The sequence below is a fragment of the Rattus norvegicus genome, chromosome 17 (assembly GCF_021556685.1).
Source record: "Rattus norvegicus strain SHRSP/BbbUtx chromosome 17, alternate assembly SHRSP_T2T, whole genome shotgun sequence".
Lineage (NCBI taxonomy): Eukaryota > Metazoa > Chordata > Mammalia > Rodentia > Muridae > Rattus > Rattus norvegicus.
The window spans coordinates 15,350,696-15,421,191 of record NC_141550.1 but is presented as its reverse complement, the minus strand read 5'-3'; the positions used below and the strand labels follow the sequence as shown (position 1 = coordinate 15,421,191).

Genomic DNA, 70,496 nt, shown 5'->3' with positions numbered 1-70,496 from the left:
AATTCCCAGCAACCACATGGTGGCTCACAACCATCTGTAATGGGCATCCGATGCCCTCTTCTGGTGTGTCTGAAGAGAGCAACAGTGTGCTCACATACATAAAACAAGTAAATAAATAAATAAATAAATAAATAAATAAATAAAATTCTCTAATCAGCTAAGTATGTGCACAGAGTTAGCTACCAAAAGAAGTTAGCTACATTATTTTTAGAAGACAAGACGCAGACACTAACAATAATAATCAGGTTGGATAAGCCATAGAGTGACCATAAAATAGAATAATATGGAGTTGTTTATGGTTGTAGGTCACAAAATAATTTTTTGACGTGTGAGGTCACCATGGTTCCTGTACTCCTAGCATCCATCTGAGAGGCTGAAGCCAGGGTGTTGGAAGTCAGCTTTGGGTACACAGTGAGATCCTGTCTCAAAGAAACAAATGTTATGGCGTGGAAAGATGCAGCCAAATAGCATGGTTTATGGAGAAAGCGGCACCTACGGAAAGATTCTTGTGTCGCCAACGGCTCATCCTAGGAACGCACTGGAAACAGATGAGATGTGTTTCCGGGTTTGGTGGCAGATCGGTGGGTGTGAGACCCTGCCCGGTGCCCTGTGGAGAAGGGCTTTCTTCGATCTTTCTGTATAAGCTGAAAGCAGGCGGCAGTAATTGTGGTTGGTTCCCAGCTGTGACCACACACATGCTCCGCTTGTGTTTCTGGGAGCTTCTGTTATCCGTGCGGGAAGAACGTGTCTGGGATGCTGTGGTCTCAGGAGCGGGAGGAACTACCTGAAGAGCAGCAGCCAAGTGAACAAACAGGCCTGGTACAACCAAGATCGGCCCCATGCTGGCCAAGGGACAGGAGTCAGACGTAAACACTGCACAGGATGTCTTCCAGGTCTGGGTGGTGGTTACCGACTAAATGAGAACATCTGCTATTTCTGGGCAGGAGTATGTTTTCCTCCTCATTCACTCCAGTTTTCTAAGTTTTCTAACAGAGAACACGCTTTTATAATAAGAAAAAAATTTAGGTATGCGTATATTTAAATCAAGCTCTGGGAAAGTTTTAAAAAGGACACCATCGGGGTGGAGCATAGGGGAGAGACGGTTCAGTAGATAAAGCACTTGACTCACAGTGTCAGGCTCTGCATTTGGATCCTCCAGAACCCATGTAAGGTCAGTGGGCTTGTAGCTCACATCTCTGATTCCAGTATTCCCGTGGTAAAACGGGAGGAAGAGATGAGAATCTCAGAAAGGTCAAGAGTCGGTTAGCTCGATGTATGGGACAGTAAACACCTATGCCACAGACCTCATCTCGAACAAGTCAGAAGGTGAGGACCAACAAACACTCAAGATTTTCCTCTTACTCCACTTCTGCCCTGTGGTGTACATGGACCCCCCAAACATAGACGCATGTACTATACACAGACTACACACAGGAAGAAAAATACAACTGGGCCAGGTATGGTAGCGGGAGGCTGAGGCAGGAGGATGGTGAATTTGAGGTAAGCCTAGGCTGTATAATAAGATACCATCTCGAAACAGATAGATGGATAGACAGATGGTTGATTGGTAGGTAGGTGATAGATGAATGGATGGGATGGGTGGATAGACAGATAACAGATGACAGATGAGTGGATCGATGGACAGATGGGATGAATAGATAGATAGATAGATAGATAGATAGATAGATAGATAGATAGATAGATAGATAGATAGATAGATCAACAGATGATGTATTGAAAACCAACCCTTTTCCTGTCCATTCCCAGCCTCCTACAGACATTCTGTAACCCACAATAACCACAGGGGCTTAGCCTGTCTTTTCTCTGGAGTCTTTTGTAAACATTCATCTATGTTGGTGCCTGGTCTCAATGGCCAGTGACTGTCACAACATCCCACCAAGTGAGTATAATATATAATTCAGTGTGCTAAGTCACTCCCAACTCTTGGAAACCCAAATTATTCCTTTGTCATTATGTCTAAGGTTACCTTGAGGGCAGAAGTCAGACTCTACAAACACATGTGAAGAGACCCAAACCTGAGGGATGCCTCATCGCAAACCTTTGCCCATGTTGAAGAAAAGGAAATTCTGTACCAGCCAAGCTTTTAAGTTTCCAATCTCTGTCTCTAATGACTCAGTGACTTAGTAATCTCTCCAAGACACTGCATCAGCTTTGGTTTTTTGACGCACAGATACTATAAAATTCCTAGCAGATGAACTACGTTTTGGCTGTGGTTGGGATGCCTTCCTGAGTTGCATGTGTTGAGATCTGATTGCCATTGTGTGGTACTTATTAAAAGTGGAAAGGGGTCTGGGGACATAGGTCAGGTGGTTAAACGCTTGCCTTACAAGAGCCAGAATCTGAGTTTGATCCCCAAACCCAAGTCAAAAAAAAAAAAAAAAAAGCCAAGGCAAGTGAGAGAGATCTGTCTCAAGATGATGATGACGACGATGACAATGACGATTGACGATGATGACGATGATGTAGACAGTTCCTGAGCAATGGCACACGATTTTGACATCTAACCTCTATAAGCATGTGCACACATATATACACAGGCACATACATACATCCACATAAGTATGCACACAAAAAGGGTGGAAACATAATCCAACCACAGTGGGTAGAGGCATGACTTTTAGAAAGTGACAATCATTCCAGAAGTTCATCAGAGCAGAATTTCCCTTTCCCGCCCCTGACTCATCTTGGTAGTTTTCTAAGAAGAGGGACCAAGGACAGAACACACACACACACACACACACACACACACACACACACACTCATGCACACACAACCTGCTTCCTACCTCTACTGATGTAATGCCCCAACCACCTTGGAACCCCAAACCGCCCCCCTTCAACTCCCTTTCTTCCCCATTTTCTAAGTCTGTGGCATCAAAGGGAACACCATTCTTTTCTGTTTGGTTGGGTTTGTTCTTGTTTTTTGAGAAAGGGTTTCTCCGTGTAGCCCTGGCTATCCTGGAATTTGTTCTATACACTAGGCTGGCCTCTAACTCACCTGCCCCTGCCCCTGCCCCTGCCCCTGCCCCTGCCCCTGCCCCTGCCCCTGCCCCTGCCCCTGCCCCTGCCCCTGCTCCTGCCCCTGTCCCTGCCCCCGCCTCTGCCTCTGCCTTCCGAGAACTGAGATTAAGGCTGTGCCCACTGCCCCACTAAGAATATCATTCTTTCTGGATGTACTCAGAGGGACAGTAGATGTAGAAGAAATAACACCGACCAAGTTGAACATCTAAGGAAGCTGACACCATTGAGGACTCAGAAGTCACACCCTGCCTGAGAGATACCAGCTCTCAGTTTAATGAGAGGAGAGGTGAGATAAGGCAGTCCCCAGACCTAAGTGATTTGTGTCATCACTGAGGCCCAGCGTCTTAGCAAAGGTGTGACCTGGGTCTCTCTCTCTCTCCCCTACCCTTCTCTCATTTCTTCTCTCTCCCCACTCCTGTTTCTATACCCTTCCCCATCTCAGCCTATGGTGACAGGGAGTCCCCTCCCCAGTACCAGGAATCTCACGACTGGCCCCAGACAACTTGTTCAGCTTGAGGAAGAGCTGGAAATCGGCCCCTGTGTGGAGCAGGCGAGCCCAGCCCTGCTAGGCTCTGTGAAAGGCTATTTCTGTCCTCCCTGTGTTCACATGGACACATGCCATCCCTGCCTATAAATGCCCCTTTGTGCTAGGAGGTTCTTATCCACTCAGGAGATGCCCAGCAACAGGCCTGCTGGGCTAGGCTCCCTGCCAGCCGACGTCATCTGAGCCAAGAACAGGAAACGTGGCCTTTGGGGAGCCTCCCCAGAGGCAGCACCACAGAACATAGGCCACACCCAAAGACTGGATGGGCAGTGTGTTGCATCAGGCCTGCTCTGGACCCTCCTGGCTTCCTCTCTGGGAACTTTTCCTTAAGACCTGAGACCCCAAAGCCTTCATATCCACTTCTTCAGACCTTGTCAGCTCCCAAGTCTTCTGTGAGCCCATAGGTGAGGAAAAGAAATGTAACAGGAAGCCCTGAGCTATGACCTTTATAGTGAGTAGGCCAGTTGTGATACCAAGGTCATAGGACAAAGGGCACACCAAAGACCAAGCTCCCTGCTCCTCATGCTTCCAGTCCGTGCAGCGACAGCCCAAGCATTGCCTATTAACGAGGCTAAATGTCCCATCATCCTGAGATGGTCAGATTTGTCCAGGCTATACCAACCTGCATGTAAGGGTGTCAGCCATCCTATGTAGCTTAGGACAGGGGCCTCTCCTTAGGCCTTCCCCCTTCTCAGGATATCAGTAAGGGAATCGAGGACAGTACTTTCACACCTATTCGTCTCCAACAGACCACACCCCTGAATCTTGACTGTTCACCATAGAGGACACCTGCCCTTCCCCCACTCTGTCCCTTAACCAAATCTATAGCCTGGGCTTTTCTCCCTTCTGGGGCTGCTGAGGCTGTGCACAGCTCGGAGTGGCTTTTCCAAACAGGAGCATCAGCCTGGACTGAGTATGACGGCTGGGTTGCATCTGGCACACTGCCTCCACTACCGGCAGTGGTAGGGATCTACTACTTCTGAAGTGTGTCTGAGTTTGAAAGTCTTAGACCAAGTCAGAGGCAAGTTAAGAAAGACATGCCCCGGGGCTGGGGATTTAGCTCAGTGGTAGAGCGCTTACCTAGGAAGCGCAAGGCCCTGGGTTCGGTCCCCAGCTCTGAAAAAAAGAACCAAAAAAAAAAAAAGAAAGACATGCCCCGAAGCAAAGGGTGGCCGGTGGTGTTCCCACAGCGGATAAAACACACAGCTGGCCCCTATCTTGTCCTTGCCACAGCATGGAGGCAGAGGGTGGCTGTACAGTCCACAGCCTTGGATCAAAGCCCTATCTTACTGGGGGCTCTGCGGGAGCATAAAACTGGACCTCCTCAGGACTGAGGGGCCTACCAGTTTACAAGGGAGGCAGAAAGAACCGTGAGGTGGATCCAAGGCACTGGATTTGGTAGGCTGGTAGGCCAGAGTAGACTGAATCTCAACTTCAGTCCTCAAGTCTCAGATCTCCCCCTTCTTACCGTGGCGAAGAGGGGTTGAGACGGGGTTTCCCTGTGTAGCTCTGGCTGTCCTAGAACTCTCTCTGTAGACCAGGATGGACTCAAACTCAGATCTACCTGCCTTTGCCTCCCCAGTGCTGGGATTAAGGGCAGGCACCATCACCTGTTTAGTTCCCCCCACCCCCTTCTATCGGCACAACTTTCCAAGTGAAGGACGTAGCCTGGATCTGACCTGTGTCTGTTCCGACCCTTCCAGGGTGAGGGATGCATGCCAGGCGTGGACCTCTTTACTTACTGCTCAGTGGCAAGTGCTCCTTCCTTGAACTGTTTAAGTGAAAAGCCATTACACTATGGACACCCCACAGCCGCAGTCAGACAAGAACGTGTTCTGGTAATGTCTTACCCCACTAAGCCTGTATAAAGACCATACCACTCAGTTATTATACTTACGAGCTATATTCCTAGGTCGAGCAAATTTATCACTGTACTCATTTTTTCCCCAGCCATGAGACCCCTCGCTACTTGTGGCTTCTCCAGGCCTTGTGGTCCTGCTCCAGCTTCCTTCCACCTCCTTTTCCTCCACCTCCTTGTGGTAGACCCTTTGAGGGAGCAGAATTAGCATCAGAATGCCGACAGCACCAGGGGCAACCCACAACCAGAACTCATTCTCCTGCGTCATTTGTGGAAGGGGTCCTCAGTGACACAGGGTTGAGAGGAAGATGGGTGCTTTGAGTCCTAGAGGAGCCGAGTAGCAGTACGCAAAAAGACAAGGCCAGATACTCCCAGGCTTCTGTGAGAACCTTCTTGGGAGTCCCTAGCTTAGAGTCCCCTACTAGTGTCTGACACAGTTCCTGCGGGTCCTCGATGATTGGGTTAGCACTGAACACTTACTTAGACCCCATTTACTAAGGAAACACCACCTCCTCATGGCCCCCCAGCTCCCAGACTGGCTGAGTCCAATGGCTGAAACCCAGCTCAACCTGCACCATCAGGAGAAAAGCAGGAGGTGCCAGAAGAGATGACCCACCTACAGACATTTCTTTGCCAAGCCACAGGCCACCAAGTCCCCCCACAGAACCCCCCAGCCCCCGCCAGCCTGCCGCCCTCACTCCCACACTCTCTGACCAGTGGCTTGGTGGACCTCAGTGCGGTCCATGTGGGGGCCAAGAATAAGGAGTCCAGGCAGCCTCTGTCATTAGTGGTTTGCTGATCACTGCCTGGGCCAAGGGACACCTGGCATCATGCCTAGGGATGGATGAAAGATGTAGCCAGGACATGCCCCAAGGCAGACACCAGACGGTGGACAGCACCTGAGCTCTAAAGTGACCTTCCCTTCCAGGCTGACTGTGGTCAGATGCTGGTCAGGATGGGGCACACAGCATCCGCACAAACACACAAATACATTGTTTTCAGGCCCATACCCAGGTGTAAGGAGGTCCCCAGGGAACAGGTGCATGGCTATCAGGTGACAGCCAGCTATTGGAGACTGTGCAGGAACACAATGGCCCTCAGGTTGAAAGGTCTCAAAGGGACAAAAGGAAGAGAAGAGCAGAGGCAGGGCGTCTTCAGAGGCATGGGAGAGCTTTCCCAGCAAGCCCGCAGAGGATTTGACTTGTCCTTTTGTTTTGTTTGGTTTGCTTTTGTAAGGTGCGATCTCACGTATCCCAGACAGGCCTTTATAATCCTCCTGCCTGTACCTTCCGTGTCCTGGGATTACAGGATACACCAGTGCTCTGGTTTTATGTGATGCCTAGGGTCTCGTGCACCCTAAGCAAGTACTCTATCATCCCCAGCCAGTGTTAAGATTTTAAAACTAGAGTTGAGTTCAGCCGATGCCTGTCAGAAGAAGACTAAATTACAGCAGTTTCAAAACAAGATTAATGTGTTTTTCGTACAGTAAGAAGTCAGTAGACCAGAGCCCGGGCAGAGCCTGCGTTCCAGTTGTTAGGAACACAGGCTGCTTCTGTCTTTGGCTCTGCTGTGCAAGGCTGCCCTGCTCGAGATCCCCTTGAGGTCTAGTACGACTCTCATTTCCAGTTGGCAGGAAGGAAGAACTAATGAATGAAGCTAAACTCAGGAGTGTGGGGCTGAGGGCCAGGACCATGACTTTCTGCCTGTGTGCTCAGACAGCCTTACCACGGGTAGGAACAGTGTCACTAGGGCATGTCGCAGTCACTTCTGACCTCATTCTCTCTCTCTGTGAGATGGAACGGCACTCCTGCCTTGAGGCCTCTTGGGGACAGGAGTGTGGGTGTGCTCCCTAAGACTCTCTGCTTGTGAAGACATGGTCTGTCCTGTCCCACAGGTGTCTAGCTACTTACGGTCTTCACCGTGCCTCTCAGTAGTAAAGCCACAACGCTGTGCTGTGTGAGGGCTCAGATCCCAGTATTTCACCCAGGTTCCTGGGGCACGTGGATAAGAGGGAAGGCCCCAACTTCCCCTAGAAAGACCTCTGGGATACAGGGACACGGGGACACCATACAGGACTTGTGTGTGGGATACCCATCTCTCCCAAGGCTAGCATGGTTGGATCTCAGTCTCGGGGCCACCAAGGATAACAGGCATCCTATTTCTACAGTGAAGCGACAGTTGTGGGTTTGTTCACTGTGACGATGTCTGTGCCTATCCTCTGCCCTGCTAAGGCCACAGGTGATAGCAACCTTTGTTCTGAGACAGGATTTCCTACTGGCTTGGAGCTCACCAAGTAGGCTAGGCTAGTGGGCTACTCAGGGAGCCCCAAGAATCTGCTTGTCTCTGTAGCTCCAGTTTTGGGATTACAAGTGCACACCACTGTACCCAGCTTTTAAAATGAGGATTCTGGGGACTGAAGTCAGGTCCTCATGTTGTCAAGGAAGGAGTCATCACCCCAGCCCAGAAGCCCTTTTATCAGCTAGGAGGGCAGAGCTGCATGCTGGAGGTTGTACCATTGGGAGGGAGGGGCTGGAAACAAAACCTTCAGGGCCCATACACACCCTCTTCTGAGCGTTTTTGCTTCACAGACTAGGATACAACCCCGAACCCCACAGAGTGGGCAGGGTGTCTGACATGTATGTTACAAAGACTATCCTCTTCCTATCAGTCACGAGTGACACAGGAAAGTCACCCAGTGCTAGGAAAGTAACCCGTGACGCTGGCCTTGAGCTAGTTGGCAGACTCAGTGCCCTCGTGCAAACAGACACAGACATGTTTGGGGGGGGGGGGTGACTTGTGTATACACAGGGCTCAGCCACACTCCTCTGGACCCTTTCCTGTCCCGATTCTCTCCTGAGGACACTTCCAGTAGTCACGTCCCTGTGGACCATCTGCTCAGAGCCAGCATCTAGGGGAAGGCATTTCCAACAGATGTTGAAACCAAATGGGCAGCAGGGATACAGTGGGTGCTGCCCCTTTAAGACTTGACCTGGGTCAGATCCAGCAGAGAAAAGTCTGGTAAACAGTCCTGAGCCCAGAGGGAAGAGAGGCACGTCCTAGGCAAGAAAGGATGACACAGCAGACTGGAACCCCCCCCTCTGCAGACTCACTTAGAAGGGCAGGCAGCCAGCAAAGCTCTACATGCCTCGGCCTTTCCTCTCTCCCACTGATAGATGAGGAAACCGAGACTGGAGGAGAAGCCCTGCCCAAGGCCATGGGTGGAACACTGAGCAATTGCAGCAGCACAGAGTGACAGCTCGATTGTTCCATCACAGTCCTCCTGTGTCCCTCTGAAAGAGCACTAAGGACCCTCAGCTGGAGTCATTCAGGGGCTCTAAGGACAGAACAGGTTCCAACGGTGTCTCAGAAAGCCTGCCTGCCTGGCACCTGCAGCCTGCCAGGACACACACACACACACACACACACACACACACACACCACACCACACACACACAACACACACACACAACACACATACACAACACACACACAGTCACACACACTCACACCACACACACACCACACACACACACCACACACACACACCACACACACACAACACACACACAACACACACACACAGTCACACACACTCACACACACCACACACACACAACACACACACACAACACACACACACAACACACACACACAACACACACACACACACACACACACACCACACACTGCCCCACCTTCTGGAGCACTCACATGAACAGTGCTACACATAAGGGTAGGAAGGGGCTACTGACTGGGGATGGCTGCTCATGGCTGGCATGTGTATTTCAGATTTGGATTTCCGGCAGGGCTGGCAATGTAGTCCAATGGCAGAGTATTTGCCTAACATACACAAGGCTGCGGATTTGATCCCTAGCATGAGCATGAGCATGCACACATGTGTGTGTACATGTGTGTGTGTGTCCGCGAGCACGCACGCACACACTACAGATTTCCAGCACTAGTGGACAGTCAGTGAGGAGTCAGTGACCTCAGTGGTGAGCCGTGACTACCACTGTGACAGCCACATGTCACACCTCGCCTGAGAGAACGCCTCAGGCAAAACTGAGGCTGTGACAATCTGGGCCTTATATCCTTGGCTATAAAGCAGCTACTATGATTTGGTGTGAATCGTCACTCAGGAACCCCTTTGTTGAAGTATCGGTCCCAAGCTCGTGCATCTAAGCACTGAGAGGGGTCTGGAACCCCTGGGCTTTGATTTAATCAATGGATTCACAATCTGAGGGCATTACTTGGAAGAGTAGAAATGAAGTGAAACCCAGAGGAGGCGGGTCACTGGGGTGTGCCTCTGAAGGGTAGACCGGAACTTTAATTTTTTTTCAAATCCTACTTTTAGTGGCTCTTAAACGCTTTAACCACCCACCAGAGGTAGTGGCAAAGAAAGGTTCTTTGGAGCAACTCCCATCTGTGATATCTGGAAATCAGCAGTGCAGTTCCCAGGTCAGCAGCGGCAGCTCCATCCACTTGCAGACACCTCACAGACGCAGTCCAGTTCAGTAGAGTCAGGTTAGCAACAGCGGTGACGCGACCTAGCAGAGACAGCCAGGCCTCAGCCTCAGCTTAATCAGCAGGAGGGACCAGAGGGACACCAGGAGAGGTTCTCAGCTGTGTCTCCCTCAGGGAAGCAAAGATCAGCGAAGACTGGAAACCCACAATCATTGCACAGCTAACTCTATCAGCAAATCAGACTGTCTCCGTCACTCTGTGGAGTCCTATTTATACCCTCCAAACATCACGTGTCCTCCATGTGTCTTGGAAGCGGCAAGAAACTGCAGCCCACCACCCCGAGATTTTTGGTGCGTTTCTCTCTACGGAGTCCTGACGAATGCAGCTCAGCTATGCAATGTAAGGCGAACCAATCCATGCCTGTCATTAGCAAAGAATCTTTTACCACACATGTCCTTTCACACGCTCGCTTTAGCAGAACATCCTCTCTCCTGTGTCTGCTTCAGCAAGGCGTTCCTTCGAAATGTTCCTTCCAGAGTCTGATTTAACCTTTCACGCCTGTGTCCTCTTTAATGAAGTGTTTCTTCATATGTTTGCCTCAGCAAAACACCATCCAACCAACTTTTCCAAGAACCCTTACGTTTCCACTTCAGTAGACCTTTCCCTGGCCCCTTCGTGTGTGTGTGTGTGTGTGTGTGTGTGTGTGTGTGTGTGTGTGTGTGTGTGTGTGTGTTTGTCTGCTTCCTGTTCACTCCAAGGTGAGCAGTTTTCCTCTGCAGTGCCCTTCTGCCATATTGTCTTAGCCCCTCACCTCAGGCCTCCTATAATAGACCAGATGAAGCCAGCTGGCCATAGACTCAAACTTCTTTTAACAGTGAGCTGAAATAATCTGTCCTTTAAGTCGCTTTGCTCAGCTACTCTGTCACAGAAGCTTGCTGCCATAACACAACAGGCCGAGATAGCCTCCATTATTTTGTGCCATGAGACAGGTCAGGCCAAAGGCTAAGGTATCACAGGCAAGCACTATCGTGGCTGCCCTTGCATGCCCTGGCTGGTGCTCCCCAACTCCTGCTCTAGTGTGGGGTTCAGCCCAATAGGGACTTGGTAGGCTGACCTGTGGGCTGTGGAATTTATACACTCTAGTTAGTGTAAGATCCCCTTGCCTCCCAGGGTAAGCACTTGCACCCCTAATTCCCAGGCCTCCCAAAGGGGCAAAGCATGGAGGGGTGAACAGATGGGTGAACCAGAAGCTAAGTAATCAGTCTCAGTCACGGAAACAGAAAGGGCCAAGTTAGAACCTAGACACCTTGCTGCCATCAGTCTCTGTCCCTAGTCTCCTGTCCCCTCGGGTGACACAGAGGTACAGAGCATGAAGAAAGGGGGAAATCCCACTTTCTCCCAAACACCTTTGACTGACAGGCACTTTCTGAAGCTAACCAGAAGAGCTGGGCATGTGGGGCAGGCACTGGTTTCCCTTGTGAAGATCACCTGCTCAACCTGGAAATATCACTGAGGCTGGGGACTGCAAACACATTGCATCTGTGTCCCCCAAGGGGTCTCAAGTATAGCCTACTGGCCTGAGAGCTCTTGACTGAGCCTTTCCCAGGTGTGGAGGAAGAATTTCCCAGGCTGCCTGTGTACACGCACACATGCCCATGTGTGACAGTGTCAAAGGACAAGCGTGGGTGCCGTTCCTCAGGGAGTGGAACCTTTCATTTCAGTTGGGGTCTTTCGTTTGCTTGTAGAGACATCAAGAAGGTCAGGCTAGCTGGCCATGAGCTCCAGGGATCCACCCATGTCTCTCCCTGCTCCTACTTTGCCATTACCAGAATTACTAATACACACACCACAGTATCATGCACTTTAGGTGGATTCTGGAAACCAAAATCAGGCCCTCACACTTGAAACAATCACTTTACTGGCTGTGTTGTCTCTGTGGTCTTTTTTTTTTTTTTTTTTTTTTTGGTTCTTTTTTTCGGAGCTGGGGACCGAACCCAGGGCCTTGCGCTTCCTAGGCAAGCGCTCTACCACTGAGCTAAATCCCCAGCCCCCCCTTTTTTTTTAAACTTTTTTTCTTTCTTTCTTTTTTTTTTCCCCCCAAAACAGGAGTCTCTCTGTGTAGTCCTGGCTGTCCTGGAACTAGCTCTGTAGATCAGGTTGGCCTTGAACCCAGAGATCTGCCTCCCTCTGTCTCCTAAGTGCTGGTATTAAAGGTAGGTATGCACCTTCACTGACCAGGTTACCTTCTCTCCCTTTCCCCTCCCCCTCCCTTTATCTCTGTAAATGTGTGTGTGTGTGTGTGTGTGTGTGTGTGTGTGTGTGTGTGTGTGTGTTAAGTTGTGTCAGGCAGGCATGATGGTTCATGCCTTTAATGCCAGCACTCAGGAGACAGGGTCAGATAGTTCTCTGTAAGTTTGAGGAGAGCTAATCTAGACAGCGAGTTTCCAGGTCTGACAGTGCTACACAGTGAGACCTGTGTCAAAAAAAAAAAAAATCACAAAGCAAGTAAACTGTTAAATCATCACTACTCATTAAATAAATAAGTAAACTTCGCATCAATGCATGTGTAGAAGAAGTTGTTGGGGGTTGGGGATTTAGCTCAGTGGTAGAGCGCTTGCCTAGCAAGCGCAAGGCCTTGGGTTTGGTCCCCAGCTCTGAGAAAAAAAACAAACAAACAAAAAAAGAAAAACAAAGAAGTTGTTGGATCCCTTGGAACTGGAGTGTTTGTGACTCCTCCAATGTGGTGCTGGGAATCACACTCAGTCCTCTGCAAGAACAAGAGTTCGTCGCTGCTGAAGCATTTCTCCAGTCCTCCTTACCCCTTAGCCCTGTTCTTAAGAAGCATGGCGCCGGGGGTTGGGGATTTAGCTCAGTGGTAGAGCGCTTGCCTAGGAAGCGCAAGGCCCTGGGTTCAATCCCCAGCTCCGAAAAAAAGAACCAAAAAAAAAAAAAAAAAAAAAAAAAAAAGAAGAAGCATGGCGCCAGATTTCACAAAGCGCTGCCCTCTCTATCTCTCATTGTGTCTGAATGTCCATCTGCTCCATCTGTCTGGTTCCAGCCTGTAGTCCCTGCTACAGGACCTGGCATACAGACAACCTCGGGTACCATTTCTCCCTGTCTTCCTTCTAAATAAGTGTCTTTGCTATTCTATTTTATGTAGGTGGGTGTTTTGCCTGCATGTATGTCTGGTACCCACAGAAGCCAGAGGAGAATGTCAGTTCCCTTGACACTAGAATCAAAGATGGTGGTAAGCTGCCCCATGGGTAACAGCCAGTGTTCTTAACTATTAAGCCATCTGTTCAGCCCAGGTATCTTTTGTTTTGTTTTGTTTTGTTTTGTTTGTTTTTGAGACAGGGTTTCTCTATGTAGCCCCGGCTGTCCTGGAACTTGCAGTGTAACCCCGGCCTCGAACTCAGAGAGATACATCTGTCTCTATCTCCGAGTGCTGGGATTAAAGGCCTGTGCCACCGCCTCTACCTCCAGGGTACCCCCATTTCTTAACCTCTAATCCTCTTCCTTCTGGGAGGGGGACAGAGGGTCAACAGGTTCACTTGGCTTTTATCGAACTCCAGCCTTATGCTAAGACACACCAAGCTAGCAAGAAGGTGCACAGAAAGGTGAACCACTTGGTCACAGAACGGTACTTTCGGGCCCCAGCTAGTAATCTCCCTAAGAGTCCCATGATCCGCTTACTCCTTCTGAGACTCTAGGAAACACCAGCAGAGAACGCTCAAATGTGGTGTGGCACTCCTGAGGTCAGGCAAAGCCTGGGGCCTGAGAGTGAGGTCAAGGTCAGGAGGAAGAAGGAACAGTAGCTCGCCTTTACTCCTGTATCGCCCGGGAGCTCTCAAGACATGGTACTGGGACACAAAGGTCCACTGGGCCAAGGACTGCAGTAGCCGACCAACACCTCATACCCTTGGAGCCTGGGCTATGATGTCAGCTCCTCCTGGACACTAAAGCTGTTACATTAGCAATCCCCTCTGCTTCTCTCAGGTCTCTAGTCTGTGCAGGAGGCGATCCCACACACCTTTCTCTAGTCTCCAGTCAGAACAGCTGAGGGCCCTAGAGTGGAAAGCCTACGGTAATGTTAACACCCTTTTCCTGCGTTGAGTTACCCTGAAGGGATTTATAGCCTCAGGGCGTGTCCTCTCCAAGGGGGAAAAATCTTCACCACTGGGAAACATGCGGCTCGCCCTTGGCATCACTTTTAAAAAGATTTAGCACTCACGTTCAAAGTTTAGAGCCCCCCCACCCCCCGCTTGATCAATGACTTTGAGACAGGGTCCCTGGGGACCTCCAATGTCATCGCGAGGACAGGCGCCGGGCTACTTGCCCTAGCCATCGTGAAGGAGCCTGAGAATTGGGGACATCAAGGCCAGAGAAGTGTTATCCTGACCAGGCGATTCCAGCAGCCGGCGTCTAGGCCCGGGCCCGCCCCGGGTGGAGGCGGAGTCCGGGGGCGGCTGAGCGCGGGGGGCGTGTCGGGGCGGGCTGGGGGCGGGCACACAGCCGTAGCCCGTGGCGGAGGCGCGGGCGCGCTCAGGCCCTGTGCTGGGCGGCCCGGGCGGCCGCACCATGGATCCCGGCACCGAGGAGTACGAGCTCAACGGCGACCTGCGCCCTGGCTCTCCCGGTTCCCCCGACGCCTCGGTAAGCACTGCCTGCCTGGGCTGCTGTGTGACCTTGGCCGGCGCCGCCCTCTCTGGGCCCTCCTCGGCCGCGGGCACCTGTGGGCATCGGGCCCGGTAACGCGCGGCGTCTTCCCTGCTTGGTGGTGGTGATGGCTGTTGCTTCCAGGCAAAGTCGTGCTTGACCTGTCCCGAGCGCAAGTGGTGGTCCCACAGGTCTGGGGCCAGCACAGCAGGTAGGCAGAGGCGCCGGGCGGTCTAGCTTGCTGCCGTCGCCCCGCTGTGCAGAGCCTGTGTCTGGCTGGCACCACTCCTCGGGTGGAGAAGGCTGGCATCCCGCTCTCCGGGACTCTCCTAACCTCCCACGCCACCCTCCAACTTCCAGCGCCTCCGGGCTGTCTCCTCCTGCGTGCCCTGGGGTGGGCGGGAGAGGAGTCACCGCCTCCTGGTTGGAGGCCAGCATCAGGCAGACAGCTACGTCACCACACGGTGACCACACGGTCGCCAGCTGTAGCGGTGGGGGAAACCCGAGGTTGTGTCCCTGCTGTGGTCACCTGCCTATGAAGAACAGAACACCACCCTCTCAGTCTAGGACTGTAAGGACCTGCTTGCCCTGTGTTTGCTCTGCCTAGCCTGTCAAGGCCACAGCGGTGGTCGGATGCCTATGTTGAGGAATCATCCTTCCTGACCCCTCACCTCATAGTCTACCTCCAGGGCAGGGCCTGAGCATGCTAGGGCCCAGCCTTCACTTGTATCACCCTACATGGCCCTCTGGCCCTCTGTGACATGTTGACTTTGGACATTCCTTCTATTTCCGACCCCCCCCCCCACGCCAGGGATGGGGGTGGGGAATTGCACCAGGCTGGGATTTTTCCACAAGTCTCTGCGGTGCAAAATAGACCAGAACAGTGACTTTCTGCCCAGGTTCATATAGTGGGAACTGGGCTGTTCGGGGAGGAGGGACCAGAGAGGTGGGAGCACAAACGTCTGTCCCGGGATGAGAAGAGAATACAGGACAGAGCCTTGGGACCCGTTCAGGTGTGCCAGCTGAGACCTTGGGTCTGCCAAAACACTCTGGAAGTAGTGGACAAGGGACATCCGTCCGGACTGAGTTCCTCTTGGGAGCCCATCATCTGTCTGAACCTTTTGTATGTGGGTCTAAAATGAAGAACCAGTGATCTCTCTGCCTTTAAGGACCAGGGATACAAATCAGGAACAGGAGGGCCAGTGGTTTAGAAGCTGATTTGAAGAGGAACTGGCTGTCTGACCAGTGGCCTTGCTCTTCAGTACGTGTCTGTTCAGCTCGGCAGACAGCTGGGTGAGCCGTGCCTCCCCAGGGAATTCTGAGCACAGACAGGGGAGAGATTGGGTTGGATAGATCAGGGGTCTTGGGTCTGGGAACAAGGAGAGAGAGATATACCTCCACCATTCCTAGGACCAGCCAGGAGGGAGAATGAAATCAACTATACTGGCTTCTCAAGGGCATGCAGGGTTGCTGGCCTGCTGTGGTGGTTGGTAGGGAGCATAGGGGTCAGGGAAGGCTCCCCATGTGGTGGAGTCGTTTACATTGGCTTACTGGAGGGGCAGATCTGGCCCTCTAGGGTGAACGGAAGAGCACCTAGGCAGAGGAAACAGTACAAGTGGACACCAGAAGCTGGATTACTGAGAAGATACAGGGTTGGGTGGGAGGTTTTTGCCTAGAGTCACTGGGGACAGGATGGTTCTCTGAGGTGTGGCTAACCGTGAAGGCTCAATGCCCGGCCCCCCTTCTCCAACCTCAGGATCCTACCTCCCACTTTCTAAGGCAGGTCATGCCAGCATTCTGTGCCTCAGTTTATCATCTGTGAAGTGGCCTAGTGTGTGCTTCTGCTAAGTAAAAGCTGTGTAGCTTCACTGTGCTTGAGGCACAGTGAAGTGTACAGTGGTGGAGTTAGCTATGGAGACACTCTCCATGGTAGTTGAGCCCCAGTAGAGCCACCCTGGTTAGTTCCTGTCAAGTACAACACCGGGGAATCGCTACTCGTGCCCCTCCAGGTGCTAGGTGCCCCAGAGCTAATTACCTAAAGGCCCTGTTCATGTTTACAGCCCAATTCGGTTTTTGTGAGTTCGCTCGCTTTTACCTGGCAGCAGAGAAACAGTGAATGCCAGTTTAATGTGTAAATGCCATGACGCTGGGGACATTGGAGGAGGGAGGTGGCTGAGCTAGACCTAGGCCATAACCCTGTGATGCCCACCCTGCTTTCTTGCTCCTCACAGAACGCAGGGAGCTATGGCCATATCTCAGGTCTCCAGGTCATGGCATGATGTCCTGCACACTGGCCTTCCTTCTTTCTGCCTGGCCTCAGCTGCTGGAAAGAAGCTTCCTATTTTCCTCCTTTCTGCTTGCCTGGCAGATCCTGGGACAGTCGGGATCTTAGCCAAGTTCTAAAAGCCACCCTAGTGGGTCACTCCTGGTCAGTTCTGACCCACAGGAAGTGAGTCTGCCCAGCCCGTGGCCCAGCTGCTGTGGGGACCCCGCCTCCCATGCTTCCTGCTGTCTCACTGGGGTTTCCTGCCGGGAATATATGTGTGAAATCAGGAGAAACTTCAGTCCTTCTTCTTGGGTTCCCAGGGCATGGGCAATGCAGGTGGGGGCATAGAAGACGGTACGGGAGGCTTTCTGCTGGGTCCAGCTCAGGGGTGGGCGTGCAGCTGCTGCACCCATACCACATTAACCCCCCCTGTCTACTGGTGTTTGACAGAGCCTCCGAGCAGTCCAGGCTGGGTCATCCAGGATTTATTTGGACTTGGACCTCTGGGTCACCTAGGACGACGGCATTTTGGCTAATGGAAGACCCGTGCCTGGCTTGGCCTTTCTTTCCTGTATCTGTCTTCATTCGTACGCCGGTGTTGCTCAGTGGCTAAGGTTAAGCCGCTGGGGAGAGCCAGACATTGAGAATAAAGGAACAGTCAGGCCCCGCCACTTGATGTAGGGTGTTCCCACCGGTCAGAGTCTCCAGGCCCCGCCTTGTAAAGTCCCCTGTGTCTTCCCATCTTTCTCCTGATAAGTGTTCACCTTGACGGCCATTGGTGTGATGAGACTGGGAATGACAGGGTGTGTTCATGAAGGATGGCGCACCCTGCTCTGTGGGTCAAGCTAATGGGCACAGATTCCCCACTGTGCTATGACTAAGCCAGCCCCTTGGGTACCCACTCTCCTCCCACCTCAGCCAAGGACAGTCCAGAGGGCCTAAGCCATATGACAAGGCCCTCACACACGCAGCCCCCTGTATGGGCTGACTAACCCACAATGGTCCTTCCTGGGTTTTAGAAGAAAATGGCCCTCTTCACACCAGTTCCCAGCTAACTGCTGAAGTTTCAGGGAATTCCCGCCTAACCTGGTATATATTAACCAGTGTGTCCTCTCCCTGACCTTGCCCAGGTCACTGGCACAGGCCTGAAAGGGTTTCCTAGCATGATCAGGCAGCTAGTTAGGCCCACAGGGCTCCCTGATCTGTGGTCGGGTGGCCCAGGCAGCCTTGGATCCATCCTACTGTGCATCCCGGGAGAAGCCTGTGGGGTAGTCACCAGCATGGCTCAGGCTCAGACCCTGGAGGAATCCTGCAAAGCCCCCTGAGCCCCCGTCTCCTGATCCCTAGTAGAGCAGTATCTCTTTTTATTCAGTTTCAGACAAGTTCCCCAGAGGGCAACCCCAGATACAGAGGTGGGGAGACCAGCAGCGCGTGGGGACGTGATCCAGGCTGTGGGGAGGTAGAGTTTAACACCATTCAATAGCCTGCTTTGCCTTTGGGCCTGTCCCTCAGCCTGAGGCCCCTGTCACCATCTTACAGGGTAAAAGGTAAGCAGGTGGCTGATGGTCATAGCCTCTGTGGGTCCCAAGGGCTCTGAGCCACCTCAGGGTGTTAATTCCACAAGCTCTGTGACTTAGCAAGACAGTGAGGCTAAGCAAAGCTAGCTGTCCTGAACTAGTCAGAGTGCCCCTGAGATCTCCGTCCTCAGTCTGCTGCCAGGGCTCTGAACCCCAAAGCATAGCATCCACTGTAGCCTGGCCCCTGTTTGCTGTGTGGCTTTGGGAGGAGCTTACAGTATGGAGAGCCTTAGTTTGTTCATTGAACGAGCCCAGCGGGGGGCACAGGCCTTTGTGACTAAGAGTGCTGAGAGCAGTGGATGAGGGTAGGGACATGAGGTAGTTCATTCATGTTGCCGTTCCTTGTGACCGTGTGGTCAGGAAACCTTTACATGGTTCAGAATCAAAAGACATTCTTCTTTCTGCCCAGTGGCCAGCGAGCTCAGCCTTGTTGCTTCACCCATTGCCGTCCGCTGCAACTCCAACTGACCTACCAAAAGTTCCACTTTCCGTGTTCGTATATGCATACATGCGTACAGCCTGGCTCTCTGTATGTGCTGATGTGTCACATGTATGTGTTGTGTGACACATGGGCATGCATACCCGGTACTTTGAACAAATATGCATATTCATGTGCACCCACACGCATGTAAACGTCTACAATACATACAACTGCATGTACGCGTGAAATTATATAAAAATGCTCAAACACACACACACACACACACACACACACACACACACACGTGCTCTCAAGTAAGAATTTCGACCCAAGTGAGCTTGCCATTCAAAGTGCCACTTACTCGGACAGCTGGTAGTTTGTATGTTCTAGCTCAGGTTCAGGTAGCAGAGCCCGCCCGTGCCTCCCACTACCCCACACCGCCTTCCTTCTTGAATGCACAACTTCAGAAGAAATTTCAGGTTAATGATACACACTCTGTCCAAGAGAAGGCCTCCACTCGGGCAGTTCAGTGGCACCAGCTTTAGGCTTTCTGGCCCATAGAAAGTAGTCACGTGACTGCGGCGGACACCTGCCGCACCACCTCCAGTCCCTGCATCTTTCATGAGTCTAGAAACAGGATCTTTCAGGGTGGCCCCAGGTGGCTGGCTGCCAACAGTAGGCCCTGGCCACCTCTTTCCGCTCCATGCCCACTCCTTGGAGGCTACAGTGCAGGCCTCGATGGTTCAGGGCACCAGTAGACAAAGGCCTAAGCTTAGGTTTGGTGAGATTTTCCTAGGTTGCTGAGAAGGGGCCCTGACCAGGGCAGCTTGAGAGAGCCGACTGGGTCGGTGGAAAGAGGAAGCCAGCCATTTAAAGGTACCTTAGAATGAAGTAGGCCAGCCAGAGAGGTGGACAAGAGAGGGCCAGGTCTTACCCGGGGAATCAAGGGTGGTGTCCTGGAAGCAGGGGCCTCCAGGGAGAACCTCGGGTGTCTGGAAGGGGAAACCCGTGAGTAGAGAAAGCTCTATAGGGCCCCTTGTGATTGGCCATGCAAGAGAGGTGGGGGTGACCTGGGAAATGGCCCCTGGGGAGAGGTAGTGGCTGAATCTAGCTCTAAGAGAAGAGAGGATGCCACCAAGGGGTGCCTACCCTTAAAGAACCCCAGAACTATATCTCATCACTATGAGGAATCAGGAGACCCACATCCTGTTCTACCGCATGTGGGATGGCAGTGCATCTATGGAGCACCTGCTGTGTGCCCTTAGTGCCACATAGGCATGAGTAGCTATGGATAAACAAGGTGACCAAACCATCCTGTAACCAAAGGTGGTGTCCGTGTGTGGGGTCTCACTGAGCAGGGTAAGGCTGAGGCTGGGAGGTGAACCAAGGCGGGATTGACCAGCTTTTGGGCTCAGCCCAGGAAGGGTTAGTTCAAGCCAGGCCAGTTTATGCAGGGGCCTGTCTATTCCCACCTCATTTCTCTTCCAGGCAAGCACCTAGACCCTGGGGGAGGGACTCCAAGGGCTGTAGGCAAGGAAGAGTGCCTGTTGCACGGGATAGGGAGAGTCACGGGCTTTCTTGCTGGAGACCAGTGTGTGTGTAGGCTGAGGTTGGTGTTCTGGTTTCCTTCTCTATGAATCCTTACTCCAGGAAGTTTCCTTAGAGTAATGATTATGTGCCAGGGTTGGGGCAACAGAAGCCCTACCTGGAGGCCTTGACAACTCCCTACAGCCCCCGGGAGGGTCAGAAGCCTGTCCTGTACCTCTCCAGAGAGCCTCGGGTTGACCCTGTTCTGCTGACCACCTTGTTCCCACAGCCACCCCGCTGGGGTTTGAGGAACCGGCCCATCAATGTAAACCATTACGCCAACAAGAAGAGCGCCGCGGAGAGCATGCTGGACATCGCACTGCTCATGGCCAACGCGTCGCAGCTCAAGGCCGTGGTGGAGCAGGGCAATGAGTTCGCCTTCTTCGTGCCCCTCGTGGTGCTCATCTCCATCTCTCTCGTGCTGCAGATCGGAGTGGGCGTGCTGCTCATCTTCCTGGGTAGGACCCACGGCTGCTTGCATGGCCCCGGGATGGGTAGGGAGATGCGTGGGGGTGGGGGGAGCGGTGGTTCCACCTCAGACACTTGGCCCTCAGGGAGCCAGGTTATGGTCCAAGCAGTGGCTCCCCACATCTGACCCTGCTCTTTGGAAGCAGAGTGAGGTTAGGGTTCTCAGGGTCTGGGAGGTGGGGTAGTGCAAAGGAAGGGGGAATCGGGTACCTGCTTCCTTAGATCCCTGTGGCTCCCTGCCACAAGATAGCTTCTGCCAGGCAGTCCTCCCTGCCCAGATCAGCTCAGGCCTGACCCTGCTGCCTGTGTCCAGAAACCAAGAGCAGCTGAGTTATACAGGAAACAAGGAAGAGACCCTTACCTAGAAATCAAAGAGAAGACTTTGGGTTGAGAGGCGGGAATGCAGGGAGGGAGGTGTAATGTCTTAGGAGGTGAGGAGGGGATCCTGGGGCAGGAGGTAAGGAGGGCATCTGGAATGGAGAATGAAGAGTTAGGGGTTCTGGATATAAGATGACTCCAGACCCAGAAGATGGCCTTGAACCTGGGCCAACTCTTCTTTCTGGTTCTGAGTGAAAAATCCAAAATGTAGAGTGTGGTCACTAATTCCCAAACTTAGCCACGATCGTCCCCTCAGCAGATGACCCACAGGTGACCATAGGCACGGATGGATAGCTGATAGGACATGGGGTTTCCAGGGCAGCTTTGGTGCCCGTCCAGAGCAGAAGGTGTCATCAGGAAGGGCGAGGTCCCACGTTTACTTTCTGGGAATGCGACCTTGGACTCAGGAGGGAAGTTCTCGGATCTCCCCGTCTGTATCTGTGCAATGGGTGTGGTGGCAGACTAAGGTAGATTGGAGGGTATGCAAAGCAAGCCCCATGGAGAGTTCTTTTCCTCGTGGAGAAAGTGGCGGATATAAAAAGGAGGGACCTCCATGTCTGATGTTAGCCATGTAGGCAGGTTTCAGTGGGGAACAAAGCCCTAATTACGGCCAAGAGCCCTGTTCTCGTCATTCAACACTCCCTAGACACTTTGACCCAGGCTCAGCTCCCCTGAGCAGCATCTGCCCCTCTCACCCACAGTCAAGTATGACCTCAACAACCCAGCCAAGCACGCCAAGCTGGACTTCCTTAACAACCTGGCCACGGGGCTGGTTTTCATCATCGTGGTGGTCAACATCTTCATTACGGCCTTTGGAGTCCAGAAGCCTGTCATGGACGTGGCACCCCGGCAGTAGGATGCCCAGGTGAGTCAGCGGGGGAGGCTGAGACCTGCTGCCGCCACTGCCATGGGTAGGTGTGGTGGGTTCTGAGCTAGCTATCCCTCCTCTGTGGCATGACCAGGCCACTGAAAGCAGTTCTTGACGGCCCCTGAGTGTGTAGGTCATCTGGCCAGGAAGAGGGTACCAGGGCCTGTGGGAACATAGTCCTGTCCTCCTGACCTCTCTTCATGGGTGTCTCCAGAGGCTTCAAGTTCTTGCTGACTGCATGGTCTGCTGCTATGATATCTGGAGTAATGGGGTTTGCTAGGCGAGTGGCCATGGTCACTACTGACTGGCTCTCATCACCATTGTGGGTCCTGACAGAGACCCAGGAACACTGTATTCAGTGTTGAAAGACCTGCAGCACCTGGTTCATGGAGGACAGATCCTTACACCCAAGGCCACGTAAGCCTGATGCTCGAGCAAGATCTCCTCACCTTTCCAGGTGGGGCACTGCTGGCTGACCTAGCAGCACTCCCACCTGCCTCTCTTTTCATCCTTCCAGAGACCTTGAAGGTATCTGACCTGCAGCCCAGCTGTCCAGACCCCTGCAACTGCTGTATCCCCAAGGCATCCCTCTCCTGTTCACAGCCCAAGGTGGCCTCCGCTGGACCATGGTCAAGGATGGACTTCCGTCCACCTGTGACTGCTGCGTGGGCGGCCACCCGAGGCGTGTGGGAACTGGATGCAAAGCCATGAAGATCAGAACTGGACAGTTCCACCGAAACCCACGCCCAGAGGATGATCACTGCCCGCCCAAGGACATGCAGGAAATCCATGATTGGACTCGATGAGGGGCCAGAACTGATCTCTGTCTCAGGACATTCCAGAAGGACCAGGATATGCCCCTCCCTTTGCTGATACACCAGTGACCCTACTTCTCATGGAGCCTGCACAGGTCACCCTGGAGACTGCTGCCTTTGTTGTTTCCTGACCCAGGGACCTTGGACAGTCATCAGTACCTGCTGGCTCCAGCCTCAGTGCCTGGGCTTGGCAGTGTCTCTTGGCATCGAGAGGCAGCCATGCCTGTGGGGGCTGCAGGTCATCCTGGTACCTTCTACCAGTAGTGACTTGGGAAGAGCCCCAGCCCCCAACCCAGGGGCTCAGGCCCCAATTTTCTAATCAGGAATGACAATAAAGCTTATGTGCTTCCCTGCTGGGTTCCATGTGCCACCCTCTACGCTTGGGACACCACCCTCCACTCCCAGACAGTCCCTCCCTGCAGGGGCATCAGTACAGTCAACCATACTTGGTTGAACTCTCAGGAGTAGGTTTTGAGACAGATGTTGGGATCTGAGGCTCAACAGCCTTTTTACAGCAAATGCACAGGGACGTTTCAAGAGGGGCTGGCAAGGCGGCTCAGTGGTAAAGCGCTCACTGCACAAGCATGAGGGCTCGAGTTTGAATCCCCAGCACCCATGTGAAAATCCAGGTGCGGTGGCATGTGCTGGGGTGGGAGGTGAGGTGGCAGGGGGAGTCCTAGTGTTCCCTGGCCGGCCAGCTAGGGAGCCCCAGCTTCAGTAAGCTCTGGCCTCAAAAGCTGAGATGGAGAGCGGTAGAAGATAATGCCCAACTTTGACCTCCGGCCTCTGCCAGACACACACTACCATGAGTATATATTACGCACACATGTTGCCAGAGTAGTTCACTCCCTCGCACAGTGAACGTCTTAGCAGGCGTGTTATCTGCTGACTGGGAGCCTGCACTGCTGATCTCCTCAGGATGTAGGAGGAATACGAGTACCTGGGCTCCAACTGCTACGTGATCAGAAATTGGAGTCTGCCACTCTCTTGAGTACAAAGCCTGAAAGACACTGTAACTCTCTTCACTTAAAACTGCCAAGGGTTTGCAGGCCGAGGGCTCGAAAAAGCCTTGGCCGGCCTTCCCAGAGCTGCGTGTCAGCCTGATGCACTCAGTGACAGTGTATGCTGCAGACCTCAGTCCCATGCCCAGGGCCTGTGTTACTGTAGAAAACATGGCAAAGCCCTACTTAGGACTCCACATGCCCCTTCTAGGCTCTCCATGTTCAGGAGCTGTCCCGCAGGCCTGCTCTAGGGAAATGGGTCATCTGGAACCTGGAGTTGCAGGACTGGAGGGCAGCATGCACCATGTCTGCCCAAAGCATTTGTTAGCTGGTGTCTTTGAGTTATCTCTGGCTGTCCTTTACCAGTGAAAGACAGCTGTGTGAACCTGGGAACAGCCATGTTCTCGTCTTTAGTTACCGGCTATGGCCTGGGTGGGATCACGAATGTGTTCTTTGCCCACTGGCTCTCAATGTTTGATGCCGGCCCACCTTGGGCTGACACTTAGACATCTGCAAAATGGCATTCAGCACTGCCCGTGGCCAGCGGTGACCCTCTCCCTCACCTAAGAGAAGCTGGCTCCCAGCACCCCTCTCCTCTGCTCTTCTTCCCTCTGTACCTCCCAGCCCCAGCCCTTTATCTACCCAGGTTTCTTCACATTGGCCCTGTGCTCTGAGGTATAAGACCCACCCATCCCTGATCCCTTCCAGCCAGAGGACTGATTGAGCCCAGAACTCTCTAAGCATCCTTCCCAAGGCCTAGAGTGAGGGACCAGGACTTCGTTCCTCAAAACCCTAACTCCCTATCTATCCCTCACTCATGAGCAGTAAGGCCCTCTATGATCTGAGGCCCTAAGACACCACAGAAGCCCCCTCCCCTAACCTGGTACCCAAGCGATGGATGAGAGAAAACACCTGTGGGAGAAACGGTCCAATCCCTTTAAAATACCCGGGAAAGCCATGATGCGTGCCCGTAATTCCACACAGGAAGCAGAAGCAGAGAGGTCAGAAGATCAAGGTGATCCTCAGCTACCCAGTAAGTCTGAGGTTATCTTTGGCCACAGGAAACCCTGTCGTTAAGAGAGTTCCAGGGGGAAAGCTGAGTGCAGGGGTACACACGTCTGCAGTCCCAGCTACTCAAGAAGCTGAGGCAAGAGGACTGATTGAGCCCAGAACCCATAAACTCAAAACTGGGGCACACTACGGAAGGGGCTGGGTGCAAAGGGTCTGAAAAAGAGCCCGAGAGTCTAGCATCCTGTGCAAATGGCCTGGGTCTGACCAGACCTGGCTTGGGGCCATACCTCCTGGCACTGCGCCCCTGCTGTGTCCCCCAGCACGGGCTGGCCAGCAGCCACCTGCATGCCTGGACTCAGCTGCCGGATGTTGGCCAACACATGGCTTAGTTCCTTATTCATCAAAAGAGGAAACCCCAGATGGGACTAGAGGGGCTCTGAAGTGGCTTCACTGAGGCCAGCCTGTCATCCTGATTACCTCGGAGTGAGCATGTAGCTTTCTCCACCAGGGACCTGTGCTCAGACCTGACTTTGATGGGGCATTTGCCACCCCTGGTGAGATGAGGACCCCCCCATGGCCTGACCTCTCGGGGTGTGTGTGTGTGTCCCTGTCCCCCAATACCCATCACCTGTGGATGCGTCCCTGTTCTCTCAGCCCTGTCCTCTATGACTCCCCCACACTCAGAGACCCATGCCACCTGCCCCCACCAGCACTTAGCCTGATGCAAGGCCAGCACTTAGCCTGATGCAAGGCCAGCACTGATATGCAGAGAATGAGAGTTATACCTGTTGCGTCTCCTGAGGGCCAGGGGTCTCTGCTGGAGCTGGGAGTAATGGGTATACCCAGTTCTCTGCCTCTCTGTCTCTGTCTGTCTCTGTCTCTCTGTCTCTCTGTGTCTCTGTGTCTCTGTCTCTTTCTCTCTCTGTGTCTCTGTGTCTCTGTGTCTCTGTGTCTCTGTGTCTCTGTCTCTCTCTGTGTCTGTCTCTGTGTGTGTGTGTGTGTGTGTGTGTGTGTGAGAGAGAGAGAGAGAGAGAGAGAGAGAGAGAGAGAGAGAGAGCCAACAGCAGGCATCCAATTCTGTCTCCACCTCCCCAGCAATGGAACTGCAGGCACACACTGTCATGCCAGGCATTTTCTGGAGGTGCTGGGGATCAGGTCCTCATGTTTGCACAGCTGAGCATCTCCCCAGCTCCCTTGCTTCTCTTGGGGATGAGCTCTGGTCTGGCCCAGCCCTCCACTCACCACTGTCCCGTTCAGCCTGTGGCAAACACTGGCCATGTCTGAGCATTACGGATTTTATAGGATGTCCCTGTAGCATTTCTGGCCTCACCACCTGTCCTTCGAGAGCCGATGTGGGCAGGGGGCTGGGCTGGTGGAGGGCCTATTCTGTTGTGCTGATGTGATCCTGGATACTTGGGTGACAGGTGTTCCCTTCTCCCCGCACCTGTCACTCAGCCTACCCCCTCATCAGTTCTCCACATGCCCTCTCCTCCCTCCTGATTTCATTGGGGGATAACTCCATTTCCCATCTTTCATTACTTTCTGTTGTTCTTTCCCAGATACTTTGTTCCTTCTCAGACACTTAATTTTGGGAAAACATTGACTCCAGTGCCACTAATCTGGAAGGGGCTCCAGGAGGGACCCCAGCTGTTGCTCTCTGTACCCTAGCTCACTGCCCTCTGCCACTACCCACTCTCCGGCCAGAGTAATCCCTCCCTCACACCCATGGCACCTGCCAGGTCAACTGCAAAATGGGACATGAGGATCCTTGAAACACAACCTCCCTCATCCCCCTGTGCCCTGGGTTCTCAGCAAGATAGTAGCAGGATCTTGATTTATTGTCAGATTAAAACTGACAAGAGGCTGGTCACGGTGGCAAACATCCTTAATCCCAGTGCTTAAGAGGCAAAGACACGCAGATCTCTGTGAGTTCAAGGCCAGCCTGGTCTACAGAGACCTTGCCTCAAAATTCAAAAACAAGCAAACAAAAAACCGAGTTGTGGGGAGCGCCTATAGTGGTTTAATCAGTGCCTCTCCAAGTTACGCCGTGCCATGCACACTCCCCTGTTGTTTAAACCGGGTCCTCATTCTCGCACTCACTGCATAGAGGAGAGACAGAGAACTGAGCAGATGGAGCAGAGCAGTGTCCCTTGGTTCTCCATCTCCCTGAGCACCTTTAGGCGCCAAAGTCAATAGACAGTTCAGGTCCACTTGTCCCAGATCCTCATCTGAACGAGGGTACATGCCCAGCACCCACCAGAGAGAGCCGTGGTCGGGGGCTGATTGAGCTTATGGCTAGAGGACCTTGGCAGGGTCCCTCGAGCCATCTGCAAAGGGAAGGTGGCCCAGCCTGCCCATGCTGACCCAGCAGTAACTGGAAAAATGACACCACACAAGAGCAGAGTCAGAACACCCCCAAATCATCAGCTTGGGTTGTGCAAGATGCAGATGCGTTTCTGGGCTCCGCCCTCGTGTGCCCTCTGTCCCCACTGACCTGTGTGCTTGCTAACCACTCCACCGCACTCTATTCATTCTACTCCAGAACCCCCTCGAACTCCTTGTGTTGGGAGGGCTTCTCCATTCTGCACTACCCCCCCCCCAATCCTCTTGTCTTCTGGGAACACTGCCCCCAAGAGCAGACACCATTTTCACTTGAGTGTCCAAGACAGTCTCAAGGAGTCAGGGACATCTTACCCAGGACCAGAAGGCTTTGTGGAGGACAGACGACAAGGGTTGCCCACAGAGGGAATGGCTTATTGGAACCTCTAGCACTGCGGTGTGCTGACACGAGACCCCAGCCGTCCTGTTTTACAAGGGGCATCAGTGAGCAAGCGGCCAGGGGGTGCCCCTTGCTTCTTGTGGACTTAAGTCATTCTAGGTCACAAGCACCATGTGACAAGATGGCTGGAAGGGAGGGCAGGGTCTGATGGAGATACTGAGGTCCAGGCAGGGAGTTCCTTTACTGTCACCTCCACAGGATTCAGCTTAAAGGAAAAGTCCTGTGGAGAACCAGCCCAGCAGCAAGCAGCCGTTAACGTCCAGGATGTTGAAAGCCTCAGTCACAGGCTTTGAGTCCAGCTATGGAATGTGTCTGGGACACTCTTGGAGGGGCATCAGGGGACAGCCTATGTCCAGGGATTGACAGGCTAAGAGCCTCAGGGTAGGAGGAGAAAGTCAGCAATCCTGGGAGGCTACATTAGGGTAATGCCCTCCTGAACAGCCCAGCGGACCAGGGCTCACAGGTCTTTGGGGCATCTCAAGGAAGGGCATATGCGGTGGTGTCAAATGGGGACCAGACCAAGGACCTTCCCAGCCACCATCCTAGGCATCCCCAGCCTTTGGGTGACAGAAGGGGCCACCTGAGACCCTTTTTCATGTTCTGGGGCCAAGTTGAGCCTGTCCACACGTGTCACTTCCACCAGGTGTCTTTACTGGGTCATGTATCGGGTAACACTCCAACAAAGTGGTCAGTTCGCACAACACTCTGTGCCCAAGGTTCTTTAGTGCACACAAGTAGGTGCCGAGAGAGACGAGAGAGAGAGAGAGAGAGAGAGAGAGAGAGAGAGAGAGAGAGAGAGAGAGAGAGAGAGAGAGAGAGAGAGAGAGAGAGAGAGAGACCCCGCCTCCCTTCACCTTTGCCTGCAGTTGGCCAATGGCGCAGAATGGAGCATGCGCACTATACATTCAGGGCACCAGCCTAAGGGCCTGGGTCAGCCGCTAGGCAGAGAGGTAACCAGAATCCTCTCCTTGTGTTTGCTGCTCCCACGTGCTCTATGAGCCCACGATTTGAGTGGAATCCCTCCCTGGGGGTCCAATACCATGCCCACCACTTCTCACGTTTGGGTCATCTCAGTTTTGAGCCTGCCCTGGTACTTTCCAAGCCCTAGCACGTGTGACTCCGGAAACTTGGTAGAAAACAGACTCATGATGACTCCGCAAGTTGACGATGTTGTGTTTCCTCAAAAAAGGCTGGTGTGGAGGAACTGGTGGGGTAAACACTCAAGAACAAACTCTCCAGGCATCCTGACCCGAGCCTTACAGACACCCTGACCCAAACCCATCAGGTGTCCTGACGCATATTCTGTGTCTGGTGCCTTTTATGTGTGAGTTTGCGTGCGAGTGGACCCGTGTATCTGCACACATGGCATACATGTGAGTGAACGTGTACATGCACACAGCATGAGCATGTATGTACATCCAGAGTACTGTGCACACATGTGTAACTTTGTAAGTGTGCCACTGCACAAGAGGACTACTTTCTAAGCCAAACTGACCGTCTCCGGTAATTTGGCTGGGCCTGCTGACAAAAGATCACACAGCTGGGCTTGTTGACTGACTTTCCTCATGGAAGGAAGGGGTAGGAGAGGTCACTGTACCCTCCCCTGAGTATAGAGCCGCCCCTCCCAACCAGATGTATGCAATTCTCCCTAATTGCACGTGGTCACAGGATGGAGGAAAGGAGCTTGAGTCCCTACTTGATAGGGAAGTTCTAAAGGAAGGAGGAACTGTCTACATGTCCATGGGGGAGTCACCCATGCCCGGGTACAGACCTTCTCCCAGTGTCTCCTTCTTCAGAAAAAGGGGCAGCCCTCCCATGGAGATCAATTCAGCCTTGCATGTCAAGCTGCAGTAAGACTAGCCTCCTACTGAGACTAGATGAGGCAGCCCAGTAGGAGGAAAGGGCCCCAAAGGCAGGCAACAGAGGGATACAGATCCTCAATCAAGGGAACTAGACAGAGACCCCGGATCTAGGATGCAGGAACAGCTGGATGAGATCCCGGAAAGGTCTGTGAAGAACCAGTGCAGAGAACCTCGACCGTACCATGACCTTCATCTCCAAAGGATCTAGAAGTTTCTATGAACTGCTTGTCCTGTCTAGTGCCCTGGGCAGGGTGGCCCTTGTGGGTTAGTGACAAGGACTGCGTTTTCTACCATGCTGCACACAGCTGAGGCCTGGTGTCCAGTCACACCTAGCCCATCTGTCACAGCACGGATGCTATTTCCACACTTGCTATTAGCTACGATCTGGGTTCAAGGGCTCACCTCCATTAGAACTCTACTCTCCAGGGCATGGAGGCTCAACGGGTGTGGAGGAACTGAGATTTGTGACAGGACAGTGACCACCAGGCAAAGGGCAGGGACCCAGAGCCCTGACCTAGTGCTCATCTCCCCTTTCCTGGCTGGGTAGCAATGGCCAATGGGAAAAGTGGGGATAAAGGTCTACACTTTCTGAGGCTTTCAAGGGAACTGGCATTTCTGGGTGTTGGTGCTCCTGGGCTCTTGTCACCTACTGGGGTCACAACTACCAGTGGTGAGGGCTGAAACCAGTCAGCATCAGGGAGGGACTGCCATTCTCCCCATGCTGGCCTGTGGGCTAGAGAGCAAAGCCAGGTGATGAGGCCAACAAGGACATCCAGGCAGGAAGAACCAGGAAGGCTAAGATTTGCGAGGGAAGGGACTGGGCAGCAGGGCATACGTGGTAAAGGGGTCGGGGACTGTGTGGGGTATCGTTAGAAGATGATGGTTGTCTGAAGAGAGAGGGAATGGGAGAAGAGGGTATATGAACATCTAAAGTGTGTGAATGATGAGAGTGAGGGGACGATGTAGGACATTTGATGTAGGAGAGATGGTGGGGGTACCTGGAGGAGGCATGTCTCTGGGCCAAAGCTGGACTCAAAGCCTAGGCCAGTCCTGGGTGAGTAGCCATTGTTAGAACAGGAACACACAGGCAGGCAGGCAGACAGACAGGCAGGCAGGCAGGCAGGCAGGCAGGCAGGCAGACAGACAGACAGACAGGCACGCACGCACACACACCCCTCCCAAGAAGAGGACATGAGACAGGCAGATGCACCTGGCATTTAATATTAAGCACCTTATACAGTGAAGGTGATGTGTTCTCGTAGAAATCATAAATAATGAAAAATAAGTATTTAGAAAAGAAGTATGGGCCCCACAGTGGGCAGCCAGGGGATTCTTTGGTTAAACAGCAGGTAAGGCCCAGGGTGTGTGATCGTCAAAGTCCTCCGAAGTCATCTGCCAGGAAGGCCAACAGGTAGCGGCTGGCGTGCCGGTCAATGATGACGGGGGAGAAGGCAAGGACGCGACGGGTCCCGGGCAGCACTTTAGGGTCTGGAAGACAAAGGGGAGGAGTGGCGGTCCAAGGGACAGCCATGAAAGGGGCTCTGCCCTGGATGCCTCTGGACTGAAGCAGGCAGGGGAACAGTCCTGCCTCTACTTCCCATTCACACGTGGTCTTTGTATTTGGGTTCAAAGATCAGAATTGGCTCTGACCCTAGAGCCCAGAAGCTCCTGCCTGGGTAACTCCCAGGCCTCAGTGTACAAGCCCACACCACCCTATCCCCAAAGGCTGTCCCAGATGGCAAACCCAGGCATCACAGAGCAGGGGAGGCAGAGCAGGCAAGGCTGGCTGCAAGCTTCAGGCCTCAGTGGGGTTGGGCTTGTAGGGGCTGTGATATCACTTCTCATCAGGGGAGGTAACTCCAAGATGGCAGGGCTCTCTGACTTTCAACTCTGCTGTCTGAGCGCTCTGTTGATGAGCTGTCACTCTCTGACCCCCATCACCTCCTTAGGGGCTTGGAGGTGGCCGACACTCACCTGGTGGACAGCAGTAGAGGAGGAGGGCCAGGCCCGCTGCCAGACCCAGGCCTGCCAGGAAGCTCATGGGTCCTGGGAAGAAAGGAATATGAGTGACCTGAACCAGTTGGTGAGCACTATAGGGGGCCTGTCCCCTAACAGAAAGCCCGATGTGGGATGGAGAGGCCCTTGGGACACAGACAGAGCCCTGAGGGAAAAGGGAAAAAGAAAGGAGATGGTGGGGGGCGTTACCCCTGTCACTCAGCTCACGCCTCTCGATGCCCCAGTCCAGCTCTCTGCAATCTGAGTTGTCTGGAAACAAAATTACAGAGCGTGGTTAGTATAGGGCTGGGCTGAGAGTGGGGCTGTCCCCAGGGAAACCCGAGGTAGTCTCTGACTCCTGAGCTGCTAGGCTCACTCGTGTTTCTTCTGGGCCACCACAGTGGGTGCTGTGGGCAAGCCCACTATCAAGAACTTTGCCCTAGATGTCCCCATAGGGTTAGCAGGCACACACACCCCGGGGCACCTAGGAACCATAAAAGGTGCTTTATTTCCAGTGGGATGTGGCTAAGCTCCAGCAGGGTTCTGAAGGACCCAGCGAAATGCTTTCAGAGGGGAGAGGGGGAGCCTATTCATTCTGTCCCCCAGTGTCCACACGAGTCCCAGCTGAACTCATGGGCAGAGTCACCTCATCTTTCTGTCTGGTGTAGTGGCACCTCCTCCCAGTTTTCCAAGCAGAGAACTGTGGAATTGAGCCACCACGATCCCAGCAGCTCCAGTGACCCCCCCAGATCCTTGGGACCTACATATCACCTAGGGCTTTGAGATCACAATCTCTCTTACCTTCCACCCACACCTATACCCAAAGATGCTCTACAAAATCCCCACGTGAACAGACTGGAAGATACAAAAGGCAGATAGAGTTAGGGTCTGCTGTGGGCTTGGTCACACTCTGCTGGCATGGCCAAGGAGCACAGGGATGTGAGAAGGAAGATGCTACTTAGAAATGAAGACATAGTCACAGCACACAGGGGGAGGCAGACTGGATACGTGGAACGGTGGCTGCTATGTGAAAGCTGGCATCGGGGAGGGGAGCATCAGAGAGGGGAGAGGAGGACAGAGGGAGAGGCAGACCCATGCCAGCCTGTGCTATTCTCCCTGGGAGATCTCAGAGGAGGGACAGGTAAGGGAAGAGATACCCAGGCTGGGCATCTGAGGCACTGAGGACTGCCATGCTGCCCACAGTTGAGCGGGTGCCGTCCCTGGTAAGTGTGGAACACTACAGGTAGGGATAAGGAGCAGGACTTACGAGGAGTGTAGCGGCTGGGCAGGTGGCTGTGCAGGGGCTGGGCATGGATGTACAGTGCTCGGTAAAATTCCTGACAGTGCCGTTCCCCACGCTGCTGTAGGTGGCTCAGGAGGTCACAGAGCCGTATGCGCAGGGATGCCTTGGGGTTCCGGAACTGGGGGCAAAATAAAGGGTAGGCTGGATGGGACAGCTGTGAGGCACAGCACTCAGGACTACAGCTCAGAGCTACAGACCTCAGAACCGTCATAACCCCTCACACCACCCATTGATATACACACCCAACACTAGAGCAGTCAATTGCAAGCTAAGTGTTGGCTAATACTTGTGTCTCCAGGGCAATGAGCTGGGAGAGGTCACCAAGAAATCAGGGTGTGGGGGTCATCACCCTAAGTAATGAGATTCAAAGTGGCTTCTCCCCATGTGGCCTCAGTGAATCACTTCGTCTGGGACTCAGGTCTTGTAAAAGGGAAATAATCCCACGTGGTGGGGTTGTTACAGAGCACTGGTGACGGCATACGTGACAATCGCTACGATTTTTCAGTTTGTAGGGACGTGAATCTCCTATTTCAAAAGCCAATCGAGAAAAGAGCAGTTTCTTCTAATGTGGTTGAGGTCAGTGGACAGACCAGGAGGTTGTGGTCTGGTGCTGCCCCCTGGTGGCGGCAGCTGAAAACTGACCAGAGGTAAGAGAAGCCTGCCGGGCCGGGCCTGTAAGGTACTTCCCTACTTTTGGTAGGAACTTTAGAAACTTATGTGCCACAATGAGATGAATTTGAGCCTGTCACTTTTTAAAACCACTGTGTGGCTCACACTGTAAGTGGCCGGGTTGACAGGCAACCTGAGTTGACCCTGCTTTGTGACAACGTCCCAGAAAGGATGACCCTCAAAGGGCTAGTGGGTCTCTGGCATCCACTGTCCTATGCAGTCCTCCCTCCAGTATTGGTAAGACTGCCAGGGGCATGTACTGAAACCTGGGGAGATCTAGGCCCAAATTTCATCCCTTGTCCCCCAAACCTATTATTGCTTCTCAGGGTCCTCTTTTCAGGCCTAGGCAGACAAGGCAGGATTAGCCCTGTGACACAAAGCCCAGGGACCGCATCTGCAATGCTATCTCTGGCAGATCCGTTTTGGTGTCTGTAGCTGTGACCCCTGAGGCCTTGGTTGCCCTATCTGTAAAATGGGGTGATGACTTCAGCTATCACGCAGCGCTGTACGTGAGAACCTGGAGTGGTACAGAAAGAATGTGCTTGGCAGCTATTCACCTGGCTCGGATGGGCCAGGCCAGGCCCCAGTCTCTGAGCCAAGTGGAATACCATGCTTGTTTTACAGATGGGGTACTGAAGCTCTCGGTGGGACCAGCCTCCCTCAAGTCTGCCTGGCCAGGCGAGCCCAGCTCGGCTGTGGGTAGGGTCAACCTCCACTGCCTACCTAATATAGGACGGCCTTATAAACAGGAAGAATAAAAAGGGAAGTGCAGTGAGCTGCCACACGCTTTGACTCTCTGGAAAATGCCAAGCAAAGAGCCCCGGTGTGGTCCCACAGTGTGTGTTGGGGGCAGGTATGGGTGCTTACCCCTGCGGGTGCATGCAGAGGCCAGAGGTCGTGTGAGGATGCTTTCCTCAATGGCTCTGTACCTTACTTTTTTGAGATAAGAGTCACTTGCTGAACCTGGAGTTCACCATTTTGGCTAAACTGTTTGTCCAGCAAACCCCTGGGCTCAACCTGTCTCTGTCTGCTAGGGTTACAGGTTCAGAGATGCACATTCAAGTCCTCGTGTTCACGCTGATATCACTTTACCAACCGAACCGGATGCCCAGCTCCAGGTCCAGACTTACAGTCCCTCCTTCCTGGGCCCCCTCGGATTCCTATGTTGTTGTGCGCTGTCGTGTGTGATGGCTAATTTTATATCAGAGGCTAGAGTCATCTGAGAGGAGGGAACCCCAATTGAGAAATGCCTTCACAAGATTAGGCTGTAGGACAAGCCTGTAGAACATTGATGGGGGAGAGCCCAGGCTACTGTGGATGATGCCAGCCCTGGGCTATGGTCCTGGGCTCTATAGGCTGAGCATGGAGCAAGCCAGGAAGCAGCACCCCTCCATGGCCTCTGCATCAGCTCCTGCCTCTATGTTTCTTCTCTGTTTGAGTTCCTGTCCTGACGTCCTTCAGTGACACACTATGGTTGTGGAAGCATAACCCAAATAAAGCTCTTCCTCCCCAAATTGCTTTTGGTCCTGGTGTTTCATCACAGCAACTGAAACCCTAACTAAGACACCATGTATCACCTCCCGAAAACTTTGCATAATCTGGAAGGGATCAGCAACCACAAGAACATCTGAGACTGAGGCAGAAAGATCTGATGATCTGAGCTCGTGGATTGGCCCGAGCCCAGACGTGACTCCTGCGAGCTCCCGAGGCGTCTCCTGAGACAACAATTCAGGGCCTCTGGCCATTTTCCCAGCTCAGAGAGGAGACACCCAAGAGGTTCCCTGGTCCCGCTCACCCCTCAGCACCTTTTCAGCCTCCTTGTTGGTAAGGATTTGTGGGTAGTAACGGTTCAGCTGGAGGATGATCCTGTCTACTTGTTGCTCACTCAGGCGACCCTGTCCTGTCAGGAAAGGAGTGTCCTGTACCAGCCGGTCACAGTAGGTCTGATCTGGAACACATGCGAACAGCATGAGGTGAGCTAGCACAGCCTTAAGGGGGACCAAAGATGGCACCCTTGGTGCTGACCACGGGAAGCCTACACCTGCCGGAAGGGCGACAGTCTCTCTGGAGGGTGCATCTGTAATTTTCATGTTAAGGACAAAGAAGATATCTATAGAATATATATAAAATAAATAAGAGAATCAAAATGTTACCAAAAAGAAAAAAGAAATCAGTAAAGGTAGAAATGAAGGTTGAAAAAGCTAAAAGACTCATAAAACACAAATAGAGATAAACCTTTCATTATCAAAAATTACTTTAAATGTAAATTGGTTGAACTCTTTAATTAAAAGGCAAAGATGAGCAGAATGGCCTTAAATACTGACAAGATGCTCGTTATAGAGCTAAACACAAAAACCAGTTGAAAGAAAAAGGAATTAAAAAGACATTCCACATGGGCAGTCAGATCTTTTGACATTTCAACATGGAAAGTTGTTATTAAACGTTATGTTCAAAAACAACCTCATAATGCCATAAGTTTCCAATTTTGTATTGGGCTATATGCACAGCTGTCCGGAGACACATCCAGCCCCAGGTGGCCCCTAGGTGTCAGGTTGGACGCACTTGATTGTGAACAGAAACCAAAACAGAGTAGGCGTGGCTATATTAGCGTTAGACAAAATAGACACTAAGTCAAAACTGGTACAAGAGATCAAAAAACCCAGCATATGTTAATAAAAGGTTAATTCATCAGGAATGTGTAACAACTATAAACTCATATGCACTGTTCCAGATCCCCAAATATCAGGAAATATTGGTGGAACCAAAGGGAGAAACAGACAGCTCTATCGTATTTAGAGAGGTTAAACAACAGATAACCAGATAAGGTCGAAAAGGAAACAGAAGACTTACAATCCTATAAACTGTACCTAAAAGTCACACACGAAAACAAACTACCCTGTAACATAAAAACCACACTTTTGGGGGTTGGGGATTTAGCTCAGTGGTAGAGCACTTGCCTAGCAAGCGCAAGGCCCTGGATTCGGTCCCCAGCTCCGGAAAAAAAAAAAAAGAAAAGAAAAGAAAAGAAAAGAAAAGAAAAGAAAAAAAAAACCCACACTTTTCCCAAGTTCATATGGAACATACTCTAGATCACAAAACGAGCAGATCCAGGGCCACAGAATAAGTCCTCCTATATTTAAAAGCATTTAAATCAAATGACGTTTTCTGATCACATGACATGAAACATCCATCAATACCACCAGAGTTCACACATTTTTGGGAATCCAACTACTAATAGGTGGAAATGAAACCACAGAATACACTGAAAACAACATCGGGACAAATAAGAAACAAACTTACCAAGTGTAAGAGGAATGGAGCAAGGGCGCCTCCAAGAGGGAGAAACAACAGCCATAAAGGCCCACATTTCTAGCGACAGAGCTTGGACCAGGCACAGCACCTGCTTCAATCCTACCACTCCCTGGACACAAGCAGGTAGATTGCTATGGGTTTGAGGCCACCTTAATCTATATAAGTATGGGCTAGCTGGAGTTACATAGTGCATAGTGAAACCTTGTCTAAAAAAAAAAAAGCTAGGGGTTGGGGATTTAGCTCAGTGGTAGAGCGCTTGCCTAGGAAGCACAAGGCCCTGGGTTCGGTCCCCAGCTCCGAAAAAAAAGAACCAAAAAAAAAAAAAAAAAAAAAAAAAAAGCTAATGGGCTGGAGAGATGGCTCAGCGGTTAAGAGCACTGACTGCTCTTCCAGAGGTCCAGAGTTCAAATCCCAGCAACCACATGGTGGCTCACAACCATCTGTAATGGGATCTGATGCCCTCTTCTGGTGTGTCTGAAGATAGCTGCAGTGTACTCACATACATGAAATAAATAAAAATCTTAAAAAAAAAAAACAAAACAAGCTAAAATTAATAGCCCAACATTACACCTCAGCCAAACTGTAAGGAAGGAGGAAGAACACGAGAAAAGCCCAATGCAAAGCTAACAGAAGACGAGAATAGCACTGACCAGACTGAAGATAACCGAGAGAAGAGGACATTTATAAAAGAGAAAAATCAACAAAACCAATGTTTATTCACTGAAAAGGTCAACAGAATTAACAGATACTTAGCTAGACTGGCAAAAATGACTCAAACTATTAGCATCAGAGATGACAGAGAGTACAGTGATCGGCATCTGTAGTTTTGGCATTATGGAATGCAGAGGCAGGGGGATTATGAGTTCAAGGCCAGTCTAGGCTAAATAATGTGAGACCAAAAACAAAAACAAACAAACAAAAAGACAAACAAAAAGAATATGGCTCAGTTATGCTTGGGGCTATACACAGATGTGGGGACCAGAGTTAAATTCTTCAGAACCCAGAAGCTCAGGCGTGTTGGCATTAACCTGTAATCCCAGCACTGAGGAGGTTAAGACAGGCAGATCCCTAGAGCTCACTAGACAGGGCATCTAGCTGAACTGGTGAACTCTAGGACCCTGCCTCAAAAGTGGAGCTGGAGGCTGAGGAATCCCCAGCAGCATCTGGGCCATCTACCCTGGCATATATAGCAATGAGTGACAGAAGATAGATAGTCTCAAACAAGGTAGAAGGTGAGGACTGCCACCAGTATTATCCTCTGACTTCACATACACACACACACACACACACACACACACACACACACACGCACACATACAGATACATACACAACACATACACACATATACAGATATATACACACATATACACACATATACGGATACATACATACACGCACATATACAACATACACACATGTGCACACACAGACACATCACACATACACACACAATACATACACGCACATACAGAACACATGCACACACATACACATATACAACATACATATACAGAACATACACAATACATAAACACACACAAGCACACAAACATATACACACACATACAGATACATACACAACACATACACACATATACAGATATATACACACATATACACACACATATGGATATATACACACACGCATATATACAACATACGCACATGCGCACACACACAGACACATTACACATACACACACAATACATACACACACATACAGAACACATGCACACACATACACACACATACAGAACACATGCACACACATACACATACACACATACACATACACACATACACATACACAACATACACACACAAACATATACACACATACAGATACACAACACATACATATACAGATATATACACACACACAGATATATACACACAAGCACATATACAACTTCACATGCGCACACATACACAACACATACACACAATACATATACATACAGAATACATGCACACACATACACATATACAACATACACAACACATACACAACACATACACATATACACATACACACATACAGATATATACACACATACACACATACAGATATATACACACATACACACATACAGATACATATATACACACATACACTCACATGCAGGCACACACACACATACAAACACATACCCATACACATCACAAGATGTGGGGGAGAAAGATGAGCTAGGCTGAGACAGAAGGACCTACTACTTCAAGGCCTGCTTAGGCGATTTAGTGAAGCCCTGTGTCAAAAATAAAAAATTTAAAGATATGATTCAGTGGTAGAGAGCTTGCCTAGCATGCACAAGGTCCTGGGATCAGCCCTCAGCACTGCAAGGGATAAATAAACTAGCAACATGGAATGGTGTGGAGGAGCCTTAAGTACACTTTACTAAGTGCAAGAGCTTGTCAGACCATATGGCTCTAATGATACCAAGCTGCAGAAAAGGCAATGCCAAGGAGACAGTGAATCAGTGGTTGCCAGGCATGTGTAGGGAGGGAGAGAGGGAGGGAGAAGCAGGCCACAGGGGAGTGGTAGGCAGTGAAACTATTCTGTATGGTGGCATAAAATATTTCTCAAAGCCCACGGAGTGTCCAACCCAAGGAGAGGACGATAGTGTAGATTCTGGGCTTCAGCTAATGATAATAGGTAGGTAGACAGCAGTAATGATGTAAGGGGGGTGCGGGGAGCCCACTCCCTCAATCTTCAGTCAACAGTCCCAAATAAAGCCCAGAGCCAGGCAGTGTACATCTGCAGTCCTGGTTACTGGAGAAGCTGAGGCAGCCTGGGCAACAAAGAAAGACTTTGACTCAAAATGAATGAGACAAATAATAAGTCTATTAAGAAAACTTACTTGGAAAATTCCATTGTTGATGTTTGTGAGAAAACTGGGACAGGAGGAGGGAGTCACAGAAAGCAGAGCCACCCTGAGTCAGGAAAGGCTACTTGAGAAGGAGCCATAAGGGTCTTCCTGAGTCACAGAAACATCTAGATGCCATCTCCCTAATGCTTACACAGTTGTAGGCCTGTGTGTGTGTGTGTGTGTGTGTGTGTGTGTGTGTGTGTGTGTGTGTGTGACAGAGACAGAGAGAGACACACACAGAAACAGAGACAGAGAGACAGAGACAGAGAGAAGGAGAGACAGAGAGAAGAGAGACAGAGAGAGAGACAGAAAGAGACAGAGAGACACAGAGACACAGAGAGAGACAGAGAGAGAATATCAAATACATCACAACTGTTCTTTAAAAGCAAGTACAAGGGCTGGAGGGAGGCTCAGCGGTTAAGAGCATGTGTTACTCTTGGAAAGAACATAGTCTACAGCTCCAGTTCCAGGGTATCCATGGCTTCCTCTGACCTTCTTGGCACCAGGAACACACATGGTACATGTAAGTATGCAAAATATTCATAGGCAGAAAATAAATCTAAAAGCAAGTATATGTGTCTGCTTCCCAATTGGATCAGACCTCTGTATGGTAGGATGGGTTTCTACAAATAGGGTCACCATGTCAGGAAAGGTGAGACCTGTCCCAGGCTTCATCTCAGCGTAGGGAATCAACAGGCCGCCTTCCTTACATCCCCATCCCCTGCTAATAGGGATAGCGCTGTCCTGGTTGAAAGCCATTGCTCCCCCGAGGCCCACACTTTGGCTCATTGGCCATTCCATCCCTGTCTGAGGCCATCTGTACCACCTCATCATGCCAGCTGGGGACTCAGAATACTGGCCCAGCCCCCTGACAGTGTACAGAGGAGACAGACTTACCAACAGCCCGAAGACACCCAGTGTCTTGCCACATTGCCAGGCTCTCCAAAGCCTGCAGCATCTCATTAAAGAGTTTAAATGAACAACACTGAACTAGCTCACAGAGCACTCCACAGGGCAGGTGTTTCGTGGTTCTATTTATACCTACATATGACCTCCATCCTCCCACCATCCCTGCAACTGTCCCACTTTCAGAGAGGAAAATGAAGGCACAATAAGGTTGTAAGTCTGCCATCAGCCTGGAGGTAACAGCCACACTGGGGTTGCCTGTTGACATTCTACTTCTGTCATTGACATATGAATCACCCTGAATTCGGGGTCGGGGGGGTCTGTTCTCTTCCAGACAGGAGCAGTCAAGGCTGTCTGACTTCACATTGTGCCAGTGTGTACAAGGCTCCACACATAGTAGGCACTCACTGAAGAATTCTGGTTTCAGTACAAGGTCCAAAAGCAAGGCGAGGTCTGCTGGTGGATAGTGGCCAATGCCTCAGAGGAGTCTCCTCCTACCCTGAGAGCTACTAGCCATGATGGACCTCTGCTGCCCACAAGCCATGAGTCATAGGAGCCCTGAGTCACCTGCCATGGGTGGCCCAGCCCAGGGCTGAGGCCGGCAGCTTTAGAGCAATGTACTTCCTGTGCTTCCTGTGGCTTATAAGCTGTTCATGCAACCACATAGAGGCAGCCACTCAGTGTAACAGAGACTCAGGCAAGGCTCTGCCTGGATACCAGGCTCTGGTAAACAAGGCCAGGAATGCCTTTACTAGATAAAGAAAGATAGATCACTCTGCAGAATTCATGAGCCCTTGCCTGTTATCTTCCCTCCCTGCCAGCTGGTACCAGAAGCTTGGCCCTGTCACATCATCTTCAACTCCAGCAGCCCAGAGCTAAGTCCTCATCCTGGCATCTGGGACCCTGAAGCAGCCAGCCCCACCTGCCCTTTCTCTGTCCCTAGGATTGGTTCCAGAGCCTTCTTTCTGCAGCTCACAACTAGAGTCAGGACCCATGCTGCAGGCTGGGAATATCCAGTTGATTCATGCCCGGCTTATTTAGTCCCCTTCCAAGAATTCACTATTCTCCTGGGGTCCAGAACTTGGGCATCGACTCCTCTCTGAATCATGCCCAGAAGTTATCACTTACTCCATGGGATACTACCTATTCCTGAAGACACAACCCTCAGTAGCCACCAAACACACACACACACACACACACACACACAGAGAGAGAGAGAGAGAGAGAGAGAGAGAGAGAGAGAGAGAGAGAGAGAGAGAGCTCACACTAGGATACTGAGCCAAGAACAAGGGATCTGTGGCCCCAGGGCTGCCCATCCAACCCTCTCAGGCTTCCACTAGAAAAAGGTGGAATGGTTAGAAGTGTCAAAAAGCCAGCAAGTAGACAACAGAGAGGAAAGTGTACCATTGCCACAGTCAGGGCCTGGCTGTGTCCTTCCAGCTAAAAGCACACCCCCGTGTGCCCCCTCCCCCCTCTGCTGGAGATGGGATGCCTCATTCTCCATGGGCATCCTGTCTCTGCAATGGGCGCTTGGAGGCCAACCGGACACAGCTGGGATCTGTCCCATCCATCCTGATGAACTTACTGGAGGATCTGGGAAGACAGAGGCAGGGCAGGGCCCAGTCAAGAATGCTGAGGCCAAGGCTACCCCCAATTCTGCTCCTACCACTGACCAGCAGGGTGGTCTGGGGGCACTTACCCAACCTGAGATTTTATCTCCACATTACTACATAGATAATATTCCTTGTGTGTGTTCCCCACCTCCACCTCCCCCCTGCCACATGGCCATTCTGAACAAGAGTGCCTATTAGGGGCTCAAGCAGGGCTCTACACATACAGAAATTGCGCCCCAATCAAGGATGGTCTGGAGGCACAACAAAGTAGAGAGAATGGTTAGAGATCGAGGTAGTCTCCTCTAACCTGTTCTAGAAGTCACCAGGTTGCAGCCCGAAGGGGTCTTATTTTTCGTGTATAACCAATGCTGACCCCAGTGTAGAGATTCCTGGGTATTCTGGGGTTACCCAGACTCTCTGGGCTACCTCAGGTGAACTCTGCCATATAAGTAAGTATAAGAGACTCCCAGAAACAAAGTGTAGGATCTTGAAGCTACTGCATTCCCTGGGCTCTATGTCTGCAGGGGTCCCTCGCTGACTCATCCTCCCAACGGTCTTTTACAGGGAGAACTTAGCACAGCAATGTCACTGTGTCCCTTTGGGATCAGGAATAAAGTGGGCGAGTCCCCAAAGGGTTGGGTTGGAGCTACCAAGCCAGCCTGGAGAACAGGGATCCAGTTGTTGGTTCCAAATTCCCTAGACCCATCTAGAGTAAGGGACTCGGCTGGAGTCTCATCCCGGAGCAAGCGGGAAGCACAGGCGCCTCCCTGGTACTACAAGCTACCCAGGTTTGCAGCGCCGATCCCGCCTCCAAGGGGGATGTGTGCAATCGCCTCTCTAAAGTCTCAGCAGACAGCCGATGAGCACCATTTCCCTCTCTCAGATCCATCTCGTCCCGGGACACCGCCCCGCTCGGCAGCTGCAGCCCGTGCAGTGCACGGGGTAGGCGCTCACCTGCTGCTCTGCCTCCGTGGCCCGCGACGGCCCCCCACTCCGCACCCGAGACCCCTGGCGCCCCTGGACCGCCGCGCAGAGCCCGGGACACCCCGCCACCGCGCGCCTCTTATGCCGGCGCCAGCTGACGCCAAGGTCACTCGGCTCCCGTCGCCCTCCTGGCCCTGCGCCCACCTGTCATGGCGGAGGACACGGCGCCGCCCCGTCGTCCTCGGCTGTCCGCCGCCCGGACCGAGGGCTCCGCTGACCGCCGCCCGCAGGCCTGACCCTAAGCCCCGCCTCTTCTCTAGAGGCCCCTCCCAGCGACGACATCTTAGCCCCAAGCCCCTCCCTCCAATTAGTCACGCCTCTTTCTGTACGGAGCTCCGGGGACGCGTCAGCAGTGGCGCGGTCCCAGCTCTAAACAACTTCCCTTACCCTAAACTACAAGCACCAGCGAGCCCCGCCCCTGAGGAGCTTCGCCGGTAGCGATGCCGGCAGTCCCGCTCCAGCCAGCATAAGTGATTTAGCCGAGAAGCTCAGTACCCGGTTCCCTGTCTGGACCAGAGAACTCAAACCCTGTCCTGGCCTAAGGCTCGCCCCACTCACAGCCTCTCCAATAGCTACCGGGGTCCGCGCCCCTTCGCCTTTGCCCCGCAGCCGCTCCTCCGTGCTGTTTGTGGAGGTTAGGATGTAGTTGTGAGCTTCTCGGTTCAGTTTTCCGCTGCTGCGCCCAGGCTACCCCACTCCCACCTTCAGGATGAAGAAACCGAGTCTTAAAAGAGACAAGAATTACCCAAGGTCACATAGGAGTTCCCTAGCAACCAGGAACCAAACAAAGTCGACAGGGCCTCCACCAGACAGTGAATTGAGACTTAACAGTGAGTTTGGTGGGTCATCCTTCTATCGAGTCCCCCATTTACACAGAGGGAAGATGCCTGCCATTGCAACCTAGTTAAGAAAGTCATGTAGTCTGACTGAGCCTCCGTTTTCCTAACTATAAAATGTGTGGCCTCAGGAGATAACTCTTTCCACCTCCCAACTTGTTTCCCTTCTGGTGTAGGTAGGCTTGGCCCTTCCAGCTCTGGTACCCACCACAGGAAGCCCCCAGCCAGGAAATGGAGATCTGTGGGGGTAGTAGAGGCAGGACCCTCCCAACCAGCAATGGCAGCAGGCACCAGATTTTGCCTCTCTACTGGTGCGGCTAGGGTGGCACACTTTAGAGCTGTAATTTGAGATATTGGAACCAGAACCAGGAATGGGGGCCCCAGGCCTGGATGCATTTTCTGGATAGTCTCAAAATCCTCCGGGTCCCGGAGCCCTCCATGTCTGCCTCAGTCTTCCCCAGTACTCCAAATTCTCATCTTGGGAGTGAGAGGCTTGAAAGGCACCTGGAGATTGGCTTGCAAGGTCACTTAGAGCTCCAAACTCTTGGAGCCAGTGGTAGTGATCAATACACTCCTGCCCCTTGCTAAACACTGCAAAAAGTGAGGTTTCCTCACTGGCCATGCAGATGGAGAGCCATCAGGCAGCTGCCCTGAGCACCCGTCTGTGCCTGCAGAGGGACAGACAGCATGGACAAACTTTGTTCCAGAGCAGGGACTAGTGTGTACCTGACCTACATGTGTGCCTGGGCAAGTCTGGACTAGATCCAAGGGCTACATCTTGCAGAAACCCCGCACAGACCCCATTGAGACCATTCTGAAGGGCCTCCAGGATACAGCTTGACCCCAATTATTGCACATCCATTACTGTGTTATGGGGGGGAGGGGTGAGACTGAGGGCTCCCTGTACTGCAAATTCTGCTCTCAACATGCACTCACAGACACATCTTGTACATACTCAAATATGCACACACACAAACGTGCAAAGTGTCAGGGAGACTATACTGGCTGGTTTTGTGTGTCAACTTGACACAAGCTGGAGTTAGCACAGAAAAAGGAGCCTCAGTTGAGGAAATGCCTTCATGAGATCCAGCTGTAAGGCATTTTCTCAATTAGTGATCAAGGGGGGAGGACCCAGCCCATTATGGGTGGTGCCGTCCCTGGGCTGATAGTCTTGGGTTCTATAAGAAAGCAAGCTGAGCAAGCCAGGGGAAGCAAGCCAGTAAGTAACACCCCTCCATGGCCTCTGCATCAGCTCCTGCTTCCTGACCTGCTTGAGTTCCTGTCCTGACTTCCTTTGGTGATGAACAGCAATGTGGAAGTGTGAGCTGAATAAACCCTTTCCTCCCCAACTTGCTTCTTGGTCATGATGTTTGTGCAGGAATAGGAACCCTGACTAAGACAAATTGGTACCAGCATAGTGGGGTATTCCTGTGACAACATGACCATGTTTTGGGGAGGACTGTGGAAGGACTTTGGAACTTCAAGCTAGAAGAGCTATTGGGATGTTAAGAGCTTCTGTAGGAGCTTGGAAGATAATGGTGTGAACAGTGCAGAAAGATGGAGGCCTGGCTTGTGAAATTTCAGAGGGAAGATTTAAGACTCTTATCAGGGCGGTTGCTGTTTTGATTGTGAAGATTCCGTGGTTTTGGTTAGCTGGAGCTGAAGAATCAGCTGTGGTTAACAAGATAACAGAACTACTAAAGCAAACCTTTGCATTACTGGGACTATTGATGCTGGTCAGCTGGAGCTAAGAAATTAGTGGTGATTAAGAAGAGACCAGCGGGTTGGGGATTTAGCTCAGTGGTAGAGCGCTTGCCTAGGAAACACAAGGCCCTGGGTTCGATCCCCAGCTCCGGGAAAAAAAAAAAAAAAGAAGAGACCAGCATCACTGAGGTAAAATCTTCTGGAACGAGTTTTCTGAGAGCACAAAGAGGCTGTGTTCCCGAGAAAGCCAAGGTTGTACCTTGTGCTGTGACTGGACTTGGTAATGAGTCACCCAGGTAGTACTGGGTTTAAAGGCATGAAAGGGTCATAAAGAGCAGCTGAGGCTGGGCACTGTGAGAGGCCATGGAAGGCCATTGGTGAAGGTGCAGCCTCAGTTGCAGTTGATGGCCCAGGACTGAAGGGGTCATGCAAAGGAGTTGAAGCCTGGCACCATGAAGAGAGCCTAGGAGTGGCTATTGGTGAAGCCCAGTTGCAGCAGAAGACAGTAGTGTTTTGGAGATGCCAGTGCCATGGGATGACCATCAAGAATAGCAGCAGCAGTGGAGTACAGGCAGCTGGATCCTAGAAGACAACGTGTGCGCTACCAAGGGCAGAGCTGGAGAAGGATCCAAGCCCTTGGAGGAGCCTAGAAAATCATGAGTGGACCCAGATGCTGGACAGTTAGTTTGATTTCAATTTTGATTGTGACTGTGCCCTGATATTTTTCCTTCTTGAAGTAAGAAAGTATCTTGGTGGAGTCCACCGTTATGAGACTTTGGATTTTAAGAAGACTTTGAATTTTAAAAGATATTGGATATTTTCAATGGATTGAACTTTTAACATGTAAAGACTATGTGACTCTTAAAGTTAGTTAGATCTTGAGGATGAATAAGAAAGTAAGGGTTGGGGTTGGGGATTTAGCTCAGCGGTAGAGCACTTGCCTAGCAAGCGCAAGGCCCTGGGTTCGGTCCCCAGCTCCGAAAAATAAAGAAAAGAAAAAAAAAAAAGAAAGAAAGTAAGGGTTGAGGCTTAATAGCTATGTGTTTGTGTGTCAACTTGACAAAAGCTGGAGTTAGCACAGAAAAAGGAGCCTCAGTTGAGGAAATGCCTTCATGAGATCCAGCTGTAAGGCATTTTCTCAATTAGTGATCAAGTGGGGAGGACCCAGCCCATTATGGGTGGTGCCGTCCCTGGGCTGGTAGTCTTGGGTTCTGTAAAAAAGCAAGCTGAGCAAGCCAGGAGAAGCAGGCCAGTAAGTAATACCCCTTCATGGCCTCTGCTTGAGTTCCAGACCTGACTTCCCGTGGTGATGAACGGCAACATGGAAATGTAAGCTGAATAAACCCTTTCCTCCCCAACTTCCTTCTCGGTCGTGATGTTTGTGCAGGAATAGGAACCCTGACTAAGACAGAGACTCTGGCTAACCTAACTGTGAGGTTTGAGTTTCACAGCTCAGACTCGTTCAGCTTAAACCACACAATGAGATGGGACCCAGTTGGACTGCCAGGAGGTGATTAAGGCACTGCCCTCACAAATGGATTCATCCATCTGTGAATTAATGGATTAGGGGATTAGTGGGGTACGAGGAATGGCTTTATAATAAAGGAAAGCTTGCTGCGTCTCACCGTGTCCTTCACTGAGCTGTCCAGCAGGAAGACCCTTGCCAGATATCCTGGAGATGCTGCCACCATGCTCCAGATATGTAAACTAAGCTAACCAGCCATATACACCAGCTATCCCACCTGTGGTAAGCAGTTACAGCAAGAGAAAGCGGGCCGAGACAGTGGCATTCTGTATTTTTTTTTTAAAGATTTATTTATTTTATGTATATGAGTACACTGTTGCTGTCTTCAGACACACCAGAAGAGGGCGCTGGATCCCATTACAGATGGTTGTGAGCCACCATGAAGTTGTTGGGGATTGAACTCAGGACCTCTGGAAGAGCAGTCAGTGCTCTCAACCACTGAGCCATTTCTCCAGCCCGCAATGTTCCATATTCTTGCTGAGGGCAGGCCAAGGTGATCAGACAGCACAGGAGGATGGTATGAATGAGGAACTTCATCGTATATAGAGGGAGGGTGCTAAACTGACACGTGGGACCGTTTGTTCAATCTAAACTTAACAAGGAGGTGTAGTTGGCCTCGGAGCCTGTAGTGGCTATCCCTGGTTGTCAACTTGACTATATCTGGAATGAACTACAATCCAGAATTGGGAGGCTCGCCTGTGATCCAGTCTTGAGGCATAGTGTCTATGAATCCCAGGAGACTAAGGCAAGGAGATCTCTGAGTTCAAAGGTCATCTGGGGCAAAGCAAGTCCTGGATCCAGGCGTGGTGGTACACACCTTTAATCTGGGCCACACCTTCTGCTGGAGACCTACTTGGGGACATTGGAAGAAGGAAGACTCCCTTCCTTGCCCAGGCCGCTGCTAGATCCTTGGACTCCATTCACAGCTGCTGCTGGTCATTGTTGGAGAGCTGGACTATAGACTGTAAGCCATCGACCAATAAACTTACTATATAGAGACTACCCATGAGTTCTGTGACTGTAGAGAACTCTGACTAATACAGAGCCCAACTAAAGTTTGGTCAAGCAAAAAAAAAAAAAAAATCATTGTCAAGATCTCATCCTGACAGTCCCATCATGCCACCATGACAAATCTCAGAAAATAAACATGATCCCAGAACTCAGGAAGCTGGGGCAGGAACACTGAGTTTGAGGAGAGTCTGCTACATGAGAGCAAGAAACTTTAAAAGTTGCACAGAGAAACTCATTCTCTTTAGGGCAATTTGTATTAGAAAGGTGGGGCCTGTTTCGGATTTTCACCATCCCCTCCTGCTGCTTCCTCATCTGTCAGCTGTCTCCCCCAGACATCCCAAATATCCAGTGTGTTTCCCACCTCTGTGGTCACTATTTCATTTCTAAACTGGATGGCGGTAGCTACTTCCTCACTGGCTTCTTTTCCTCTCCTGTCACCACAGCTGCACTCCATGTGGCAGCCACAGGAGCTATGACCGTAAGGTGGACAGACTCTCCCTGGGGTTCTTGTCCTTCCTGCCCCTCCAGTGGTTCCTGCCTTTTCCAGGCCTTTGTTTCTCTGCCTCCTTCCCATACTGTTCCTCCCAGCTCCCCATTGGACGTCCTCCCTACCTTGGGCTTGGTCTCAGCCCCAATATTACCACCTTTTGTGACCTGTGAGGCCATCTCACAGGACACCGTGCTCCCAACTCCAGGGCACTGTCATCTCCTGAGGATGATTCCCTATTGGCCATTGTGTGTGCTGTAGCATACACATCACAGAGCCAGCATTCGTGCAGTAGTCATTTAATGAATAGTACAGTGTATAACCGAGGTGAGGGACAGAAAGGCAGGAACACATACTGTCTGACAGGGTTATTGACCCTTCCTGAGAGGATGAAGATAGACAAAGTGTCCCCAAGCTGGAGGTGGGGTTCATAGTCCTCATGTGTGGGAGGCCTGCACGGCTGAAGGTGAACATGACTATAGGAAGAGGCAATGGTGGCTGATGAAGGGCCTTTATGCTGAGCAAAAGACAGGGCGGCCTCCACATTCTCATGCGACCAGAGGACACCATCCATTCATTTATCTATTAATTTATTCAATAAATATCTCCAAACTGCTCAAGCCAGATCCAGATCACAAGGAAGACCACCCTCCCAGACACACACACACACACACACACACACACACACACACACACACACACAGAGGTCACAGACACACATCTGTGTAGGTGCTAATGAATGCTATGAAGTTGAATCAGAGCAAGAGGCAGAAAATGCTTCAGGAGGTTGTCAGCGTGCAAGATGGCTCTGCTGGGCCTCATGGTATGGTTATAGTAATGTGTGGCTTCCTCCCACAGGGAACCAAGATGGTCCATGTGACACATGTGTAGCTTGGGGGAGATCGTATGACTTTGGGGGGGTATATTCTTTGGAAAAGCAGCTGCAGTCATAAAGTTGATCAAGAGGTCCTTGGGTCCCAGCCCCCAGCAGGCATCCACTCTGGCCCCAACTGAGGCGTCAGATGAGACAACCTAGCCAGCTGACATTTGACTATAGCATCATGAAACCTTGAGCCTGAACTCCTGACCCCACTGTTAGGTCCAAAGAGGATTCCCCACCCCCACCCCCGCCTCTATTTTTTATTATGTATTCAGAAGTCTGCCTGCATGTATGCCTGCAGACCAGAAGAGGGCATCAGATCTCATTATATATGGTTGTGAGTCACCACATGGGTGCAGGAATTGAACTTATGACCTCTGGAAGAGCAATCAGGGCTCTTTTGAGCCATTTCTCCAGACCCCAAAGGGAACCCCCATACCCCAAACTCCAAAAAGCATCCCAGTTGGCTCAACCTGGACTACAGGATTTCTAGTGGAGGAACTTGTGAAGCTGGTTCCTATCTACCTAAAGAAGTCATTTCCCTCACCTCTGGCAGAAGGCACCTTTGAGGTGCCTATTAGCATATCCAAGCTCCTGCTGGCCCCCAGGCTCCCTGAGTATCACAGACGTGTCACCTTTCAGAGTTCGTGGTAGCCTCCTAGCTAGCATCCTTCCTCATGTCCTACCCTACTCAACCTCCTTCACTTCACAGGATCTCTACCCGGAGCTACTCATTCTCCTTATAACTGTGCGCTCTCGCTCTCTCTCTCTCTCTCTCTCTCTCTCTCTCTCTCTCTCTCTCTCTCCTTCTGTCTCTCTCTCTCCTTCTGTCTCTCTCTGCTCAGCTCCTGCTTCTCTCCCTGACCAGGTCCAATCTCCTGGTCATGTTCAGTCTACTTCTTTCTCTCTGCTCTGGACTCTTCCAGATGCCTCTGGCTGTTCTCTCTCAAATCTACGATAAAACCCTTTCCGGAACCATACTGTGGAACAGTCATGTCAGTTTATACTCTTGGTATCAAAACACAAATGGACCCCTTTCCAAGGGGCTGGATCTCTCCTAACTGAACCAAGCTGCTGATTAGGCTCGCCTAAGTTACATATTGTTTATTTCTGTTGGCTTCTTCTGCCCACCATATTGAACTCCAAATTTGAGAGTCTACCTCTTCAGCTGCTTCTTCCCTCCACCTTCCTTCTCCTGGTGTCACCTTGGAGTTGCCTGCTCTGCCTCTGTCAGTTTCTGGAGCTTCCTACTGCTACGGAAGTTGCACCGATTCACCAGGCAGCTTCTCTCATCCTAGAGCTGAGCATCCATCCCATGGAAAGGGATGCCTCTCCTTTGTGGTCTGGGACATTTCTCTCTGACAAGACTCTTGGTCTGGTTGGGGACACTTACTCTTCTCTTCCCTATCCTTGAGCCCCCTCCCCACATACACTCAGTTGACTCCTGGAGCTTGCTCTGTTTCTTTTGCCACGGCCCCTCCCCATTCTGCTCTCAGTTGCTGTCTTGCCAGCTCCCTCTCAGCTCCCTCCTGGAACTTACTCTGTCTCTAACCATGGCAAACCATGTGTTTCTCTTCACATCTTTCTAGGAGCTAACTGCTCTGTCTCTCTCTCTGTCCCTCTCCCTGGCTCACTGGAGCCTGCTGTTTTCAGTCTCTCAGGAACATGGTGCAGTTTCCTTATGTCCTCCTCATCTCTAAGATGTTGGATTCCTCCCTCTGGCAGAGTTCCTGTTTGTGACCCTTTTCCCTAACCCTCTTCACTCTTCCTCGAAAGGATGTCTTCTTTTCTGCTTGCTCTATGAGCTGGCTCCTGTCTCTAACCTATCCCAGTACTTCTATTCCACAGTCTTTTCCCATCCAGAACGCTCATCACCTGCCTTCTCTAATTTTTTTTTTCCTTCTAGGACTCAGAGATTCCATTAAGCCTTGTTGTCTTGCTGCAAATGGCTTGGCTTCGTTACAGTTCAATGGTCAAAGACAGCACACAAGATTTCTGAATTCTCACAGATTGTAAGAACTTCTGCACAAACAAATGATCCCAAAGTCTTTTGTTTCTAAACTTTTGTTTCTCTGCTCTCCCTTCTCAAAAATTTTTTATCTCTAATTCTCTTGTGTTTGGTCACTTCTCCCTCTGATTGTTAAATTCAGTTTTATGGCGATTCAAATGTCTTTGGGGTATGGATAATACTAAAGTTTTTTTTTTAATGTTGTTCTACTGTATAAAAAAGCTGGTTCTGGGGTTGAGTTTTGGCCCTCCCTCTCCAGATGTAAACACACTTGTTTCAAATGTTTCCTCCAAAATCTCTGGCAGGGGTCAGGTGGGCCACTAACTCTCTGACAGGGCAAAGAACAAAATACAACAATATAAGAAAAGAAACTATGTATTTAAAAATAGTTAAAAAGTAAAGTATTCCCAATAGGGATCACAGCTGCTTAACTCATGCTCCTGTCCTTGGTCTTGTCTAACTCTCTAAACTCCCCCCTCTTATAGCAATTAGGGCTTTTGCTAAAATATAAACTATCTCAACATTTGTCAGACTATAGTGTAAATTCTCTTTGTATCAGGATTTGTAAATTGATTAAGCGTGGATTTAAAAATCTGTAAAAAAAAATCAGCAACAAGTCAGCTTAAAACTTGTAACAAAAAGTGTCCATAGTTTTAAAAATAATCTACACATAGATAAACTTAATTTGCTATAGCATACTGTATATCTAACTTAGATTCAATTCTTGGTTTTGGAAAATAGAACTTACAACATATGTTTTACTAAGGTTTATAAATTCCTAAGGTTATAAATGTCTCCTCAGGTGAACAGAAACTGACTCAGAGATGGATGTCTAATTACTCAATGTCTTTGCTAACTGTGTTCAACACCAGGCTTCTAGAAAATTTTAGAAAGGAACAACATATGCTTGATGAATACTATGTTTGATAATTAAGGTTTATAAATTCCTAAGGTCTATTTAGGCTAGCAGAAACTGACTTGAAGATATGTCTATCCTCTTTGACTTTGCAAACTTTTTTAGACTTTGGGGATTCGGATAAAATGAGTCATACAAGAATCTGTAATATTGGGGGCTGGAGAAATGGCTCAGTGGTTATGAATACTGACTGCTCTTCCAGAGGTCCTGAGTTCAAATCTCAGGAACCACATGGTGGCTCACAACCATCTGTCATGAGATCTGATGCTCTCTTCTGGTGTGTCTGAAGACAGCTACACTGTACTTGTATATAATACATCTTTTTTAAAAATTGAAGGTTCAAACTTAACAGGAATAAAACTGTAAAATCCTAATCTTATAAAAGCTACTAACATGTTATAAGCCATTCAAGTTAATGGTCAGTTACCTTCTAAATGATGAAATTCTTTAATTTGCTCAGAACTATGCTTGTAGTCATAGTAAGCACAAATGTAATGAATTCATTTATGGGGGAAAATTTTAGCCTTCTGTATATGCTATCAAGGTTAAGCCTAAAGAAGTAAATGTGTGTTTAAAACCAGGTATACTTAACCAATTAAATGATGTCCCTCGAGCTCCCCAGAGAGATCTGCTAAATATGGCATTTAAGTTGTTTAATGAAAAAAAGGCTTCCTCTGATAGTTAGAAATACACCTTCTGGTAGCAGCAGCTGAGGCTATCTCTAAAGAAGATGGGCAGCAATGGACTCCACCTGCAGCTTACTTCAACTGTGCTGACGCTGACCATTGGGCATAGAACTGCCCCATGCCTGGTCTGCTGCAAGAGCCTGAGACCATCCGTGGACATGTTGGGTTGACAGTCCTACCCGACCTTACCAAAGTAGGTCAGTTTTCCTAAGTTCCTCCTCCAGAGGAAAATCTCTCTGCTCTTCTAGGTCTGTCAGCTGAAGGCTGATGCTGGCCTGTGTGTAATCAGAGGACTTAATGCCATCCCTGTGTGATAGCCCAAGGCTGATGACCTCTGTCCTAGACAGGGCCATCAAGATCCCCCTAGACAATCCCTGGCTGGTAAGTGTCTGTCCAGGTAGAGGGTAAGTGTCTGTCATTTTAAATGATACAGAGGCCATTTGGATGATACCTCCTACTCATCTCCTTCTCCCAATCTCTATGATGGTGTTGATAGCAAGCTGTATCTTCATCAGCTTAGCACCGGCAAGCCGTTCTTAGCAGACAGCTCCTCACGCCAGGGCCGCAGCTGCTGTGTCTACATGTTAACAATCTCATCTGTAAAATCCAGGCCTTGCTTTCTCTAGAGTTACTACCAGGTCTCCGGAGAAAGACAGACTCTCGGATGACTTTACCTTACTCACAGGCATCATTTGGTAAAACAGGTTTTAATGTAAAACCAAACCCAAGGCATCATGCTACTGTGACCCAAATTTTATTTTTAACTATCCCTTTATTTAAAGGAACTCTTCTCAGTGACTGGTCTCAATCATCAACTACCTATGTCTTGCGGTAAAGGATTGAATGGAAAAAAAAAAAAGGTTTAACGTTCATGTAAGCTGTGAGTCTGAGGAAGTGAAACAGGTATGTAAAATAAGTTGTGAGGGTCTAAGGAAGTGATTTAAAGTATGTAAATGCTAGTTGTGAAGGTCCCAGAAAGTGATTTAAGATCTGTGAAAAAAAAAGAGACTTGAAGATGATAAATGGTATTAAGACTTCAAAAGTTCAGAGTTTAATGTATTAATGTAGTTCTGCTAAGCTATTAATCTAGCCTTAATAGAGCTCTGGCTACCATTACCATAATCACAGGCTCAAACGTCCTTTGGCTGTTTTCTAAATATAGACTAGAAAGTACTGGTGCTGAAAACATCTCTGTCATATACCTATGTATCTATATATCATATACAGACACTCCGATTCCCCAAACTCCAAAAGTCAGTCCAGTGGGCTCAACCTGGGCTATAGGAAGATTTCTGATGGAGGAACTTGTGAAGCTGGTTCCTATCTACCAAAAGAAGTCATTTCCCTTACCTCTGGCAGAAGGAACATAGGGCTATCTGTGGTGTCTATTAGTCTATCAAAACTCCTGCTGACCTCCTAGATCCCTGAGTATCACAAGTCCCATCTCAGAGTCCATGGTAGCGTCCTAGCTAGACTAGCATGCTTCCCATACTCAACTCCCTTCAACTCACAGGCGCCTCTCTCTCTCTCTCTCTCTCTCTCTCTCTCTCTCTCTCTGTTTCTCCTCCCCGCCCCCACCTTCTCAGGTCCTGCTTCTCACTATGCTCTCTCTGTTCACTCTCTCCTGCTGCTCTCCCCTCTCTCACAGACAGCCCTGGTCAGGTCTGGTCTGCTGGTCATGTTTAGTCTACTTCTTTCTCTCTTCTTCTCTGGGCTCTTCCAGATGCCTCTCTCTCAAATCTACAATAAAAGCCTTTTTCCCTTTAACTGTACCATAGAGCAGTCATAGCGTCAGTTTATACACCCACAAGCCAGTAGAGATAAATGGTTCTTGTCTGCGCACACATACATGGTGCTGAGGATCAAACACAGGGCTTTGCGCAGACCCACAAGTGCTCCCCGGCTGGGCTGCATCAGGGCACAGAGCTGGCTGAAGTGAGGGTGCTACAGGGCAACCAGGGAAGTGTTCTACATCCGTGCAGGATCCAAGAGTGGCCTCTCTGTATCTGTGGGGCATCCAGTGTAGCTGGAGTGGAGTGAGGGAACCAGCAATAGGAATGATATCAGGAAGTCACTTGCAGATCAGTTGTGAATTCAAAGTTTTGAGGGATGACATCTTGGGGTTAGGGTGGGCCTACAGTGATCTGCTCTGGGCTGTCAGTTCTCTGGATAAACCAAAGAACTGAAAGCTGCGTCTCAAAGAAACATGCCCACACTTGTGTGAGTAGCAGCATCACATTCGGCAACAGAGAGGTTGAAGCCATTCCCGGGTCGGGCAGTGGATGAAAGCAGCAACCGAATGTGGTTCATCCAAATGGTGGGATACTTCTGAGCCTTAAAGGGGGATCAAAGAGCTGAGAATGTGGCTCATTAGAGAGGGTCTGGGTAGAGAGACCCTTGTTTTGATCCCTAGCAATCCACAAACTGGATGTGATACTATGTGTCTATAATTATGGCACTTGGAATGTAGAGACAGGGAGATTGGTAGTTCAGGGTAATCTTCAATGTAGACTTCTCTGGGTATCATGAAAACAAGGCCTCCAAAAAGGGGTCAGGGTGGGGGCGGGAGCTGGGCTAGCTGTGTTGGTGTGGTGCACAGTGAGGGTGGTACTTGCTACTTTGTAGACTGAAGCAGGGAGATCCCTTGAACCCTTAAACTGGAGGCCAGCCTGAGAGAGGCTGTAAGACCCCCACTCCCCATCTCACGAACAAATTAAAGACCCAACTATAGGGTTCCTGGTGACTTGGGATGATCATCTTAGCTATTTGGGAAGCTAAGGCGGGAGGATCCGAAGGCAAGACTAACCAACCACTCAATGAAACAATCTCTCAAACTGAAAGTTAAGAGGCTGGGGCCACAGGGACAGCCGGGAAGTTAAAGTATCTGCTGCTCTGGCAGAGAACCTGGGTTCGGTTCCTGGCAGCCACATGGTTCACAACTGTCTGTAAGCTCTACTCCAGGGGATCCATTGCAAATGATTTGTGTGGGCACTAGGCACATGTACGGTACACTCACATACATACACACATTCATATACGTAAAATAACTAAATATTTTTAAAATTTTATACACTGCATTATGGGGTGTCAGCCTCGGCCATCTTGATTAACACAGGGCACCAGGAACCAGTGGTTCCTTAGAAGAACCCAGAGCCTTTGGCTGTCCATCCAAACCCTGGTTGGTGGACTGAAGGTCTGGGAAGAGTTGAGCTGTTTCTGACCAGTATCCAGAGCCACCGTGGCAAAGCAGACCTGACCAGGAGCTGAGGCCACAGGACCCACAGAATATTGCTGACCCTGCCAGCCCACATGCCACTGTCCTTGACCTCTGACCCTGGAAACCTGCAGCACATAAGGGCATCAGGACAAAGGTGTCCACAAATGTAATACCAGAGCATGTAAAATACCCAGTGTCTTTTTTAGCTCATGTGGGTGTATATATACATGGGTATATGTAGGTATAGATATACATATACATACATATACGTACACACATGTATTCATTAGAGGGACAGTGTGACTTCTATCCGGTAGATGGCTGTTTATATGTAAAAAATTATAACCATGGCTTCTGCAGGCTTTCTCTTACCTACTTCTTCAGGCTCTTACTCAGGGCACATGTCTTTCATGCCTCCAAAAGGAGAGAGGACAAAGTTAACTTTTCTCAATGGCCACATCCCAAATTGTAGGAGACTACAAGTGTGTATAATTTCTTAAAATTATGTGTGTGTACACATGGAGTACAAGTGCCCACAGGGACCAGAAAAGGACTTTAGATTCCATGTAACTGGAGCTATAGGGGGTTAAGAGGCACCCAACAGGCATCCTCTCTGAGAGCAATGTTCACTCTTAATCGCTGCCCCATCTCTCTAGCCCTCTTTCTAAGGGATGGATGGGATCGCATGGGCTATGGTGTCCATGTAAAGGTCAGAAGATAACCTGCAGGAGTTGACTTTTCTCCCCACCACGTGGCTCCTGGGGATTGAACTACCAGGCTCTGTGGCAAACACATTCACGCACTGAAATATCTCACGGCACTGGACGAGATATACTTTTAATTGGCCAAGATGAACTTGGGGCTCTGAAGTGAGTGAGAACCGGAGAGCCTGAGCTACAGTGAACTCAAAGTTCATTTTGAATTTACATTTCAAATGATGTAAATTATGAGGCACCTCCAACCAGGTATGCATTTCGTGCAAGCACACAGCTTCCTGTAACAAACCATTCCCTTCAGAGTGAGGCCTCGGGCCAGTAAATTAGGGTTTTCATTTATTTATTTATTTATTTATTTTTTTTTTTTTGGTTCTTTTTTTCGGAGCTGGGGACCGAACCCGGGGCCTTGCGCTTCCTAGGTAAGCGCTCTACCACTGAGCTAAATCCCCAGCCCCTCATTTATTTATTTTTAAAGACAGTCTTCCTACGTAGATCAGGCTAGGCCTCTGCCTTGGGGTGAGTTGCTGGGATTACAGCCCCAAAGGATGGTGAGGTAACTATCTGTATTGCTGAAAGTACTTTATTAATATTTTATATTCTACTATGCAAAACTATGTCTGCCTAAAATGTCTGAGTCTTTTTTTTTTTTTTGGGGGGTTCTTTTTTTCGGAGCTGGGGACCGAACCCAGGGCCTTGCGCTTCTTAGGCAAGCGCTCTACCGCTAAGCTAAATCCCCAACCCCTGTCTGAGTCTTTTTAAAAGAACCCTGGTCGTGTGATGGCTTTCTTGGGACCTCAGTTTCTTTCTACCTAGCTCTGGCTATCCCAGAACTACATAGAGCAGGCTGGCCTGCCTCCTGAGTACTGGGATTAATGGAATGTGTCATCATACCTGGCAGGGCTAGATTTTATGAAACCGATTTGACAAGTCGCTGGCTTCCAGGCAACTGTGATGGCTTTGACTTGGACACTGAACTCCTAAACACAGGATGTTAGGTAAGGGCTCTACCACTGAGCTATAGTGGGGTTTAGATTTTTTTGTTTTGTTTTTTTGTTTTGTTTTTGAAATATGGGGGAGGGGGGTCTTGCTGTATAGTCCAGGCTAGCCTCCAACTCCCAGCTCAAAAGCGATCTTTCTGTCTCAGCCTCCCAAGTGGCTAGGACTATGATTGTAAACCCAGCAGATGTGATGGCTTTGAAACATGTCTACACTTCTGCTTTCCCACACCAGTGATGCCCAGCTGACTGGGGGTTTCCTGATGAGTAGAATATGGGAAGGCAGACAGCTTTCAAGGCAGAAGACTGTAAGGCAATACCCTCCATCTGGAGCTCACATTGTATCTTACCTTGGAAATCAGCCTCCAGGCTATTAGGAAACTGGGGATTGGGAGGTGCCTTGGAAGGGAAACTATTCCCACTAAGACTTCAGAAGGTCCCCACTGACCACCAGCAGCAAACACAAGACCTGTGAGTAACCAGAGCTCAATGACTCCCATGTCTCCAACAAGCTCAGAGCTCCAGGGGACTGATAATACGTGATCAGTTTCATGACAACCAGATTGGAGGATTTGTTGGGATGGCCACCTAGACAGTGGTTTCTACCTTAGAGCGAGTTTATAATTAATTAATTAATTAACTAATTAATTAATTTACACAGGGTTTCCCATAGCCTGGGGCAGCATTGAACTTACTGTGTGGTTGAGGACGGCCCTGAAATTCATATCCTCCTCCCCCTACCTCCCAAGCACTGGGATTACGGGCACAAGCTACCTTGCCTGGTTTGTACGGTGCTGGGGTTACTGAAGCCTTGTTCTGCATAATACACAAGCATTCTGCCAACTGAGTTGCGTTTCCAACCCCACTCTGTTTTTATGCAAAGAAAACACCTCTACTTCCCTCACCTGCAATTACAGATGAAGTCCTGGGGGCCCCTGATTCCAGGCGGTGCACCTCTGCCCCAGAAGATCATAACCTGCAGTGCTGATCGTACTTTATTAATATTTTCATAGTCTACTACGCAAAACTATATCTGCTTAAAATGTCTGTCTCTCTAAGAAGAACCCTGGTTGTGTTGACTTCTTTGGGACTGCACCCCAGTAGCAGTTCAATGAGCAGGTCCCGTAACAGCCACAGAGGTCTCCTCCAGGAACGACTGTTCCCCACTGGAGCCCCAGCCTTCAACGTCAGCTAGGCTCCCAAAGGCCTCCTATACCTGGAGGTGACTACCCTGGTCGACATCCAGCCGGACAAATGTTGAGTTGCAGGCCTCTGGCTAGTGGGGTCACCCTGGAAGGTACGCTTTGGGCCTCGTGGGATTTCCAGGGGCCAGCCCTGCAGAGTTCATTGCGTGGACCATCACGTAGGTGTGTGGAGAGTTGGAGGAGCCACCAGGGCTCGGAGCTCCCATCTTGAAAGTCCAAGGGTCTTTGTCCCCACTGCGGGTCACAACGGGCTGCTCTCTGATGTCGCTGTGGTCTCTGAGGGAAGAGGAGGCAAGAGCTGGGGAAGAGAGTGATGAGCCTTTTGGGGCTCACCCAAGGCCTTAATGGGCTCAGGCTGGACCACTGCCCAAGGGGCCATCTCCTGTTAGAAGTGCCACCCCCAACCCCTGCCATAGGATCTTCCTGGATCTCAGCTCTCTCATGGCTGCTCCCAGAGAAAAGGAACTTGCTGGGTATGTTTCAGTGTCTGTGAGAATCATAGGAGCCCAGCTCCCTGACCAGGACCTGGGGATGTCTCAGGGAGGAAAAAATATCACCACCTTTCCTCGATATGTCCCCTTTGGAGGCTGGTTCACCTACCGTCCATTCTATACCCCCAATCCCTTCAGCTCCCTCACAAACCAATTCTCCAGACTGACGAGCTGGCCCTGCCTACCTGTTGGCCCCGTTCCAATCTCTTGCTTCTGGACTCCAGGCCTCTGCTCTCTTCAGATTGCCTGGCTACCCACCTCTCCTCACATACACCCCCTCCTAAGGTGCTGTCTCTCCCTCCTCCCACAGTCACTTCCAGCATCATCTCCTGGACAGGACACACTCCCAGCCCAGTGCTCCCTCTATCCCTCCCCCTATGAGGAAAACTACAGGTAGAAGAAATTAAGCAATGGTCTAGTGGTCTTGTGAACACATGAATGAAATAATAAGAGCTAAGATCACAGGCATGTGACACCAAGTACAGTTTCCACAGTATTGGGAATTGTAATCCAGCCAGGGCCTCGAGTATGTAAGGCAAGCCCTCTGTTGCCTGAGCTCTTATATACTATATTCCCAGTCCTCGGCACAGGTTTCTTTACTGATGTTTTGTTTTGTAACTCTGGCTGACCTGCAGCTAGATAACTAGACCAGGATGGCTTCAAACTCACGGAGTTCCTCTTGCCTCCAGAGTGCTGGGACTACAGGTGCGTGCCACCATCGCCAGGTAGCATTAAGTTTTTTTTAACCTTACAATAAATGGGACAAACTCAGTACCTTCACTTAGGAAGACAGCAAGCATCTGGAAGAATTTAGGATAGTATCATGTCAGCAAGGTCAGAGGGCAGTCGTCTCAATAACAAGGCAGTGTGGGCCTTGCTAAAGGGGCAGATGGCCCAGGTCTAGAGCACACTTCTACCTGGGAACCCAAGGCCAGGGGCTTTGAAGGTTAGGGGCTATACCTCCACCTGGGCAGAAAGCCCTTTCTGAGCCCAACTGTCTCGCATTCCTCCCTACTCCCTGCCTTTTGAGCTATACCAACTAGAGCTGACTCTCAGGGTGGCCATCATCTTTCTTGTGGTAGTCCCCCTCTGCATAGAGCATCCAAGTCACCTAGAGCTCTCCCAATCCCCTGGAAAGTGTTCTGTAGCAGTCTCCTCTGAAATTGAAACATTCTATCCTGAAGGTTAGCTCCTTAAGCAGGAAGGTAAACAATTCAAAAGAACTTCAGGAAGTCCCTGAAACTGACAGATCCACTAGGCCCTCCCCTGCCAAAGTAAACAATAAAAGCTTAAAGTTCCCCTATCAGACAAGAAAGCTGAGCTGCCATGATGATGCGGAGATCAGACCAGTTGCCTAGAAGGAGCAGAAACCAGCTGAGCTGCCTGAAAGAGGTTTATATCAACTTGAGTCACTGGGATGGGACTCTCTTCAACCTGCTGAGCTGCCTACTGGCTGTGCAGTGTGTTCCAGGTTCCCAACTTTTGGGAGCTGTCACCCATGTAGGCCTTGGTGATGTAGTTCTTTGAGTCATTTCTGCATTGGTTCACCAAATTGGACTTTGGTTTTTTGTGTGTGATCCCTATCTGGGATGAGACTTGTGTATTGTGTCTCCCCAGGAAAAGTTCTTCACATAACAGGTGGGTAAACACAATTCCATACACAGTTCTGTAGCCTCACTTGGAGAGAACATTCCTCATAAGAATTGGCCAAACATGAGGAATTCTGGGACAAAGAATCAAACTACTTGACTTAAGCAATCTGCTCCTAGGATTAGCCCAAAGAGGTTACCTAATAAAGAAAAATGAGCCAGGTAGACATCTGTAGCTCTAGCAACTCAAGAGGCTGAGGCAGGAGGATTCTTTAAGCTCAGGAATTCCAAAACAGCCTGGGAAACATAGCAAAACCAGAAGCCAGGCAAAAACAATCAAGGATAAGACTTCAGGCCATCATGGTAAACAGGACCTGTCATGAGGCTGAAAGCTGAAGGCAGACCCAGTTTCCAACATGAGCATCAGACCTTGTTACATCATACGTGACATGGAGTTACACAAGTGGCCATCTCCATGCCTCAGTTTCCTCTCCTACACAAGGACAGATGCAGTTATAACAATGATGACCAATATTCCCTGAGATCAAATGAGCCCAGGGCAAACAGTATAGGGTACAAGTACCCTCTTGATTCCTGCAGTCAAGGCAGATGAGGTGTGGAACAGCCAAGACCCCAGAGAAGAGCAGGGCTCTGCTGCCTTAGGTGACCTAGTAGGACAAAGAACAGCATCGGGCTGGCCCAGAATGCACATAAACCCAAGTTCAAAGTACATCAGAAGAAGCTGAGTGCAGCCATGCAGGGCTCCTGCTGCCAAATAAGTCACCAGAGCCAAAGAAAGCGAAGGACTGAGGAGGAGCAGAGGGCGGCCCTCCAGGGCAGTCACAAAATTTTCCTGCTGGGCGTGGTGCCAAATGCCTATAATTCCTGCACTTGGGAGGTAGAAACAGATGAATCCTGAGTTCAAGTATATAATCAACCACCTAGTGAGTCTGAGGGTAGCTTAGGCTACATGAGGCCCTGACTCAAAACTATTTTTTTTTCAATGAAATGGACAAAGAATTAGTGAGCTTACTGTGGCTACTCCACAAGACACCAGGATCTCAAGTCAGTGCACCACCTGGTAACCCCCAAAATCACAGCAGGTCCAGGAGGATCACTTTGGGCTCTTAGCCTATGGTGAGAACCCCCTCATGCCCCAATAGTAAAGGGACCTAAAGGACTCAACCTCAGGTCAGAGACCACAGGCTTGTCTCTGGCAGTCTGTGACTCTGGTGCAGTGGTTCTCAAGCTTCCTAATGCTGTAACCCTTTAATGTAGTTCCTCATGCTGTGGTGACTCACCCCCCAACCATGCAATTATTCTCATTGCTACTTTGTAACTATAATTTTGCTACTGTTACAGATCGAACTATAAACATCTGTGTTTTCTGACCCTGTGAAAGGACGGAGAACAGCTGCTCTGATTTGAATGAGAAATGTTCCCCACAGGCTCGTGTGTTTGAACACTTAGTGCCCAGCTGGTGGCGCTGTTTGGGGGTTATGGAACCTTTGGAGGTACAGCCTTGTTGGAGGAAGCACATGATTGGGGAAGCGGTGGCTTTGATAGTTTACAGCCTAGACTTCAATTTCCTCTGTACAGCTGCCTTGTACAGTTGAGAGGTTATCTCTCAGCTTACTCTGACTGCCTCTGGCATCAAAATAAGCTTTCTCCTGGAAGCAGCTTTTGATCGTGGTGTTTTAAATCACAGCAACAGAGAAGTATCTGGTAGAAGCCTCCACAGAAGACCCATGATAAGAATTCATGGCTCAGTGTCTTGTGGGGAAGCCCCAAAAAGACAATGGATTTGTAGTGGTTAATTTTTTGTTTTGTTTTGTTTTGTTCTGTTTTTCAAGACAGGGTTCCTCTGTGTAGCCTTGGCCATCTTGGACTCCCTTTGTACTTTGTAGACCAGGCTGGCCTCAAACTCTGGTATCTGCTTGCCTCTGTCTCTGAAGTGCTAGGATTAAAGGCATGCACCATCATGCTGGGCTTTTGCTGGCTAGTTTTATATCAACTTGACATAAGCTAGAGTTATTTGAAAGGAAGAAACTTCAACTGAGAAGATTCCTTCAGAAGATCTGGCTGTAAGGCATTTTCTTAATTAGTCATTGATGTGGGAGGGCCCAGCCCATTGTGGGTAGGACCACTCCTGGCCTAGTGGTTCTGGGTTCTATAAGAAAGCAGGCTGAGCAAGCCAGTAAACAGCACACCTCCATGCCCTCTACATCAGCTTCTGCTTCCTGCCTCCTGTTCTGTCCTGACTTCTTTCGGTGACGGAATGTGATGTGAAAGTGTAAACCGAATAAACCTCTTCTCCCACATCTTGCTTTTAATGGAGGTGTTTCACCACAGTAATAGATACCCCAGTTAGGACAGGGTATCTGTATGAGACTTCCAGGCTAAACTTCACAAGTCCATAGCATGACGGACAGAAGCCTGTCTCCTCCATTTAAAGAGCCCCAAAACCTGATGCTGAGCACAAAGTCCGGCACACCAATGGCACCAGCAACCCCGGAGGTGTCTTCTACTCTATTTACCATCAAGGTAGCCAGATTCTAGAGTCAGAAAAGGCATGTCCTGGGCCTGAAGATACAGCTCAGTTGACAAAGTACTCACCCAGCATGCACAAAGCCCTGGATTCAGTCCCTAGCATTGCACAGACCGAGTATGCCAACTTGCAATTCCAGCACTTGGAAGGCAGAGGTGGGTGAATCGGGAGTTCAAGGTCAGCCTGGGCTACAGGAGACCCAATTAGAGACAGACAGACAAACACACAGTCGCACAAAGAAAGACTGTGCTTTTACTAATTCAGGGAAAAGAGAGAAAGAGCCATAGCTGATGCCTACCTAGAGCTAGGAGAGAGAGAAAGAGAGGGAATGTAGAGAGCCAGCAAGAGAGAGAGGGAGGGGGGACTGGCTCTGGCACAGCAGACAGCACAGTAGGAGGTACAGGTTCTCTGCAGTTCTCACATCCCAGAGTGTACACTAGATAAGGCAATTGGGAGGGCTAGAGCACTGGAAAAGCTGAGGAGTTGAGAGCTGAGGCACCAAAGAAGTAGGTGCACCAGGGTCCCCAGAATGTGAGGTGGCCAGTGTCCCAGGACCTGTCAGAGCTTGGTCTGGGGGAAAGGTCCCTGGGTCTCTCTCTGTACCCCAGCACACCCCCACCCTATGACTTAGGTAACCTACGTGGTGAAGCTGTGGTTGTCGTGAGCCTGGCTGTGCTGAATCCCTGGCTTGCCGCCACCACCACTGGAGCCACCACTGCCACCACCGACGCTGCTGCTGTTATTGTGGTTGTGTCCCTTGAGGCCCAAGTAGGCAGCCTGTACGGTCTCCAGGTCCTCGCCTCTCAGCTGGTACCACAGCTGAGCCGTCCTGGAGGAGAGAGTTCAGGATGAAGGGAGAGACAACCGCTTGTCTCCCCACAGCTGTGTACACGCAGAAATACCTCTACACAGCCCATCTTGGCTCTGCGTGGCGGTGGCCCGCTGACCAGCAGCAGGTCACCACAGGCATGAGAACGGGACACCTGTGCTGTTTGGATGTTAAAAGCCCAAGGACGGGGGGGGGGGGGGGGGGGCGGGGGGCGGGTGGGCTCCAATTAAAAAGGAACTTAGCAAACAAAAAACTGACTGCTGAACTCTGCTTGCTGCGAGTGCCACAGAACAAATGGTGCTGCTCCTTAAAAAAAAAGGTTTGCTTATCCGTTTAGTTTTATAGTGCTGAACAGCTAATACAGGGTTTTAGTTTTTTGGTTTTTTTTTTTCGATAACACTTTTATTTTGTGGTAGGAGGCTCGTGCACCACAGGGCACCCGTGGAGGTCAGAGGACAACTTGTGGGAGTCGGTTCTCTCCTTCCACTGTGTGGGTTCCAGGAACAGAACATGAGTCATCAGACTTGACAGCAGGACCTTTTACTCACCGAGCTGTCTCTCTTGTCTCAACAGCACCCTTAACAGTGAATAACACGGTGAGTTTAAGTGCGTTTTAACACAATAAAACAGTGAGAAAGAGGAGTCAATTACTGCCAGGTGTGGGGTATACAGGTGTGGGGGTGCACAGGTGTGGGGCTGCACACCTGGAATCCTAGGACCACATCTGTGAGGGCAGTGATGCCTACCTGCCGTGTAGGAGCATCCATCTGTGGCAGCCCAAAGTGCCACCAACCCAACAGGCTGGCATATGTGTATGCAGGTTCACTAAGTGTCCCCTGTGTATGGACAGGAAAATGGTGTAGTGCGGGAAACACTTGCTGTGCAACATGAGGACATGAGTTCATGTTCCTAGAACTCTTTTTTTTTCTTTTTTCCTTTTTTTCGGAGCTGGGGACCGAAAGCAAGAGCTCTACCACTGAGCTAAATCCCCAACCCCATTCCTAGAACTCTTACAAGCAGACAAGAGGTGGAGACAGGACTCCTGATAGACACCCAAAGTTGTTCTGTGACTTCAACATTCATACATGATCAACTGCATAGGCACACAGAGACAGAAAGACTACATGCCTGTACACACACACACACACACACACACACACACACACACACACACACCCCGTGTCTTCACAGCCCAGCTATAAGCCTCAGAATCCCAGGAACCACATATCCATGAGAATATGTCCTGTATCCATAGATGGACCTGTGGGACACCCAGACACTGCCAGGGAACCTCACAGCCAGGCACACCCTCGGAAGGACGTGAGGCCACTGTACCTGTCAGCACGCCGCTGCTCACTCTTCTGTACACACTTGAGGAGGCAGCAGGTGAGGAAGGCCATGGACATGAGCAGGATGATGGCACAGCTCACAATGGAGGCGATCACTGCCACCTTGAAGCCAAAGGTCTCGTGCGGCGGCACAGCTGCAAGGGAAAAACCACAGCTCCTGGCAGACCTGCTAGGCCCAGAGTCTTTAGGGTGGGGACCACAGGAAGGTCCATTTTGGGGGACATCATTCAGGCTTTAGTGGCTAAGGTAACAATTTGGAAAGACTATGTTTAAAGGGATTTATCAGGGAAGACATTCTCAAGAAGGGGGCATTTCAGCCCATGCAGGCAAACCTATCAGGGGCCTTCTCAGCCCATCTTCCTGAAAGAAGCAAGAATGATGGCTATGGATAACCTTGTGCAGGGTCAGCTGTGTGACTGCAGCTGACACTGAGAACATGCTCTATTAGCTTCTCTGGATTATTCTGTGAAGAAGATCCCAAGATTATAATTCAAACAAGCATATATATATATATATATATATATGTATATATATATATATATATATATATTTCCATGGGCTATATAGTCCAGGTTCCCAGGCCGTTTTCAACCACCCCCGACTCATGCTAACCATCTAGAGTTTAGACTCCAGCTCTCAGAGACAGGACACGCTCTAGCCAATGGTGGATGAAGGGCTGTGAAATGGGAGACAGCTAAGAATCATCCACAAGATGTAAGGGTGTACCCTTTGTCCTCAGGGGTCTCCTAACGCCATAAGGCTCAATCCTGGGACACCTGACCACCACCTGAATTATGTCCTTGACAGGTTAGCCCTGCCATTTTCGGTTCTTAGTCTCTCAGAACCTAGTCCTTAGAGATACCCTCAAATCAAGAGATTGAGCTGACACAGGATGGTAGAGGAAATACTGCTGTGCATACACGTGCAAGCGCCAAGCTATTGGCTGTGCACTAATGTAATATGCCCACCTTCGCTTAGGAAAAGGTCTCACGAGGCCCTAGACAGTCAAGACAGGTTCTACACATACAAGCAGACAACTAGAATATGAGTCTTCCTTTCCTGAGATAGGGGATCCAGGGCTGGAACAATCCTGGCCCTCTGTACTCCCAATTCCTAGAATTCTTGGCACCTAGAACATCCTTCAGGGTTTGCCTGAGGCCTTCATGAAGGAAAAGAAGTGTGGGTAAGGAAGTAGGTAGGTTTGTTTCCCCACTTCACAGATAACAGATAACAGAGCGCAAGCTTAGATGGCACTGGTAACCAGTCAGGGGCCAGGGCAGCAGCAAGGGGTTGAAGCCAGCAGTGCATCTGTATTCAGACATGAGAACTGGGGAAGAGAACTGTCAATGTGGGCTAGCCTATGGCTGGGGCAGATGAGCTGGCACAGCTCAGGAAGGAGGAAGACATACCTTTGCACACAGGGCTTCCTGAAGACCAGTCAGCGGTGCTCCCATTCCAGGCGCAAGTAAGGAGGCCAGACCCCACCATCTGATGGCCAGAGGGGCAATGGAATATGAGCACAGTCCCCAGTGAAGTGCCATCTCCACGGACAACTTGCAAGGTGCCTTTAGGGGGTGGATGGAGCTGAGCACATGTGCCTGGAGAGAAAGGGGGCTGTGAGCCTGGGGTGTGGGCAGCAGAGGGCAGAGAGGCGCTGCCACATCCTTCCAGGAGGCCCTCCAGAGCTGGGGTCTGACCAGCTCTATATGGTCTGTAAATCTATACGGTCTGAGGATTGTGTTATGACAATAAATGACGATACACAATGATTAGCAGAGACAGAGGGAGGGAAAGAGAGAGGAGAGAGAAACATGAAAGGTGACCATTCGTTACCTCTTAATAACTGAAAGATAAACATTAACCCAGATGAACAAAATTAGGAAAAGATATCTCGAAAGTAAACGAAGCTCCAATCCCTTTGATTTGCAAAGAGATCTTACCAATGAGAGTTAAACATGCAATTTACTTTTAAAACTGAACTAATGTGTAAGCAAGGAATGCAAGAGATAAAATGTCCAGTAGCTAGGAAAACATCCTTACCACACAGCAAGCCAAGAAGCCTCTACAAGGTGGCTAAGGTTTTTATTTCTTTTTTAAAAAATTTATTTATTTATTATATATGAATACACTGTAGCTGTTCAGACACACCAGAAGAGGGCATCAGATCTCATTACAGTTGGTTGTGAGCCACCATGTGGTTGCTGGGATTTGAACTCAGGACCTTTGGAAGAGCAGTCAGTGCTCTTAACCACTGAGCCATCTCTCCAGCCCCGGTTTTTATTTCTTAAATTATGCATATATGTATGTGTGTTTATGTCTGTGTGCATGTGAGTGCAGGCACCCTCAGAGGCCAGAAGGGGCTGATTCTCTAGAGCTGGGTTGCAGGCTATTGTGAGCCATCTGAAGGATTCTGGGGAACAAGCTCGGGTCCTATATGAGAGTAGCAAGTGCTCTCTTGTTGTTGGTACTCATAGAGACCAGCTGTGCCCACCTCGCAAGCGCTGGGATCGAAAGTGTGACCCACTTGCAAGTGCTGTTAACCACGGAGTCATCTCTCCAGCCCCAAGGTGGCTGGGATAGATGAATAAAAATGAGACGTGGTATCCCTCTGTGGTACAGCACTTGCCTAACACGTACTAAGGCTCTGGGTTCCATCCTAACATGACACAACAACGAATGATGAAGATGAGAACCAGTATTCCTTGGGGTAGAAAAGTGACTCCCCAGTGACAGCCAAGCCTTCTTGGATAAAGTGTGGTGAGTGTGAAGGTAATGTATTACCTTCACCATGATGCTACCTCCATTCCTGTAACAGGATGTTCACCTCAGAGCCTGGCGGAACGGCAAGAAAGTGAAAAACAGTCACATCTCCAGCAAGAAGCACAGATTCACTCATCAAGGTACCAAAAAAAAAAAAAAAAATTGCTAACACGCAGCCCCAAACTGTAGCAAGATGCTATGAAGCAGGGACAGCAATATTGTCCTTAAACAGAGATGCTGAAGGGCCAAGGAAATGCTGGCTCAGTCAGTAAGTGCTTGTCATGAAAGCATGAAGACCAGTAACCCAGGTAACTCATTGGCTGTGAGTCACTAGCTGGCAGCCATAATTTGAATTCTGTTTGTGTGTTTGTTTTTCGAGATAGGTTTCTCTGTGTAGCCCTGGCTGTCCTGAAACTCACTCTGTAGTAGACCAGGCTGGCCTCAAACTCCCAAGTGCTGGGTTTAAAGGTATGTTGCCACCACCTCTGGCTATAACTTAAACTCTTGATTCCAGAGTCTCGTCTCTCTTCATGGAGCACCAGCTGTCTCCATAAACATCAGGGTTGGACTGAAGGACGCTGATCTCACAGACAAATCAGACGCTACACAACCCTTCTGCCTTTGCAGTATTCTGGAACATGGAAATTCACTATCTCTGTAGCCAGGGAAGTGGACATGGGATTTTAGAGCTGTGGTAGACATGGCTAGGCAGACGATGGCCAGCCTCCGGGCTCTTCCCCAGGATGCCAGGCAGCCAACACTTCCCAGTCCTCAATTTAGAGTGACAACTTCTGCATTCTTCTGCAGCTGAGTTAGCAGAGTGGAGGCCCACCCTCACCACCTGCTACCAGCTTGGTAGCAGATAAACAGAGAGGAGGCAGGAGATAGCAGTACCCACAGTGGTTCACCAGAACCCACAGGGGTCCACCCGCACAGCGCTTCGCTAAACAAGGACTTCATCAGAAAGGGTCCTGGCTGGTAGGGGTGGCCAGCAGCACAAGTACGCGCCACATAGAACAGCTGTGACAGACCAAAGCCTTCCAAGTTGGGCCAGCCCGGGCTGGGGAACCAGAGATTGACAGTTGCCCTTATCATGTGGGGACTTCTTACCCTGTGTTTGTTTCATCTTCTACAGATAGAACACCAGGCAGTGTTTCGAGAGGACTGGACGAAATGTCTGTGGCTCATCAAGGAAACCACTGCCGTCCACTTCCCCTAAATACATCTTAGCTGCAGGGCGGGTGGGGCACCTCGACGGTCCCCACTTGGTTCACGCTATGTCTGTCAACAGCCACATCCGGTGCTTTGGGGAGGGCTCTGCTGGGAGGGGGTGCTTGTCGTCAGCTAGAGACTGTAGGCCTTGGTACACCTCACAGCCAGCCAGTCACGAATCTTAAAAGGCAGATTTCCTGCCCTGTCATTGAGCCTCCTAACTGTGGGGGGTGAAGGGTAAAGCCACCGACCAACCACCAGGGAAAAGAGGACCAGCCAGCCCTGC

General features: G+C 50.3%; 3 protein-coding genes and 1 long non-coding RNA gene across 9 annotated transcripts in view; 2 read left to right on the top strand and 2 right to left on the bottom strand.

Annotated features, from left to right (window-relative positions):
- Positions 1–14,451: 14,451 nt before the first annotated feature.
- On the top strand, positions 14,452–23,294 carry Ninj1 (ninjurin 1). Of its 3 annotated transcripts, none has more exons than XM_087589821.1 (4): positions 14,452–14,774; positions 20,644–20,872; positions 21,962–22,125; positions 22,646–23,294. In XM_087589821.1, the coding sequence occupies exons 2-3, from the start codon at positions 20,719–20,721 to the stop codon at positions 22,114–22,116; spliced, it is 309 nt and encodes a 102-aa protein (XP_087445947.1). In that variant the 5' UTR covers positions 14,452–14,774; positions 20,644–20,718; the 3' UTR covers positions 22,117–22,125; positions 22,646–23,294.
- Positions 23,295–30,795: 7,501 nt separating this feature from the next.
- Card19 (caspase recruitment domain family, member 19) lies at positions 30,796–43,480 on the bottom strand. 3 transcript variants are annotated; one of them, NM_001419150.1, is given in 6 exon segments: positions 30,796–31,084; positions 31,571–31,642; positions 31,802–31,861; positions 32,859–33,012; positions 35,369–35,511; positions 43,391–43,480. In NM_001419150.1, coding segments are annotated over 6 exon segments (552 nt in total). In that variant the 5' UTR covers positions 43,398–43,480; the 3' UTR covers positions 30,796–30,968.
- Positions 43,481–57,600: 14,120 nt separating this feature from the next.
- LOC148000029 (uncharacterized) lies at positions 57,601–59,631 on the top strand. The gene is made up of 2 exons (XR_015641512.1): positions 57,601–57,651; positions 57,939–59,631. It is a non-coding gene; the product is annotated as an uncharacterized LOC148000029 (long non-coding RNA).
- Positions 59,205–70,496, bottom strand: part of Susd3 (sushi domain containing 3) — a 16,109-nt gene continuing 4,817 nt past the window's right edge. The window contains exons 1-5 of one of the 2 annotated variants that reach the window (XM_087590426.1): positions 70,109–70,358; positions 67,648–67,836; positions 66,225–66,372; positions 64,701–64,889; positions 59,208–59,708 (exon numbers count right to left, since the gene is read on the bottom strand). In XM_087590426.1, the coding sequence (XP_087446552.1) occupies positions 59,513–59,708; positions 64,701–64,889; positions 66,225–66,372; positions 67,648–67,836; positions 70,109–70,124 (738 nt within the window). In that variant the 5' untranslated portion in view covers positions 70,125–70,358 and the 3' untranslated portion in view covers positions 59,208–59,512. 2 annotated transcript variants of the gene reach the window in all.

Bases quoted from the DNA above. Each gene is read 5' to 3' on its own strand.
- Ninj1 (XM_087589821.1), top strand. From the start codon at position 20,719: ATGCTGGACATCGCACTGCTCATGGCCAACGCGTCGCAGCTCAAGGCC. The intron at 20,873-21,961 runs GTAGGACCCACG...TCTCACCCACAG, and splicing joins CGTGCTGCTCATCTTCCTGG to TCAAGTATGACCTCAACAAC.
- Card19 (XM_087590995.1), bottom strand. From the start codon at position 35,533: ATGCTGTTCGCATGTGTTCCAGATCAGACCTACTGTGACCGGCTGGTA. The intron at 31,862-32,858 runs GTAAGTCCTGCT...TTTTGTTTCCAG, and splicing joins GCCCAGCCGCTACACTCCTC to ACAACTCAGATTGCAGAGAG. The intron at 31,643-31,801 runs GTAACGCCCCCC...CTTTCTTCCCAG, and splicing joins GCGTGAGCTGAGTGACAGGG to GACCCATGAGCTTCCTGGCA.